The 65,979-nt window shown below is 34.7% G+C and overlaps 1 protein-coding gene across 1 annotated transcript; it reads left to right on the forward strand.

The window, feature by feature from the left end:
• Positions 1-397: 397 nt before the first annotated feature.
• On the forward strand, positions 398-55,247 carry LOC123560831 (fibrocystin-L-like). Its single transcript, XM_053516863.1, has 60 exons — positions 398-490; positions 1,120-1,142; positions 1,470-1,525; positions 2,170-2,244; positions 2,480-2,624; positions 3,026-3,134; positions 3,480-3,537; positions 4,068-4,161; positions 4,790-4,863; positions 6,457-6,499; positions 7,056-7,126; positions 8,204-8,320; positions 8,835-9,181; positions 10,978-11,045; positions 11,394-11,553; positions 11,842-11,950; positions 12,327-12,470; positions 13,810-13,973; positions 14,877-15,101; positions 15,626-15,708; positions 16,302-16,411; positions 16,936-17,090; positions 17,459-17,609; positions 17,845-17,999; positions 18,721-18,949; positions 20,953-21,228; positions 21,711-21,835; positions 22,306-22,435; positions 23,280-23,460; positions 24,173-24,420; positions 24,797-24,982; positions 25,359-25,532; positions 25,892-27,358; positions 28,134-28,274; positions 28,663-28,825; positions 29,550-29,706; positions 30,135-30,300; positions 31,547-31,756; positions 32,143-32,511; positions 33,165-34,657; positions 34,981-35,149; positions 35,864-36,130; positions 36,367-36,627; positions 36,813-37,061; positions 37,918-38,088; positions 38,252-38,485; positions 38,983-39,862; positions 40,225-40,457; positions 40,740-40,988; positions 41,308-41,514; positions 41,742-42,071; positions 42,426-42,703; positions 42,983-43,360; positions 45,748-46,008; positions 46,599-46,731; positions 48,211-48,392; positions 49,183-49,321; positions 49,833-49,877; positions 51,416-51,607; positions 54,853-55,247. The coding sequence occupies exons 1-60, from the start codon at positions 398-400 to the stop codon at positions 55,245-55,247; spliced, it is 13,797 nt and encodes a 4,598-aa protein (XP_053372838.1).
• The last annotated feature ends 10,732 nt before the right edge of the window (positions 55,248-65,979 follow it).

Consider the following 65,979-nt stretch of genomic DNA (forward strand, 5'->3'; position numbering starts at 1 on the left):
GAAATAAGACTAGATTTATGTTCACAAATGTTAGTAGCAGTCGTAGCAGAACATAGAATGGATTTGATATGCAAGTTTTATACTTAAAAATTATGAGACTTTTATATCATAGTTGTTTATTTACGCAAGAGCAAATATTCGGCCATGGCACATCAATCTGAAAAAAAGAAGCAAAAAGCCTGTATTAACAGCGAGTGAATTGTATGGTGACTTATTTCTACCATTTCATTCTGACGTCTTTGTGCGTTTGAAGAACGCTGACACGCCAAAACGACAATATAGCGCGCCGATATGACAACTTAGCGAAGTTAGCTTGCCGATACGACAAATAAGGTATTGCCGTATTGAGGCACAAGTTTGTCGTTTTGACATATGGACCTTTTTCAAACGCACCAACATGCCAGAAATGGCAGAAATTAGCCACCGTAGAACTTTCTTGTTTATACTTGAAATTTCTCCCTCCAAAACATATCCAGAAACAGAGAAAAAGGTAATTTTTATGCAAGATCAGAAAGAATTAAACATCTCATCCATAATTTCGGCCAGACTTCAAAAACAAAAGGTAATTCGGCCTTCAGGAGTGATTGGATGATCAGCACAATGTTTTTTTCAACTGTGCCTAATTTGTTTCAATAATAAGAATTGTATAGAACTCGCTTGATAAGGTTTTTTTCTATTGAATATACAATATCTTACAAATCTTATTTTTAATAACCTTTACTTATGTACCTATTAGGTTCAAACGCACGAGAAAATTTTGCATTTCATTAAAGGGTGATTGGACTGCGGTTAATAACATGTAATAAGCATAAAATTCATAACCTGAAATAGTACGCATTAGTCAACCTTATTCTTCTCTTTCATTGGTCAGTGTTGCAGCATTATGAAAAACGTCAGTCTTTTGTTTATATACCCGTGAAATTGGTTTATTAATCATATTATTTAACAAAAAACATAATAAAGAAATTAATGTGAACTTATTATCTGAAAGGGATTAATCTCTCGCTTAATTCTTTTGCTTGTTTTCGTACGCGGATTAAACATTTTACCTTTTGCCTTCTGACTTTGTGTGTGGTCGAGGAGGATTAATGGTAAATATATTGTTTACCCATCTTCTAGGATGTTTACAGGAGGAATTTAAGGTTCAATGTCATTAAACAAATGTTTATTTGTGATTTTTCAGTGACAGATTTACTACTTAAAATGATAACTATGACCTGTTTTAAAACATTTATTTTACTTTCCATGATCGAATTTTAGTCAATATATTATCCATTTTTCTAAATGATATGATTTCAAAGAAAATATTTTTGTTATTTTTGGAATATATGAAAGTTATTTATCTTAAAACCAGGTCGCGTTTTAATCCGCCGAGCCTATATTGCTCAAGGGTAACTATATTCTTTATTTCATTTATAAACATTTCTAGTATATTATATATACTGTATTAGTCAATTATTCGCTTTCAGTGAAGGAAAATTGTGTAACTATTTAATTAAACCACTCGATATGCTTGGGAAAAACGGTAATCTGTTGCAGTTGGTCGTTTTGTTCTCTTTAAAGCGTTTTTTCGACGACATATTGTTATGAGGTCACAATTATCTGATGGCACTACTTGGAGTCAGTATACATTTTAGCTCCATCTTTAGTCATGTGACTGCGGTCAGACCAATGGAGTGAAATACAAATACAGTTTTTAATATATTTTTTTTCATTATACCGACACGACTCGATGTGATATTTTATGATTATTTTGATAGTATAATATAATACAATGTATTTTAATAGAGGTATTATTACCTTTTTCATTATATTATTTTCTGTTTTTACTTTTCCACTATTCGTAAGAGTTTTAGATAGAATAAAAGACATGTGCATTGCTCCTTCAACGAAGCAAATAAATGGAGTAAAATTATAAGTCTTTTATCTCAACAAATGAGTACAATTGACTGTCTTCAAATTAAAATATATTTAGTTACATTCAGGTGTTATCTTAAAAAAAAAGTATTTTCTAAATGACTTGGACTTTTTGACTGAGTATGGGAACAAGTTATAATAGCCCTTTATGTAGAATAAAATTCCGCAGAAATTAGCTGAAGGATAACATATATGTTAATACCTGGTATTTGGAAAAAGAAGATGCAATATTTCACTTCTTTATAATTTCAGGAGCATATGTAAGTCATATAGAACCGAAGTATGGGAGTTTGGCTGGCGAGACTAGGTTGACGATTTACGGCGGCGGTAAAAATATTACGTTAAGACATTTAGATATGAAGTGATAATTTTAAGCATGTTTAGAAACAAGTTAACTAATCCACTTTATCCTTTCAATACTATACTTTTGTCGAACAAATGCAAAAAGTGGTAAATATATGTAAACTTATAACAACTATAATTTTGCTTATTTTTTAATTTTGATAGTTTGTAAATCAATCGTGGGCTGAAATGATACAATTGCCTATATATATTATTTTAGGTTTCTCGGCAGACCAGTTCAGTCAAAATGACGACCCAAATGTTGGTAACAAAGTATATTTGGTTGGGGAGTCCGGCACGGAGTTCTCGTGTACTGTGCACAAAGACGGCTGTACTGAGACTCAGGTCATGTGCTATACTCCACGGTAGGGCCTATATGAAAACATGTGCTAATTCTTTACTAAGAAAATCTAGATGCAAATCATTTTACAAGAGTATCTAGACGGGTTTGTTTTGACGTCTGCCAAACTATTTTTCTTTTTTAAAATTTGTGCCTTTTGGAAACATTACAGTGATAGTTATTCTGTATGCAAATTAGAAGAAGACAGAGGGATTGATTTACAATTCTGACAGGAAAAATTTGCATTTCCGATTTTACCATAATGTCTAATTCTTATCATGCGTCACAAGGTGGGTGATGACGGGAAGTCTTGCAAATTACAAAACTTCGTATAATATGTTCCAGAAAACGATTGTTTAAAACACAACTATTTCATTACATTTTATCCTCTTAATATATCTATCTCACGTTTCTCTTTTTTTTCAGGAATACGAATGAAGAGGACCACTACGTGAAAGTAAAAGTTGATGGTAAGGTTGTAGAAGATCGCGACCTATGTGGCGGAGACCCAACCAACCCAAAGTGTACATACAAGGTAAATACTCGTAAAGTAACATAACCCGAGTTAATATTCATGGTAAGTATGCATGCACATTAAAGGTAAATGACACAGATTTTATATTTCAGGTAAATAAAACAAACTAAAAATGTGTCCGTGCAAAATGAACAATTCTCTACACACTAAGTACAAGTATATTCAAGGACACAGTCAAGTAAAATAATGCAAAGTTCATGATAAAGTTCAATATCAGCAATAGCCCAATGTTCATGCAAGTAAAATCATATGAGTACTGTTTAATTAAACCAAACATAATTTGAATTCCTAAAAAATCTTGTACTCCGTATTTTTAAAAAATAAAGTTTATTTTTCTTCTTTCAGCCGCAGTCGGGTTACACGCCCACAATAGAATCTTTTTCTCCGCAGTCTGGAACACCAGGTAATCACCAATTAAGAGGAATTTATTATAATGATCGCAAAACTATTTAGTTATTTCAATGAAATGATCCACAATAACTGCTCTTACGTGCGTCTACGTGTATAACACTTTTGTCTTCGTCTAGAAAACTTAATAACGCTTGTCTGTGTTAGCAAATAAGTATAAATGTACTTCTAGCGTCCCTTATTGTTAAAAGTAGGTATATACATACCTTAAAATAAATACAGAACAACATGAACATTCATTCGTACATATGTGTAATATTTGTCATAAAAGACTGTTAGACTGTAATAAAGATATTTCTACATTTTTCCTTTTTTCGTCTAATTACATTTCATAGTGACAAAGGCTAGTCTATTCCAGAGATTTTCTTACAGGAATGATGTTGGACATAGGATATAGGCTGGCCCAGTTCACTACATTGAATCATAAAAATGTAAAAAAATATATATATAGTCTAGGAGTTAGTCTAAATGACTGTGTACACATAATAACTTGTGCAAATTATACACTTTTAAAAATTGATTCAGGTACTTTTGTGACAATGAAGGGGAAATTGGTTAGTGACAGATACGGCAGCAATCTTGAAACCGCAACAAACTTGAAAACAGAGAAGTTGCTGAGGTATCTTTCTTCTAATGGAAGTTTTTAACATGTGAGAATGTAAACATTCAAATATCAAATACCAACACGTTCAAGTCTTATTTATTAATAATTTATTTATATATTCATTTATCATGAATTTAGAATTTGACGCTTCCATGAATTCCTCGAAATTAGCAAGTGCATGTCTTTTCAGATGAATAGTGCTGTTAAGGCATTTTCTTTGATTTTCACGTGACACTGCTATTATTTCAGGGTATATGTTGGACCACAAGATTGTGCACTGAAAGAAAATGATACATTGTAAGTAACAAAGTATAGCAGATTTTGACGCTTTTAATGGGATAGTACAAATAAAGAAAAATGTATACCACTCTAGTGGTTAACAAAGAGTTTAGCTGGACAGAACAATTACGGGTCCAAAAACTTTTATTCCTGAAAAGTTTGGACAAATTTTGCGCAAATTTTCAGACAGTAATGCTGTCTTAATACTTACTACAACTACACATCTTTAAGCGAAAGATCGCGAAGCGATCTGTTAACTTGCTAATTATCGGAATTAAAGTAATGATTAAATCATGGTAAATGAATAATATTCCTTTGTACTCTTTGTAATTATGTAATATTACCTTGATTCCTTCACTGTCAGCTACGGGCTTGCACTTGACGACGAAGAATCAGACCATGGAAGTCTCATTTGTAAAACCAAGGGATCATCAGTTGGTATGTTGATTAACTTTTTCTGCCTTTTAATTGAAAAATAATGAAAGCTATAGACTATATTCATTTTGACAATCAGTCCTTTACTTTACGTTTGTTGAACACGTATGATTAATGTGGAATTATCCTTGAAGCAATCTTGTAAAAGTTTATAAGCAATTCTGTGGAGCAAATGCAAGCATATTTTGGGAAACAGTTGCATTACATGTATTAACTGAACGTTTGAATACACGAGGGGTACCGTTAGTACCGTTACTATAGTGGAAATCAAAGATTGAAAGCGTCTTACGAATAGCGAAATCTAAATGGACAATTGTCCTTCCAGTATGTTAGATTACCAGGATGCTGCTCACCGGTTCAAACATACATTTTAATGCTAAATGTGTCGTTGGAAAGAGGAAGATAAAGCTAGGCGGACATATCTTTGATTTGGCGCTAAGCAAAGAGAAAACCCAGGACAGATTTATGCAAAGGAAACACTTACAAACATGGCTGCAATCTTCTCGTAAATGATGGAATTTGACCTTAAGGAATGCAAATTATTATAACTTGCCTATTTCACATACATGCAACAGACAGGTCAGAATTATTGACAAAACGTTAAAATGCATGAAGGACACTGTTGACAATTTAAATTGAAAACCATGGGGTCAAAGTATTGTAAATTTGGAAATAACACAAAATGCGTTGACACCATTTGTGGGGGAAAATCATAAAATAAATCCAAATGACGTATCCCACACACTTCATACACTTATTACTTGATCGTATGGCAATTTCAGTTAATTGGTTAGATAAAGTCGGGTAAAATATCGGTTTCAGGACACTGGAATCTGAAGCCAAAATGGCCCATACTGCACACCCATTGACACCTGTCCCGAATGACCTACCAGTGAATGACCTGTAATGTATGGATAATTAGATAGCATGAGACCTTGACGTAATGGAAAACAATGGTGATAAGAAGTTTGTTTTGGGTTTAACGCCGTTTTTCAACAGTATTTCAGTTATGTAACCGCGGTGGTGATAAGAAGTGTCTCATTACCGGTTACGTGAGCTTAATCTAGACGGATGGATAAATGTCTCAATACTGACTGTATTCCGATATCTGAGGAAATATTTTACAATCGTCCGCTTTAAAGGAGCTGGAGAAATCGATTCAGTCATTTATCCATGTTACACAACCATTACTCATTGGCAGAAATCCTTAATTCTATAAACATAATAAATAACCAAAACGTACCCTGGCCAAAATTCGCTTTATTTAACGTGACATGGACGGCGAAATACAAATGTGCATATTAATTTGAAAGGTGCCATTGGAAAGAGTATAGGACAGGCTAGAAGAAGACACCTTTGGTTTGTCGCTGAGCAAATGAGAAAGAACAGGACAGTCTCATGAGTATAACGCTCTCATAATCATGGCCGTAAATAAATTTCTGTAATCTTGTAAATATGGAGGAATTTGTCTTTATGGAAACACACGCTCTTATAAGGCATAATTTTTAAAGACGATCCACAGACAGGCTGGAGCTATAAATGTATATAATTTCATCAGTTTTATTTTTAAATTCTCACTTTTTCTGATTTTTAAAGGTTTCTTCAATGGCAGTTTCATTATTGAGTCGCCCTATGGAAGGTAAGTTTTTGTATCAACATATCACAATTTAATAATGCTAGTTAGCAGTATATAACAAATTGATATGTAAGTTATATACATTGTATGACAGAGTTATTCAAGCGTTATTCCAGGCTTTTTCTTGAGTAAATAGACGGTTCATTCTAGGCTGCGTTTCATAAAAAATCCTAAGTCTTAGACATAAATTTAAAGCTGAACACACTATAAGATATCACACAAAAAGCGCATCAACCACCATATATACACTTTTTTAACATTTCTTTGAATGTTCTAGCATTTTTATAAGTGTTTGCAAGAACATGTTGGCGCGAAGAAGTCTCTAAAGGCTACAATTTAATTATTTGGTACACTAAACATTTAGTTATTATCAATTATTACTAAACTGCATGTTACATTTAAAAATGTAGTAATATTTTTGTTATACCTTTAGAAACAATGTTACTGTTCATAGGCTCTGGGTGTTTTAATTTCTGTATGTTATAAATGAAAAGCGACAAATGATAGTAGCCTATTTTTGTTGTTAACCAAATATGAAGATTTAAATGAATGTTTACAGATCTAAGCCTGATCCTGAATTGTACAAGGTATCCTACGATGACAAGATATATATGTTTCAGACATACACAGGTGACTTTGTCTTTCTAAACCTACTATCTTTAATAAGTATGTATCTTATATATTGACTTTAACTTATAATTATATCCAGTTAATGAAAGTTAAGTATATTGAAGACCGTAAGTAGACTTTTATAAATTACATTGAAAGTATTAACAAAATTTGTAAGAAAACATTTTTTGAAGTAGATTTTACATTTAAAGTTAGATTCAAAGTTGGAGAAAGTATTTAGTAGTTTGAAGACAAACACATAGAGGATATTTGTTTGTTTCAGTATAAGATTGAAATACCCTCCACGAGTTAACAACAGATGCAATATTTTCACGTGTAGTATAGTCACAAGTGTAAATGTAAAATATGGTGTTCGTGGCTGAAAGATATTTTGATCTTATATGTTAAAGGGAAAGGCAAGGCTGTTCTTACGTTAACTGCATCAGCTTGGATTTCTTATATTATTTAAAGAAGTGAAATAATTTTTAAAATCGGAGTGAAAATAAGAAAGTTATGAGCATTTCAATGTTTGGTCAAATCGGCGGTCATTTTGTTTCAATGGCAACAAAAAAAAATGGCGGATTTATGAAATTTTTAGATACACATTTGAACTGTATTTACTTATTTCTGTGAAATAATTTCTCTACTTTTTTCAGCTATAATGAAAGAAATTATCATGTTTTACACTTACACTAAAAAAAATATAAAAAATAATCTATTTTAAAGTTTTTTTGCTAAATATAGAATTCAGTATTGTGTAAATGACGTCATAAATACACTAAAATGGCTGCCTCCATGATCTGCCGTTTTCTTAAATTTCAAACTGCCATATCTTTTTCAACAGTGGTCCGATTTTAAAAAAAAAAATCAGCCTTATGAAAGGCTTGAGGATGGCTTTCATACAGAATTAACTTATTGTCAGGCTTTCCTTACCCTTTAAACAAAAAAATTTTCTTTTTTATTAAGATTTGACTAAATTTCCCCATTTTATAGTTTCTTTCCAGTGAAAAAAATATATTTGATATTTTTCACTGTGAAAATACAATACATATTTCAATACACAGAAAAAAACGTGTAATAATGCAAGTTATATTTCAGATATAACGAGTATTAGTCAGTCAGAAGGGAGTCTGGAGGGAGGCATTGTTCTTACTATCTACGGGAACTACTTTGACAACAGAGCACCGTATACACAGCCTCGAGCATTTATAGGAGGTAATGATATTTTAGCAGTCATTTGTGACGTCATGTTAGTGTTTCCCCCCGACTTATATGGATATTATCAGTAATTGCTCAAGCAGAAGAAAACGCATATGTAGGAAATAACCCACTTTGGTGTGGTATGTCTTGATACAAAAAATTTAACAACCTTCAAACATGTGCAAAATTTTATTTTATATACAGGAATGGTATAGTTCTTTTTGCCGCTTTCCTAGGGCGAGAAAGTAAGAGAAATTATTGAGTGCAATGACTTAATGTATTATTTTGCTACAAATGAATCGGATTTTTTCTGTATAAATTTGAAATGCTACAGTTTTTTTTCCATCGTCTAAAGACTATATTCACGTGTATGTTTTCCCGAGTTCAAAATAGCAAAATTAGATAGTAGTTTATTGATCATTATTATCATTACAATGGATACAAAAGTTGTATAATTTTGCAAGGATGAACAAAATATGAATTTCTTACGGAACTGATTAATTTTTGGTCCTATCACTTTTGTTTTCAGACACGGAATGTCAGATAAGAGAAGTGGTTGTAGACGAGTATGTAAGCTGTGAGGTTGCTGCTGACCCTAGTTCTAGTGGTTCCAGTTTCCATGGTAACCGTGGTGTCAACTTTGAGTACTGGACTTCAACCAGCAAAGACACTAGCAGCTTAGATAGCATTTTGTCACTGACCAGCTCGTCTTCGGGTTATAATAATGAAATCTTGGATGAGACATATTTTAATGACGTCAATGATACAATGGATAATTACGTCAGTAAAATGACGACATATTTTACGCCTCCGCACTCAGGAGTTTACGAGTTCCACCTGCTTGCAGACGATGGTGCTCGATTGTTTATTGATAGTGTAAGCTTGTGCTAAGAACAGATAATAAATGCTTTAATGTTACAAATTATTTAAATTCAATTTCAACATGTTAACTTAAGGAGGTAGGTTACCTTGTTACAAGGGTAAATTCAAATTAGTTGAACCGCAGCATCTGTTTGTATTTCGTGTAATATGAAGTTTTAACTGCTAAAATCTCAGTTTCGTTTGTCTCTGTCTCTTCAAGTTCAATTTTTATCCAGGTTTGAAGAACATGACCCTCCAAAGGTATTTCATATTGAAAGAAGAAGGAAAATACGGATATTTAACACTTTTCAGTGTATTTTAGTTTCATTGATATCCGTAGAAGTCAGCATAATCTATAATTTTACTAGTATGCACGTTAGCTTTCTAATATAAGCTTAAAATGTATATGTCGCGGGGCCCGTGTTTCCATGGTAACGCATTTTCTCTCATTTTTAAACATTTATGTATAAAAATAGGGGTTTTCGACGGCTTCAGTGCCATTCTGTTAATGACCAACATGGAATATTTCGGTAATGTTATTAGCAACATACCAAGCACTATACATGGTACCCTATTTTTCTTAAAGTTTAAAGTAACCATGGCAACAGAGATGTTTAAAATGGCTTATATCTTGCTTTTTGTCGTAATTTCTTATAAAATAATATTGAATAAGATTATCTTTCTAGTTGATGTAGCTTTAAAACATATTATTTCTAACGTAAGTTATATTTTCGTGTTATCTGCATTTATTCAAACAAATTTCTAAGCTTAGAATACTTACAGCAGTACCCCTCGTCTGGCATTTTTCATGGAAAAACGTTCAGCATGCTGCTGTTATTCTCATGGATATTGTTGAAATGAAAATAAAAAGCCGAAGCTGTGTTTCTTAAATAGACTAGTGTCAACGCTTTTGAATTTTACATTTAGATACATAGGTCACGGGCTTCGTTTCCATGGTAACATCAATTCAATTCAAGAAACCACAATTTTCTACTGAAATTTGAACAATTTTAGATCTTAGTTTTAGTATATAAGTAACAAATTATCACCGGAACCTGAAAAATAGGTATTACAAATCAAACTGCTAGATTTTTTATTTGAAAATGGCCGTAACAAGTAACCTCTCACCCAACTATATTCCAAATAACATTGGTTACCATCATCCATTTTCTTACATTCCGCATAACATTTCAATGTAACTACATAAAAGAAGCAAAATATTGATTATTATTCAGAGCAAAAGACTCATAAAAAATATTTCAGCAAATAATGGTTATTTGAAAATAGTTTGAATAAAGAAAATACACAGAATTACGTACTTTCAAGATAAAGGCTATTTTTTTTTTGCTCGGTAACTGACACGTAACGTCATGACGTCAATGACGTCATTTTAAGGCAACATTGTTTTGAAGCGTTTCTGCGGTAATTTATTCATTATTTCTGCATTATTGAACCATAAAGCGTCAGATCGAAGACAGGTCTATGATTTGTTTTCAGAAGAATGAATATACAAACACATTTAGTTTGTCGTAAACGTCGTCGTAAGTCGTCACGTTAGCTTCCGGTTGGACATGCGCACATACAAATATAAAGGTAACCTACCTCCTTAAGTGCAATATACAGTGGTCTTTTTGTAGTACTTTAGTCCAGTTAAGCAATAGCTCAAATGAGAAACTTGTGTCTGAACAAAGGATCAGGCCTTGTTTCCGTTTATATACCTTTTGATCATTGTTCTTAAATTAGGAGTTCTACGTAAACATACCAGTTTTAACATTTGAAAGACAGGGTAATTTTAACATTTTTGCTCACAGGTACAAGCAGTGACTTCGGAAACGTCTTGGGAAGCATCCAACAAAATGACTCTGGATAGTACCCAAAGGTTTGTTTATATTGTTTAACTTGCTAAAATAGTGCATGCGTGCGTGTGTGCGTGTTTGTTATGCCAAGAAAGTAAAGAAACAATACTAACATGCTTCTAAACTACATGTTGTTACATAGTCTGATCCTTTGTAATTATGGAAACGATTCAATATTTCCATGCAATAAAGTTCCGCTTAAGCCTGTTGTAGATTGGCTGGCGTGAATGGTCAAAATTTGAAAATTCTTTTACCTCTCATGAACAAACCTAATCAAACCCAGTGTGCTATCATTTTGCTTTACGCGTTCTATGCTTCTAAATGATTTACTTATTGTATTATATTTTTGCCATTAAATATCTCTTTTACAGGTATTTGCTTGAGGTTGTTCATTATGAAACAAGTGGTGGTTCTTTTATTCACCTAAAGGCGAAATATTTCAACACAGCTTTTACCAGTGCATGGACAGGAAATGCGAAACAAGAGGAACAAGTTATATCAATATCTTCCACAGTAAAATTTGATGTGCAGGTGAGTTGATTTGTTTCTTTTTGAACCGAACTGATTATTATGGTTATATCAGCGTTTGTTTATTGTTTTGTTTCTTTGATATTTTGAAAATTATAACACCAGCTGAAAACAGAAAGTTCTTTTAATGGAAACATAGCACCTCTAGAATTAAATAATACGTTATCAGATATGTCATTTGAAAGAACCGTAAGATCCATTCTTTATATTTTTCAACGTAAATATCTTTCATATTAAATATTGCCAGAGTCATTAATTTAAGTCACGGGACTATGCTTGTTTATGTTGTAGGAAATAGAATTTAAGAAATTTACAAGTCAGGCAGCAGTCAGTGAGGTTCAAACTGTAGAAGTTAACACACCTGGAGAGTTTAGATTTGGATTGTACGATGTGTATACAGGTAATGGTAATTTTTGCAAAATATTGCGCCATGTTCCACCTATTGCTTTCTGTATCAATACATTTTGTGAAACGTTTAAAAGTGCAAATAATGAGCATTTTTGTAATATATTGCGCCAAATTCTACCTACTGCTCTCTTGATCAATAACGTTTCTGTACGTTTATCGGAAGCATATACCCTTCAAACGTTTAACAGTGCAAAAATACAAACACAGATAAGGAGTATTTTTGTAAATTATTGCGCCAAATTCCACTTGATGCTTTCTCGAACAATAGAGTTTTGTATACATTTATCTGCAACAGAGGACTTTAGACGTTTAGAATTGCTGAAATACATAGTTCTCCACAATATAGATAATGTGTGCTTTGATTCCAGAACCTTTAACTACCGATATGGATGAAGCAAGCATTCAGGATGCTATAAACAGCCTTCCTGTATTTGGAAGTGAGGAGTCAGTGACAGTTGTCAGACAAGCATCAGCATCACCAACTTATCAGATCACATTTGACTCGAAACGAGGTATTTATGTGTGTCGTCAGATACACCAATTTATCAGATCACATTTGACTCGAAACGAGGTATTTATGTGTGTCGTCAGATACACCAACTTATCAGATCACATTTGACTCGAAACGAGGTATTTATGTGTCGTCAGATACACCAACTTATCAGATCACATTTGACTCGAAACGAGGTATTTATGTGTGTCGTCATATACACCAACTTATCAGATCTCATTTGGCTCAAAACTATTAGTAGTATTTTCAGATACACCAGCTTTTCAGCTAATGTCACGTTGGACTCAATTATTAACGTCGGAGGTATTTATATGTTTCATCAGACTCGCCAACTTATGTGGATCACAAGACATTTTACTCAAACGATGTATTATTGTGTGCCACCAGATACTCCAACTCGTCACATCATATCACATTAGACTCAAAACGAGGTAATGTGTGTCATCCACCAACTTATCCAATCATACCACATTTTACTAAAAACCAGGTAGATCCATTAGATCACATCATTTTTTACTTAAAACAAGGTATGTATGTGTGTCATTCACCAACACAGCTTATCAGACGTAAATTGACTTAAAACGAGGTATGTGTGTGTGGTCAGATACATCGGCTTTCAGATCATATTTGACTCAAAACGAGGTACTCATATGTGTCATTAAATACAACAACTTACCAGTTCAAATTACATTTGACTCAAAACGGAGTATCTAGATGTTTAATCAGATAGACAACCTTATTAGATCACATCTCGTTGGACACCAAACGAGGTAATTATATGTATTATCCACCAACTTTTCAGATCATTTCCCTTTTGACTCAAAACTTGTCGTCAGATACACCAACTTATCAGATCACATTTACCATTAGTCAACCAACTTATCTTATCACATTTAATTCAAAACGAATAATCTGTGTGTTCTCAATATTAGATGCTGCTGGATGCCATATGGCACCATAACCATAAAATATTTTCTATTTTGTTAGAGTGCCTGTGATATGGCACTACAACCATCACATGTTGTCTATTTTGTTAAATGCACCACAGCCGTACACTATTTTCAGTTTAGTTACAATGACAAAGCATTCACATTGAAAAACATTCTAGTTGACATACTTACCCTTCTGTGAGAACTGTATGGAAATAATTCTCTTGTAATTATTATTGCAATAATATTTTGTAATGCTATATTAACGCGAAACAAGGACAGAACTCTTAAATATAGGGGTAATTTGTAATTGTAACAATTGTAAAGATACTCTAATTTCTCAATCACTATCATAGTAGAACACACTTATTTTGTCCTGGGCTTTTAAACTGATAATTTATGCATTTTCAGGTGACTTTCCAGATATTAGTGTTGTTAAAGTGGTAAATAGTTCAAAAGTAGAGTTCGATGTGTCACGTGACACTGCCGGCACACCTGACCTTGACACCGTAGCTCTGTCATTAGCTAGCGTCGTTTCAGAGCCTTTTTCTGTTTCGAGTCTGGACGCTTCTAGCGTAAGTTGTTTGGAATCTTAAGAACAATAATTTTTTTACGCAAATAATTGTTTGAGTCAATATAAACTTTTTGCAGTAGGTTTGTTACAAAATTATACGAAGTTACTGTTAGAGGGACAAGCACATTCGTAAAACATGAATATCAAAGATGTTATTCTTGCTTTTTAGAGGATATTTGATACAACTATATATCAAAAGATTAATTTACAGGGTATTTAGAAACGAATATTTGCTGGTTTATCCGTCGTTTTATCAACAGAATCAAAGCAATACATCTTAGAATTTTATTTGTTGGAAAAATAACTTAAAGTCAATTTTATTGTATGCAAATAAAAACTGTCGGTATACAGTATAGGGATATTATATCATGTGAAATTATGAAACAACATGATATATTACGAAATAAAATCTTAAAATAAATTGCTTGATGATAATAAATTGTACACAAATTCAAAAGCGTAGAGGTTTTGCGTATTTTACTTTGCATCACAAGGGAATGTTTACTTGCAATGTTTCATTTAGATTTACGTTTTTAATTGTTAACTTTTTTTTTGTATAACTGAATTATTTTACCTAGACTGCTATCTAAAGTTATAATTCAGATTTTGTAAATGTTAAATACCATAAGATGTGGAACTTTATTTTAAGAAATACTTGTTGATATTCAAACTTAGGTCCAAGCTATTTTATGACCAATAGATATTATTATTTTAGTTTGCCACAATGGTAATGCCGATAACATGCCACAATTAGCGGCCGTTTCGTTACATGGATACTATTATTTATTGTCTCTTTTTTCAATGTTTCAAGAATCTCTTTTTAAACAGAAATATTGTCAAATGTTGCATATTCTCCTTTAGCGAAATTTTTCTTGCTGCATTAATGGTATGTATACAATTTCAGCTGGAAAAGGCAATCGGCGGTATGTTTGAAGCAAAGTGCCCGGATGTATTTTCACCAAGTACTGCAAAATACTTCCAAAGCTTTGAAATATATTCTTCACAATTTAGCGGTACAATGGTCAAAGATACAGAGCCATTCTGTGGCAGATATTCTCTGAAAGACCCATATCGTATTTACAAGAAACCCGAAGATGACTATGGAATAATGTTGTCATCATATGGAGTGGTAAAATGTATTCTGTTTATTTTGTGTCTGTTATAAATCAAGCAGAAATATTACTATGATTGTTGAAAGGGCTGAGAAATGTCGATTGGTTTTTCTTGATTTGTTGTTTGGCATCAGTTAGAAAGTATGTGTAATTAGGATGGTGCAAATAACATTTAAAAGTATTCCTATTTTCATAATTTGTGTACCTTAGCAATATTTGTTATACCGGTGTATGTAGAAATGAACACGTTCGATTAAATAGAACTGTATAGGTGCAATTGCAATTAAAAAGCGCGTCATGATCTGATACACTTTAGGTGTACGTAATAAAGAAAATTGTTACTTATACACTAAGCATCAATTGTCTGCTTCTATAAGTCTTATTTGTAGTAGAGACCAAGCATAAGGGCATTGATATTATTGAACATCTAATAAAATAAAGAACAATATCACTTCTTTTAACGAAACAGGATCTGAGTGTCATTACGTATATGTATGGTATTAACCTAATATCTCTATAGAAAGTGTGTTTTTTGTTTCAGCTATGCTTTGCATACAAAGGATTTCTTCAGAGTTTTATCGGTATCCGTTTCTCGTATAAGTCATCGTCGAGCTTGGACACGATGTCTGAATATCGTAGCTTCCCCCATACATTCAAAACTTTTACATTTTACATACACTGCTGGTTGATTCCAATGTAGTATATGATTTCCTTGAGTAATTTGACTACTTTTAAATTGTGTTATGACCTTAAGTTATAACGTAGGCGAACATGCATTTTTGCATTTGAAAAGAAAATATTCAATACAGTGAAACTTGCCCTAGAGATCACTGGTATTCAGAGACCACTTGTATTTAGAGACCACGTTTCCAGAGAAATTTTTGTTGTTAAAGGACATATTATATTGTATTCAGAGATTTGTGTAGAGAGACAACTTTTTATTCTTCTCTTAGGTAACCTCCTAATGCAAGTTGTATTGTATTTCTCTCCATTATATTTTATGAATATTCGGATTCTGAATTGATTCAGACTTAAATAAGAAAAAAAATGTTACTTTTTCTCAATTCCTTGCTGGGTCTTACCGATGGTCCCGCAAGAAGTATAACGTACTATCTGCAAAGAGCTTATCAATGTATTTTATCCTGCACGTTAAGGTCGGAGACGTGGTACTACACTTGAATGAATGTATATGACGAGGTGAAAGCCTTGTATCCAAGTGATACACAACATAGACTGGATGAAGTACGAGTGTACAGTCTAAATGCTGACCAACCCGGTTATGTAGACGCTGTTGTGATTGGCCAGAAAGAAACCACAAATGATCCAGGTAGCTAAAGAAGGAATTTAATGTCTTAAAATTAATCTCATTATCTCATGTTAAATTGAGTACATATCATGTAGTTCAATAATTTAAGGTAAAGCCTCGCTTATCGAGTAATTGACGCCGATTTCCAAATTACTGTTAAACCAGGTCGAAGCAACAGAAAGAAACTCATAAAATTATTAAAATAAAAAAGGCTGTAAGAAGATCCTTTGTAAACATAGAACACAAACGAGCAAAATCATTGAGGTTATGGATAAATCGGTTTGGCCGAGTCTGTTCACAAGAGGTAATGAAATGTTCAACATCATTCACGTCCCCTGCCTCCCAAACAACATCGACCTAAGCGGAGTTCAATCACAGCAAAACTGAACATTTACCATGATCCCAAAGCACCAGAATCAGCATCGAGTTTATTGAACTTGAACACCTTTTTTCACTCTCAAAGGGTGATAAGTCAAATATTTGTGATTAACAATATCAATTATCAATGGAATTGTATTATATAAATATACATTTTTTTACTGCAGAGGTTAATCGACGAAGACGTCGCCCTGCTCGCCCAAACAATGCACTAATAAATGACGTTACCGTCAGAAGCGTATCAAGCACAGTGTATGAGGTCACCTTAAAACCTTTCGAATGTGGAAATGAGTTCCCGTTGTTCGAATTAGGAAACGGAAGGGTATGTTCTTGAGCGTATACAGCTACTCAATTATAAGTAATTTTAACAATTTTGTTCGTAATACTGTTGCCTTTCGTAGAATGTTTTATTAGTCTGCAGTAGAAAATTATTTTTGATTTATATTAAGATTGTAAGAATCTAGAATGATACATTGTTTTTTAGTCAGTAAAAGTATCTAGAGTTTGTAAATCGTAGGGAATGTTGTAAAAATTTATGTCTAATACAGTTACAAGTAAACATTCTAGAATATGTTCATCTAGTTCGTTTGATGCAATCATTTTACTTGCAAGTCTATGAGTAATACATAAAAGAGCTGATTTCTATATTATATCCGAGTAATGATTTTTCATCCATTCATACATATTTAGGTAACAAGCGGAAAGCTATCATACCCAAGTTCGTCTCTAACTTCGACATTATACAATGGGAATGGTGCCATCAGCGTAACAAGAACATCTGAAGCTTCACCGCCGGTTACTGGTGAACTGGATGTAGCATTCAACGGCAGAACTAAATCAGGTATAACGTTCATATATTTTTTTTCTGCTGAAATGTTCCATTCATATTATTCTGTCTTTTCAAATAATGTTATTTTAAATTTCGCAAATCATCAAAATTACAAAATTATTTCAGTCTTATGTTAATCATGTCAGACATTCCGTATTCAATTCAAATATTTCTGTTGGGACTGTCAAATATCTAGAACTTTAGAATTAGATTGTTTTATTCATTACCTCTAAACAAATGTTTGCAGGACTTAACATATCTCTCGAGGCAAAAGATTTCGACAAAGAACTCGAGTCTATGAATGGAATAGGATCACTGTCGGTAGCAAAACAAGGAGACTGTGCAAATTTTAATCTTGCCGTTACATTCCTGACTTTAGCTGGTGACCAAGAAGAAATGACAGTAAGTGAATATGTCTTAGTTTTGACAAACATGTTGGTACATTACTGACTTTAGCTAGAAAGCAAGAAAAGAAAAGTGTATTGACTGTAACGTTCCTGATCATCTAACAGATTTTATTTTGCTGATATCAGAAAGAGATGAAGGTAAGCGAGTATCTTTTGGTTTTGACACACCTGCTGTTAAAATTATGATTTTTGCTGGCGGCCAGGAGGAGATGAACGAGTGTTTTGACACACATAATTATTGTATTATCGACTTAAGGTAAAGACCAAGAGGCCAGTATTTATTGTTTTGGCACGAGTGCGGTGATCTCATTTTTTTTTCAGAAAAAAAAACAAAGTAATCAAATGACATTTGCCATGCGTTTTTAACTCGGGTGAGATATTTCTGGTTCTTACTATTGTACATGTTGTACAGTCAAATCTAAATCATATAGAATTTCTTTACTTTCGCGTGTTTTAAAACGTATGGCCAATTCATATATTTCATGATCAGAACATTAAAATATATTTATGAAATAAAGTTTGTTTCGTGGAATCTGGAAGTTTTATTACTTATAAAACTACTATAGGCTTCTTTAAAATGAAAGAAATAAGTGCTATTACTCAGAGAAAGCACTTATAGCATATGTATTTTTATCCATGTTTTAGATATCTATTTTCCTTTGTTAGCTCGTTTACGTTAATTATTTGAAAATAATGTTTTAATATTAAATATTTAGGTCAGAAATTCTCAGCTGAATGGTATAGACGCGGCAGTCAGTATTTCAACATCTGTAGATGGTGGACTGTTTTACACACCAATCACGGGTGATATGGCTAGCACTGTACACGACACACCACAGGTGCGATTGTACATCAATGACGTACCAACGGCTTGTTCCGGGGATTGTTCCTTCCAGTGGCAGTCATCTGTAACTCCTACTGTCACTTCCGTATCGCCATCTACAGGTAGGCTGAGTTCATAATAAGTTAAACATGAAATGTAGTTCATTGTGTGATACGTGTTAATGTATATAGCGGTCGGGCACTAAATGAGAGCATCTATTTGCGTCACACTAAATGCTTCCAAAGCATGTTCATATATTATCCAAAACAAGATTTAGCTTACCAAAAGGTTCCTTCTAGCGCATATTTAATATTCTTTTAAAGGGTCCTGTTACAGATGTTTAATAAAACAATGATGAAAAAAGTGTTTTGTTAGTTTACGTGCATTCTTATCTTTTTTAAAGTATTTAACGTTATTTCACAAAAACATTTATTTAATTTATAATAATAATCACTCCTCTTTTGATAAGCAATTCTACCTAAATATTATCAACCGGCAATAAATAATACAGATCATCATTCTACCAAAATTTCGGGATATATGGCCATCTGGGCCCTTAAAATTAAGTTAGAAGAACAAGGGCATATATATAAGTAGGGAACCAACACTCTAGTGGGTTTGAAAAAAATTGCGTACAAAAAGTTCACAGCTTGAATCTTACAAAAAAAACTTATCAAAAGGCACTAAAGTAAGTTCGGAACATTTTATAGCTCAATAAAAGTGAGAAAAAAAATCGCATTATACAATTCTGGATAAAAACAAGGGAAGTAATTGAAATGACGGTGCGTAGCGTGCAAATAACATTGGCAGACAAGCGAAAAAATCTCGAATTACTTTATAAGTGCAGTATATTTTGATGGTAATACTTAACGTCAAATTTATATATAGTTGATATGAAATAAAACCTGTAAAAGATCCTTTGAAAGCAAAGAATTGCAACCAAGAAGAATAATAGCAGACGATGATTTTGGCGGGAGTCTATTTTTAGATGATGCATATTCATTTAATTAATCTCTATTCTACATTATGACATGTTAGATTTAGGAGTTATATGATTCAAACTATATTATTGTTTCTCGTAGGTCTGTTATTACGTAGTTGTATTTCACTAAAGATTTACTTAAAGATGCGTAAACACACATTGTCAAAGAGGCTATTTGTAATGAATATGCATGAGCCCAAGATGGCGGCATCCAACTGGAATTCGGATGTCCTTGATGATACCGTTGTATCTATTACCTGCTCAGTCAAGTGTGACATGTTCACCATAAGTGTTCCTTCTCTTGAGAAGGAACAATAATAAGACAGTTATGAAAGACATGCGTTTCCTTGACATGACTGAAATCCAAGCAAAATGAAAATGCCATAAATCAAACAGACACTTGACATAATATATTCGTACTGAATTTATTAAACGAGTTGAATAAAATATAGTAATATGCGAAGCTGTATCGAGCATTTTATCACTTTTATTCAACGAGTTTCTTAAACTAAATGTAGAAAGACAAAAATTAACATACTCACTATCACATGTTTTCTTTTACAGCTATACATCGTCTTTGTTTTTACGTTTTTACCTACTACAGCAAATATCAATTTGACCAGCGTTTCCTATACACGGAAAGGCATCAACGTCAAAGTGCTTTTACACCAGTGTTATACCAAAATTATGTACTCCGATGACGTCAAACATTTGAATTTCAATTTATAGGCTATTTTTCTATTGCTTCAATTCAGCTGAATAGCATGGGTTTCCTTAAGATATCATAGTATTTAACTTCATTTTTTTGACTATTTTTCTTTAATTTTTGAGGTCTTCGTAGCTTCAGTACCTCTTTCTATTGCATATTTCTATCATATCCAAGACAAAATCAATCATCCTAATTAGTCAACACAGAAATGCATTATAAAGCAGTAAATCTCCTAAGGGTCAAAACTGCTCATGTGTATGTTAGCAAGGTTTATCCCACAATCTTGGGATAGCGTTAGTAATGTAAACGTTTAGAATGAAAGGCGAATATCTACTTTGAATCTCATACTTGCTACTCGTAAATACCTATTTAAAAGAAAATAATTTGGTAGTAATTTTCAGTCCTAAATTTAGTTACAACATGTCCTTTTCCAGGAACTTCAGCTTTGAGCACATCTATTGTTATAAGTGGAACTGGCTTTAGTACAGACATAACTAAGAATACTGTGACCATTGGTGATGTGACTTGCACAGTAACGGGTGCTACGGCGACTACTATCACATGTGATGTCGGTAATGGTCCGGTTGGCAACCATAAAGTTATGGTAAATGTTAATGGTAAAGGCATTGCCAGACACTCCAATGGAGATGTGATGTTTGAGTATACAGCTGATATTACTGGTATTTCACCAACATCCGGTAGTCTCGGAGGTGTGTATTTTATATACAAAGCTTACCCGTTTCATGAGTCCGAAATTATACTATGAAATTATCAAATATTTACACAGAGGTTTGGCCAAACATCGGATAAATATGAATCTTATAAACACTGTTTCTGATGTTTTCAGACAAGCATACATACCGTTTAAATTGATAGGTACTGCGTGCAATTGTTTCATATTTTTTTCTAACACAATTCATGGTCGTCATTAAAAAATTATATAAACAGCTATACGATCTGATTTGATGATAAATTTGGGGAGTTGTCCGCTTTCTGTTTCCGTAACTCTATGTAGCTGCAAATTCTTTATTTTACGCATAACTGGCCTAGATAATACTGTTTCTGCTTTCCAAAATATGTCTCAGTTGATATGTATATATATTTTGTATACAATGTTAATACGTGTGATGAAATAATTATTGCTTACGAAGTTAAACATATAACAAGATTTTCTTCTATTGCACGCAAAAAGGTGGGGTAACATTGACAGTTACCGGTTTTGGCTTCAAGAGTGGAGCATCTGTGACTATCAATACAGCACCTTGCGATGTAACAAATATTCAGTCACACCAGATAGAATGCACTGTTCCTGCTATGGTATGGCACCTTTTATGAGATGTTTATGTAACTCACGAACCTTTTTAAAACAGATATCAACATCTATATAAAAACCATAGATCATTATGATTTAGTTACAAATTATATACGTACATATATTCTATTTTTATTGTTTTAGATGGCATTTCTACACATATTACAGCCTTCTTCATGTGTGTTAAAATAGATCAATACTGTCTGGAACTGCCTGGACACGAGCTCCTTTAAGTCGTATTCTTTCAACACTTTAAATTGAACGAGATGCTAAGTTTGAATTATCGTATTTAGAGCGTATTATTATATTTTACAACTTTTGGGCCTACTTTGCGATACATGACTCTATCGCTGTGTTTCGGGTGCTCTGTGCTTCCGGGAAATCTACCCTTACCGTTTACGTTTTGTAATCTAACAGTAATGTATTGCAGACTTACTTCAAACTTATTTGTCTTTCATTTTAAATCTGTTTTTAGAAATCAGATGGAACATATGATGTTGAAGTAAGTCAAGGATCAACCACATTGACTTTCTCTGGTTATACCTATGATTCCTCTCTAACAGCATCTATCGCTTCTGTCACTCCTTCATCACTTGGAGTCCTGGGTAAGCTGTCATTTTCTGATCGGCCATTGTTATGAAAGTAAATTATTATGGCTAATAAAATGCTGATGAAACACTTTTAAGATACTTAAAATTGATAATTAGAACAATTTAGAAGACACTGAACCAATTTACTATTGATACAAGTTTGGTGTGTTGGTCTAAGCATGCCCCATGTGGTTCTGGGACGATCTTTGTATGACAAGAATTGGAACCAATGCCTTACCCTTGCATGATCGTAAGAAGCGACTAATAGGGTCTTAACACTTGGTTTTGCTGTAACGCTGTGATTCCAGCAGGTATGCATATTTTGATTCCATACCTCATGTTTTTATTTCGCTGTAAATGAGATGTGAACCCATTTGTAGTCCTGTTTGGCGCCATATAACCTATACTGTGTTGGTGCGCCGTAAAACCCCCCCCCCAAAAAAAAAATTGGTCTAAGCTTTGCAGAATGATTTATAACTCTCATCGATCTAAAATCGTAGATTTGTTACAATAAAATGTAATATTTGAACATGTATCTACGTTCGTATTTTGTTCAAATATAAGTTGAACACTTCTAATATTAAGTTAGTAAAAATCAATAAAAATGCTTTATAGTTTTACAGTTGGAGAGGCAATAGAATTAAAAGGTTGTTTGATTCAAAACAAGGACCTAAATAGAAATTTAGGTCCATGCTTTTGCAGAGGAATAGTACAAATTGATACAAATTCTAACAATTTGATGGCAGGAGGCTTCAGCTGAATCACCTTTTAACTCTTTTTAACCCATTATCATTTAAGGATAGCCGAGCATTTATCTAGTGATACTGATAAGTATTATTTTCTCTATCTTCTTACACAGGAGGCAGACTAACAATTTCCGGTTCGTCCTTCACGTCAACTTCCGGCAGCGTGCATATTGGTACAGTGGCAGGGACTATAGCTTCATGGACAGATTCCCTGATTGAAGTTGAGGTAACAGGTGTCCCAGCCGGTACACATAAACTCTTGGTTGAGACAAGTAATGGCCGCGCAACTGATGGGTTAGTATTTTTCTTCAGATCGAATATTTTTGGCGTTTCCTTGCACGAATGTCATGCTAATCATTATTACATATTTTGTCTAAGATGGTACACATTGAAGCAATATTTTAGTTGTATGTCTGCAACAAACGTTTGGACTGTTTATAGCGGGTCAATTGTTTTATTAAAACATCTGACTCGGAGCGTTTAATGTACGCCCGCGGAATAATTTCACAAAGGCGTTGCCCGAGTGAATTATACGCGGCGTATAAAACCAATTCAATGTTTTCAATATTTTAAAACATGGTTCTGCTATGTATTATTTTGAATCCAATATGTCTTATATTACTGTAATTTGTATGGCACTCTAAGATAATGCCTTTTAAATGCTGCTTTTGATGAAGCCCTTGTGATCCAGGAGAAAATGATAATACTTTTATATGTGTATCTCAAATGAGAAAATAGGTGAAAATGAAATCTACTTTTAAGTGAAATGAAATAAATACAATTTATTTGATTATAGTTTCACATCTTGTTAACGTTGTGACTGTTTCAATGGTAAACCAATATAGTTACTTTACCAAACTTTAAGCATGCTGTCTTACCATCGGAATCTGTATGAACATCTTTTCCCAGGGTAGTTTTTCTTAAGTTTTCCAGTCTAGTTTTCATTTATTACAACAAATAAACCTTCTATACTTACTATGTCAACACACTGGAGTATTATTTTCAGATCTGGAAATATTCCAGCCATTAATGTCGACCTCGCCATAACCAATGTGTTCCCACTGCAAGGTTCTATACTAGGTGGGACCAAACTTACAATTACTGGATCAGGTTTTGGAACAAATGGTACAATTGTAGAAGTCAGTGTAGGAGATGTTGAATGTGACGTTGATACAGTATCTGATACTCAGATTGTGTGTGATATAGCAAATGCAGCAACAACACATTATGTGACGAACAAAGGAACATCTGCAGGTAATCTCAAAGACATTTTTTCCGCCTGTGTCCTCAACACCTCTCCCACCTTCCGCTCCAAAAGGAGTGAGGAGTTAGATAATGTTTAAGTTCAGATAACTACTTCTAAATATAGATAATTTAGTATTCAACTTAACAGGGTTGCTTTTAACTTATATCATATTAAAATGCAAGTATTATGTAAGGCAACTAGACATATTTGTTCATTTATTAAATGAGATGTGTTCGTTCATTCACAGATTTATACAGAATTTTCTTCAATTAAAACAAGGAAATATATCATTGCTCTTACATTTGCATCTTTCACATCAGGAGCCGTAGCTTAGATTTTCTTTCCTTGCTCAAAAGTAACACATATTAATGTGTTTAATTACAGAATATGGTGTATTCTATGCTTTTGACAAACCATACCTTAGAATAAATGCTGGCGACTTTGTATCTTGGTCATGGGAGACCCCGGACTTTGTAAATAATGTTGCACATGCCATCATTGAGATTGACAGCCCAAGTGCAACGACAGCTAAACTTGGAGGATTTAGTAGTGGAACTCCTAGTAAAAATGGTAAGAAAATAAAACTACATTAAAATTACGCTCGCTTAAATTCCTTCTAAGTCTATACGTGTTCATAAAGCGAGAAGAAATGGAATAATATTAAATTTTAAATGCATACATAAGTGAAAAAAAGATCATAAGTATATCAACAAATATTTTTTTTTACTTTATTGCGTCGTCGAAATTAGTGATTATGTTTCTTATATCAGATTAAAAAGAAAGTTGATGTTAAATATAAAATCTAACAGAAAAATAAAAATGACGCCGAAGGTGTGCGTAAATTATATATTTTACATAAGAGTAATAAGAAACGGCAGATAACGAATGTGATAGTAAAATGTCTGTAATAGCCGTGTACTGACCATATCTTTATGTTTTTCCGCAGGTCAGTTTAAAAGACAGTTCACAGAAGCTGGTTTGTATTATGTGTGGAGTGGCTATGTAGATCAGTGGGGCATTAAGAATTACGCTGGTACAGTGAAAGTAGGCAATTCACGATCAAGGCTAGAGGAGATCAGTGTGAAGGTCGCTGGCATTGAGGCCATACACGACGTTAATGGTATGAATTTCAAACATATACACACAATTGCAAAATTGAATATCACGCGATGCTTTAAAATTAGTCTAAAGGTAGAAACAGAAAATCTGGAAATACAAAAACTCTTCTTAACTTTTACTTAGCTGATTGATCAGTATAAAGTTATGTGTTATCTTGTTATTAAAGCCATCAATGAATATTGTTATGCAGAACAGATTTCAACAATTTCTGACTGTACCAAATGAGATCTAAAGAAAATAGTGTTTGTTTATTCATCACTGGAAGGTTTTTTTAAATAAATAACAATCTTATTTAAAACAGTTTCTATCTAAATTAGACTAAGTAATATTTTAAAGTTTAAATTTACATACGTTATCCAGGGGCCGCTGATCCGAGTGATAGTTCTAGATGCCAGGCAGTAACCACAGGGATAGATACATGTTCGGATAGTCAACCAACAGGCGGTGATTCAGATAAATTCAACTTTGCATTCTGGACATGTAGTACTCCAACTGTCAGCTCGATAGACGTCAACAATGGTACAGTTCAGACGGCAATTACGATATCTGGTGAAGGTTTGTCAAGCACTGACTGCCAGAATGATATCAGTTTTGGTGATTACAGCTGTGATGTAACATCTTCAAGTGATACAGTCGTGACTTGCAGCTTTGCTAAATCTGGAGAACCGGAACTAGGTGTTTTGCACCCATTCAGTCTTAGAATTTTGAATAGGGGTAATGCTCTTATTAGACTATCGTCTGCAGAAGATTCTGGCTTTGGACTGATCCCTAACATAGAGACAATATCACCAACGTCTGGCTCAATGGCTGGTGGCGCACGCGTTACAATAACAGGCTTTGGATTTGGTGATTCCCCTTTGGTTTACATTGGTAGCTCTCTATGCAATATTATTGAAAGTTCTTACATGGAAATTATATGCGAGAGCCCCGCTTCTGCACAAGGGGAGAAAGATATAGAAGTGCAGGCATTTGTTAATGGTAATCCACTGGTCGCCGAGTGTGAGACTCCAACTAAAACGTGTAGATTTTCTTATGCCGCGCTTTGGACTCCTTCCCTCACATCAATTAATCCAGATAATATGTCTGGCTTAACCACAATTACAATCACTGGTGCTTCACTTGGTTCAGATCCTTCACAACTAGAAGTAAGTATTGGTGGAGCCTTGGCAACTGTCAGTTCCGCAGCAGATACATCCCTGACAGCCAGTATTGGTAATATACCTGCAGGCGACAATGACGTCATTGTAAGAGTCGATGGCGTAGGAAAGGCATCGGGGAGTTTACAGATATACGGAACGCCAATTATCTCGGCAATTACACCATCAGCTGGAAGTATCTATGGTGAAACTGTAATTACGATTCAAGGCAACGGTTTTGTTGAGAATGATACAGCAGTAACAATAGATGTTACTTCTTGTAAAATCATCTCAACCACCCTGTCAGAGGTCACCTGTGAGACCCAGCCGCATGCAGCTGCTTCGGTATCTGTAGCTGTTACATCAAATGGAGTCTCTTTCACTCCTTCCTCGTACAGTTTCAGTACTGGTTCAACTCCAACAATTACCTCTCTTAGTCCTTCATCAGGATTTTCAGGCGACACTTTAACCATCTCCGGTTCAAACTTTGGTGGTGGCGCTGTAACTGTCACTTTGGATGATTCCGATTGTACTGTTATTTCAAGTTCTAGCACACAAATTCAGTGTACCCTGGGAAGTCACCCTACCGGGTCTGTTCCAGTATCCGTCTATGTGGAAGGACTAGGTCGCTCAAATACTGACCAGCAGTTTGAATATCAGCTATCGTTGAGTAGTATATCTCCAAATGTCGGTAAGTAAATTTGCGCTTCCTTTAGAATAAAGTATACTAAATTACGACAGAAAAGAGGAATCAAAAGGGTCTGAGTAACGTTTGAGATGTTTATTTGATCTATAATTGTCAGCATATTAAATTCAAATGGTATTAATTAAAGGTCTAGGTAAAAGTAGTGTTCCATGAAAAGAAATTCACAGAATATGATTCGTTTATTCAGCTATATCGTCAACTCAGCGAAGAAAGTGTATAACTGCGTTGACATAAATAATAAAGTAGAATACTGTGAACTCATTAATATTCGTTGGGGACTAATTTTCGTGGATTTCGTGGTTGAGTCAATCCACGAAATCTAATCCCAACGAAAAAGTAAAATTCCCATTCATTTTATGTTCAAATGATGAAATCCACGAATTCATATCCCCACGAAATTGACGTTTTGACCAAAACCACGAAATTTCATGCCCACGAAATTAAATGATCTTACAGTACCTTTTTTTCAATGAGGTGACGACATATGAAATACTTTGTAGCCGGTTCTAGTAGTTTTACAAGGTGGTAAACAAATTTTGAATTGTATATATAAACAAACAAGCACATGCTGACTTTCTGTCCAAACAAAATAAGTTGATATAGCAAAGTCAAGAAAAAAACTTATTAATATACAATGTTTACTGTTTCTGAAGAAACACTGAATTATTGTGATGATGTGATCATGAATTTCCTTCTTCTAACGGTTCTTAATGCAAAATGGTTTTCATTCGTAAATAATATAGTTGTTTTGATGCTATAGGTGGTACAGCTGGTGGACAGACGGTTGTGCTGTCTGGAGCAGGGTTCGCTGATACAGCAACTGTAACTCTGTGTGGCCAGACCTGTACTCAAGTGGAGACAACGTCTTCTCAGTACACTTGTAGAACTCCAGCAAATACTGGTTAGTACAAAGTAAATTAATCTATTCAGTCCATCCGACATTATAGTTTTAAAAAATCGTCTCGTAAATATACAGAGGGCAAATGTGCAACAAGTATATAATTATGAATCGTAACAAATATACGTGCAGTAGTAACATTCCATTCAGCGCTCTTTCATTAATATCATCCATATCTTAAATAGTTTGTTAATCAGTTTATCACTATATTTTACTGTCAGTTTATATGTCTAGTGTTTTGCTTTGCCAGGAATGCCTGTTTTAGGACCTTATTCTACAGCTTCATCACTGTTTGAAGATATGTATACACAAAGTATTCAAGTTACATTTTGTTCAAATATCGTATAGTATGGCGGGGAAAAAATGAAATTTCTACACTATATCTTTACAGCCCAGGTTTGTGATGTCACCATTTCTCTAAACGGTCTCACTGAAACTCTACCAAGTTCTTACACTTACAACGCTGCCCTGACCCCTACTGTTTCTGGTGTGAGTCCGACTAGAGGAGGGACTGGTGGAGGTACAACTCTTACGATTTCAGGGTCCGGTTTTGGGTAAGTGTTTTCCTTTCTAATCCAATGTCTAAATCAAGAATGAGTTTAGAGAAATTCAAGAGTCAAACGAGGTTCATTTACTGAAATGTGTTATATTTCGCACTTTAATTTTTTTTTTCGTGCTTAAAATTAAGAATTGTAAACATTGTGCGGAAACTGGCTTGAAGGACTGTTGATTTGACAGGTAGTCCCAAATAATGTGGGATACTGGTTGTATACCAGAAGTGTACATTCGTTTTTTATTGCTTTTTTATAGAACACTGATTTTTGCTGTTCTCGGTATATTCACTTTATCTTTTGATTTAAAGATGATGCGTGTCTGCATAGTGCATCGAATGGTCGAACTTTAATACCCTAGACCCGCTGGCTTAGCTAAATAGTGATGGCACAGAACGACAGATCACTGGGTCTTTAGTTCGACCCTCGTTCTACTTGACAATTTGATCAAAAAACATTCTCCCCCGCCCCCACCCCACCCCACAACTGATTTTTATGGAGAATTTGGCGCTTTCCAGGAACAACTGCCAGCTGTAGCATATCTTAAATTTTGTTGCAAAAACGGAGTTAAACCCAAAACAAACAAATGAACATCGACACTTTATATACGTAATGGCTGCCTCTCGTATAAATAAGGTCGGATTTTATACAAGGTTACTGAGTTGTATTATGTCAACTCGCGTTATTTGGACTTTTGCTCATAAATTTTGCATTATTTTAAATTCAGGTCTGTTGCCGGTGATGTAAATGTGATGATAGACGATGTTGAATGTGTAGTATCAACAGTAACAGATACAGAAATTGTGTGTGTGACAGGATCACATGTGGGATCGGTAGACACTAAAGTAGAGGTGCAAGTATCTGGAAATGGTATTGCTGCGGAGGTATGTATATCCTGATCAGCTTCCTTCTTGGTCTTTTTATATAGTTGGGCAAGTTTAGTATATTTCATAGTTAGAGCTCCTTTTTTAAAACTACTTTTGTTAAGACATTTTCAAGAAACATCTTAAGTAAAGACTCGTTTTATTATCTTGATTTTGTAAATACAGTCGGGAATAGAAATAACTGGCGAGAGTTCTATTAAGATGTGACTAATTTTAACATTCTGTTAATAAATCCTTTGGAATCACAGCCAAATACAATAATGGTTTCGTTTGACTGATTCTGTTCACGACCGATAATGATATAACAACACTTCAAATGTCCCCTAGCACCGGCTGAATTAAGTCCATGAATTAACTCCATGATCCCAAAGTAATACAACCCTTGTAATATTGTGCTTTACTTCGACTTTCATTATTTCAAAATCTAGGCGACTGTTGGTGATGCAGATTTTAGTTATATTGATGTCTGGTCATCAACATACACATGGGGCGGAGGTTCACTCCCTCAGGAAGGCGAATTTATTATAATCCCCTCCGGTATGACACTGTTGCTAGACACTGACACTCCCATTCTCAGCTTCCTGCTCATACAAGGTATGCTATATACTATACACTTAACTGAATTGTTTGCCGGCCAAAACTGTTTATCCAAAAGTGTGTTGAATGTGATAACTTCTATGGAATATTATGCATGACAAAGAAATGAAAATTATCTTTTTTTGTTCTTAAATTCTGCTTCAAACTCCATTTGGATTAATGGAAAATGGTCTTAGAAAATGAATACCTGTTCCAATGTACAATGTTAAGGGTAATATTTGTTCAGCAATGCAATTTGTTAAACATTTTGTCTGTTACGGATGACCTGTCACTTCTTTCCTCTTATGAAACATTTTCAGAGATATTTATGCCAGTCTTTTTTTTTTTCGTAAGAAAACTAAAAACATGACCGGCGCTATAGCTACACTTCAGTACAATAACTTTTATTTTCACTGTCCTGTGTCTTTGGAACATGATCGGGGTGTGGGTGGGTGTGGGTGGGGGAGGGTAAGAGTGAGGTTAGGTGCACATAGCCGGTTAAAGCTCCCCAGTGGTGCTTTTGCCACTGACCGTTCCAAGCCAGTGCTGAACTATTCCTTTACTTGTTCGTTTTGTCCTCGTATCTATGCTTTTAGCGCGTGTGTGTGAATGTGCATGCGTGTGCGTGTCTGTGTGTGTGTGTGTGTGTGCGTGTGTGCGTGCGTGCGTGTGTGTGCGCGCGTTGGTTGTGCAAGTTGGTTGTGGTTTGGGGAGGCTGCATTTTTGGAATGTGGCTTTCCCTTTTGGATATTTATCCTGGATTTTTGATGTCATATTTCAATGGAAGTATTCAGCACGACAATCTCACTTAGAGTAATAAATATCAAGAGAGCGGCTTCCGTAATCGTTGTAAGCGAGAAGTATTCAAGCGAATGTCTTTATAAAGATACAGTCTTGAAGACACTATGTTTCTATAAGTCCATTATGAACAGGGGTGTAACAAACCAGACATACCACTATATATCGTTAGTAACAAAGTCAAATTAAAGCAGGGACAATACTTTAAATCGTATGTATATGTAACGTTTGGATGGTTACTTTCTATATAATGTTCTAAACGACTTAATGTGTTCATAGTTACTTTCTATATAATGTTCTATACGACTTAATGTGTTCATATAGAAAATTATGAATACTACTGTTCACACACAATTTTCTACTTAGAACAGTAAACATTATTTTTCTATTATTCTATCGATCAGTCGTTCAGGCCAGTCATTGCATTTTATTTCTAAATAATATCATTCTTCTAAAATTGTTTCAGGTGGTAAATTGATATTTGACCAGAAGGATGTTGAGCTTCAGGCTAAAATCATCATGATTACTGACGGGGGTCTCCTGCAGATTGGCACAGAATCTCAGCCCTTCCAGCACAAGGGCATAATAACACTGCATGGCCACCACAGGGATAAAGAACTGCCTATTTATGGTACAAAAGTACTCGCAGTAAGGAATGGAACTCTTGATCTTCATGGTTAGTACATGACATTTTTATTGATTTTCTCATTAAGACAGTGCTCTGTACTTATGTATCACTAAGAGGTAGTGGACAAATACGCTTGAGTGTCAGCCAGTAGTATGTTTGATTAAATCATTATATGTTAAAATTTATGCAAAAAAGTTGAACATGTAAATTACAATGGCAAAATTATCGCATTGGGGTAAGAAGGTAGGAATACAGCAGTTTATAACAATGCCTAATTCACAAAATAATAAGAATTCAGGCAAGAATTCCCGGTAGTTCAGTTGATGCTACCGTAGAGATATATCAATACTTTTTTAGTAGAGTCTCTAAATTTTCGACTGAGAAAATAATGCACCCGCACTGTCCATAAATACTTCTGACGTCTATATTTACAGGAATAGAGGTACCTTTGACATGGACAAGGTTAGCATCAACGGCATCAGCCGGATCCAACACAATTGCGTTACAAGATCCAGTGGAATGGAATGTTGGAGATGAAATAGTCATTGCCACCACCAGTCATAAACACTCTCAGAGTGAAAATGAGAAGAAGACTATTACCAGTATATCATCTGATAAGCGCACGCTGACACTTGACTCCGCCCTCGAAGCTACTCATTGGGGAACACAGGAAACATTTGATGGTACTGTTGTAGAATTCAGAGCTGAAGTTGGGCTACTCACACATAATGTTGTGGTCAGGGGAAACACAGATGCACAATGGGAAGATGAGATTGAGGCCTGTGAAGCAGGATTTGATACAGGTACGTTTACAATCCCTTCTTTTAAAGTCACTTCATCAACATTGCAGGTATTGTATCACTGTAACGACACAATTTGGAGAACTTTGCCCAAATCACACAAAACAGCAACAGATAGTATATAGAATGATTATAGAATCTTTATTAATTGTCGTGCAGATTTCTCGCTATCTATATGTAGTCAAACTTGATGATGGATTTGTTATGTTATGATTGCCAGAAACCGACTTAAACGTGTATAGAATTTTCTTTCAGACAGCATGGTGGCAATACATAGTCTTATTGGCAGCGCATGTCGTGCGAGTATTTACTGATACCTATATATATAGTAAATTTATTTATCTATTTTATTGGTGTAAAAGTCAGATTGGCACAATTTAGGTGATATAGCGACTCTTCTAGCTTTTATGGTGGGGAAGAGCCCAGATGACCTTTCAGACATTGTTTGAGCGGGCGCTTAGGCATACCAATCGGCCTTCCGTAAGTCAGCTGGGTGGCTTCCTCAAATGAGGAAGTTTGCAGTCAGTGACCTTAACCACTCAGCCACGGACATACCCTTTAAAAAGATAAATAGCAGACATATGTTAAAAAATGCTTTTTTGTATGTCAGCTGTAGAGTTTAGCATCTTTTGACAGACTTTTGTGTGTATTTTCAGGGGAGTTTGCAACTCAGACATGCTTCCTTGGTAGATTTGGTGATGAGATAGGAAGTAGTCAGTTCGGAGCTATGATTTTGGTCCATGCCCCTGTTTATGATACACATGAGGCTCAAGCACGTATCTCCTATACCGAGGTCACATTTGCTGGTCAGGCGTTTAGGCTTGGAAGATATCCAGTACATTTCCATTTGAATGGCGATATGTCTACTAGCTACGTCAGAGGATGTGGTATTCATAAAACTTTCAACAGAGCAGTTAATATACATGGTACCCATAACACGTTAGTAGAGAAGACTGTTATTTATGATATCATGGGTGGTGCTTTTTTCTTGGAAGACGGTATTGAAACAGGAAATACACTGCAATACAACTTAGCAGTTTTCGTACGAGAAAGTTCTAGTCTTTTGAATGATGATGTAACTCCAGCTTCATATTGGGTAACAAATCCGAATAACACCATACAGCATAATGCAGCAGCTGGTGGAACGCACTTTGGTTACTGGTACAGAATGCACGATAATCCAGAGGGACCATCATTTACATCAACTGTATGTCCGAAGGGAATACCATTGGGAGTCTTCTCAAATAACTCAGCCCACAGTTTTGGGTGGTTTGGATTATGGATTTTCCCAGACTACTTTCCTAAAAAGGATCCATGTGGTGGCACTGAAGTCGAACCAGCTGTGTTTGATGGACTGTTTGCTTGGAACAATGACAAAGGTGCTGAAGCTGTCAACAGCGGTTCTCTTCAATTCCAAAACTTTGTTCTTGTCCAAAATAAATTGGCTGGCTATGAAGGTAAAAAGGTCCTAGAGGTGCCCCAGTACACTGCTAATGCTCCTATGATAAAAGACAGTTTAATTGTCGGCAAAACTTCTCTTATACCAGAATCAGAGCAAGGATGTACAGCCGGTGGAATAGTGTTTCCATATGGTGCTGGCTTCAGAGCAGTCAATATCAGATTTGTTAACTTTGCCGACTCTAGCTGTGCAACATTTCGTTGGACTAGGATCACCGGAACATGCTCGCTGTTTTGTGGAGGTTATCCTTACCACACAGAGGAGCTAAAATTTGTGAATTCCCCAAATAAAGCTGTTTACGCTTGGGAATGGGAAGGTATAATTCTTGACAAAGATGGCACTGCTACAGGAAAAGCGGCAAACTGGACTATATTACCCACTTCTGGAACCTTGCCAGATGACTGCGAGGCTGCTCCGGAATACAGTATTGGAATAGCAGCAAGTATGTGTCCGTACAAATCGTGGCATAGATTTGCTTTCAATAATATTTTACCACAGTCGCTGGAAGGAAAGAATTTCCTGATCACAAATCAGTATGGTACTAGTAGTGTTCCATACGCGAAGAAACGTCTAAGCCACAAACCCGGATGGATGATGGCTATGCTGGGTGGCGAATCGTATTCTTTCGAGTTTGAAAATGCTGCTCAGATCAAGAATATCAGCTTTACAGGACAGTTTGATAACTTTCAGGTATTTTCTTAATTCTTATATGGCTTTTTTGTACAAATATGCATCGTTCAGCATTGCAAGATAGCTTTGCAGTATGTGGCGACAATTGACTTATTAATGAGGGGAAACTACATTTAAACGATTTAGTTTTTCGCTTGTTGGAGCTGTTCCCCTTGGCGGTGTTATTTTTACGTAGTGGCAATATTTTAAGTGCGGGTAAAACAAAGTTGCATATTTGAATAATTTATGTATGTATGGTGTAGTTCGCTTCAGAACGTCTTATCAAAATTTGTTCTTTTCATATTAAGGCATGTTGCTTTATGAGTATTCGTTAAAATTTACAGGCTGGTGACTACCTGTTTTTGGAAGTAGATGTTGAGGAGGTTCCAGACAGGTTTTCATTTGATGGTGGGGAAACGTTTATCAATGCAACTGTAGGTGGTATAAATCCCGATACAGCCGAGAACGGAGACTGGGAATGGGACAATACCAACAGCAGAGTGAAATTTATCGGTAGGTTCTTTCTTCGTGAGGCATGTATTTTGAACTTTAAAAGATATTTGTTTGTTTCCATAAAATATTCTTAACTCGTGAAAAGCAGGAGTAGTAATATTTTCATGAGTGGCAATATATGATCTAGTGTTCACGAGTGAAAAATATTATAATCTTTCTTGTAAAACATTTTCTCTTTCTTCTATGTTTGCTTCATTGAGTTTAAGCATACAATTTTATCTATTTTATAGTTCTTTACCAGTAAATATTAATTTGATGCTTTTCAATGTTTTTCACTCAAATATTTCAATGATTCAATAAAACATGTAACGAAAAGGTCAAAGAATTGAATATATGGTATTATCAAATACATTGTAATAATCAGTTGGAATGTCCTTTGGAAGCATAGTGTGCAATCAAGCAACTACCATGACCCCCCCCCCCCCCCCAAACCCCCTCACGAAAAAAACACCCAGAAAATAAGAGAAAACTGAATCAATGCCAAAAACTCAATAAACTCTGGGGGTTTTTTTTAATGTGCTACTAAAATACACCTATTTCATCATTCTTTTTTAACTGATGCATATTGTATTGAAAATTACCTTTTTATATACATAATGCTTGCAAATTACTAATTTCTTTTTCAAATTCTTCCATGTGCATCAGGGCATACCATCAAAGATGTACTAGTATATAACAGAATACAAATCTTACTAAAGTGGACATCTTTTCCAGTTCATGGTACCAGACGTTCAAGACGAGGAATGTCTACATACACTGTTGATCGACCATTGAGTTTCACATCATACAAATGCTTCTACAAAGACTGTATTCCACCTCCGGATCCAGACACAGTACCTCCTGCTACAGAAAGACCTCTCGATTTTGACATTTGGGATGATACAACACTGTGGAACAACTCTAACAATGACAGCTTTGTCTCAAACATTGGTGGATCATACGGGATACCACAGGCGTACGACAATGTCAAAATTGCTTCTGGTAATGAACTGGGAGTGCTATTATCTATACTATTTACAAGTTTTTAGCGAGCAATGTTCGATTCAAGCGATATTTCTCTTTCTTAATTCTACCTGTATATAAAAATAGTTTTCACACTTTGACGACATGTAATGAACAGTATGTCAGTTGGTTTTCGCACTTATCGTTTATATCGAATAAACAATCCTTAATCATGTTCTATTCATCAAAATTAGCTTTCTGTTTGTATGATTTAGGAACTTGGACCATCGTGAATAAAACAACATCCTTGAACAAGCTTGGAATTTTACTCGTTGAAGGAGTTCTGGAGTTTTTTGATACTCCTGGAGCTGTGTATGAAATAGAAGCAGATTTTGTCATTATCAAAGGAGGACGGCTAATTATCGGATGGCCTGATGATGCATTCGATGGTTTGGCAACTATTACTTTAAGAGGGGACCATTCGTCTTCATACTACGACCCAGGGGACGGTCCAATACTTGGATCAAAAGCTATTGGTTAGTGGCAGCTTTTTTTTAATTTGTTAAGTAATAATTATGTCTGGTCAAATATATATTTTAAAGATCATACTAGAAAGCATATATAGTAAAACCGATATTTTTGACAAACCAAAATTAATTGAGTCTAGCATATATAAATTGTTGACAAATATTGCAATTGTGTCAATGTTTGCTTTTATCAGGTGTGTTTGGTGGCTTGGATCTGTTTGGGAAAGATGTAGGAATAACCTGGACACAGCTTGCAACAACGGCTACGGCAGGATCAAATAAAATAGTACTTGCAGACCAGGTTACGTGGTCTCAAGGCGACGAAATTGTTGTTGGTCCTACTGGGTTTGATCCTCGGCAAACAGAATCTTTTAAGATAGAGTCTGTTGCGTCAGATAATGTCACCATCACCTTGAATTCAACACTTAAATATTCGCATGCAGGTATGCGTTTGTAAATTATAGCCTAGCTGTGTGATATCTATAATCAAATTTCAAATATTTTGATGATAAAAATATAACGGTTTCCATTAAATATTCGAAATTTGTTGAAGAATGCCTTTGAAATCAATAAAATCATGAAACAACACTGGCACAGGAATTAATTTGAAACGATATCGTAAAAATAATAGAAAAATAATAATTTCAGTAATTGAGCTAATTTCGTATCTATCCTTTATGAATACAAAGATTGTCGGTTGGCAATAGACTGGTATCGGAAACCTTTGATATGTGTTACTAACTTACTAGCTTAAAGAAAAAACGTTCTATCGTACGTCGTTATCATCTGTCTTTCTCACTGGTATTCATTTAAACGGATATTCAATTTTTCGTTTTGAAATAAATACATAGTGCTCTTACTTAATCATTGCTTTAACGGAAACAGAGCAAATGACGTTAGTAGAAACAATTTTTCTATAAAATAAATGCCCTTTCTTACAGAATAAGAAGTTGCGGAAATATGTGATAAATTGTTTAGTTAAAACAGAAAGCGGAATGGCATGCTTTGGAATATTTTCAATATTATTCCAATCTCGAATATATATGTCGAATAAGCATAATTATGAAAATTAGATACACGTTTGGTCTTTGTGAAATATTCGATATACCTTTCAAGTATGCCTTAAGATATGAGATATGAAATTCCTGTGATGATATTTAGAATGATTCTGTTTTCATTGATTTTGCGACCTATATCACTGCCAAACGCTTATTAAAATTATGATTTCTGCATCACAGTTTATCTATACAGCAGTTATCTGACCATTCGTGTAATAAGATTGTTCTTTGAATATTTCAGCTCACGAAGAAACGCTATCCAATGGCCAAGAGATAAAGGTTGGTGCTGCTGTTGGTCTGTTGTCACGCAATATCAAAATAGTTGGACAAGACTATGATAATCTTTATAAGGAGTCATTTGGCGCCCGAGTCCTTGTTGGACTTGTAACCTCGAAAGGACAGACTTATACAGGTATGCTATTAGATGTCTTAAAAGTAACTAATGTCAAAACTGTTAAAGAAGCAATCTCTGGTCGTACGTCCAGCTCGCGATGAATCGTCTTGCTCCTGTGAATGATTGTGCAGAGTTAGTACATTTACAATTATAGTAAAATGTTTGCTAATGTGTTTTCTAGGTTACGCAAGACTATCGAATGTCGAGTTTTACCATACTGGACAGGAAGGTTTTACGGAAGAGTATGATCCCAGATTCTCCCTTGCCTATGTTGCAACTGGAACTGTCAGTCATGTGAAACCTTCTAGCGTGTCAAAGTGTTCTTTCCATAATGGTTTTAACACAGCTATAGGGGCATTCGGAACTGGAAGCTTAAACATCACGGACAATGTAGTATTCGGATCAGTTGGTCATGGTAAGCCTTCATGGTGTTTTTGTCACTTACCTTTTGAAAGCGGTTTTTATTTTGACGTTATAGTATAATTGTTTTATTTTGTGTATGTATTTTTATGTGAAAGTTATTAATTTATAAATCCACATGTACTCTCCTGTAGGGTTTCGTTTTCTTGTGTTCGAACGTGACTGTATCTACTAAACTTTGTTTTACACATAGAAATTAGTATTTGATTTATTTGTCTTCAATTTCATACATATTAACGAGGTCAAGCTGTAACAACACGTTTGGAATATTTGTAATTTTTGCAGTTACTTTTTTTTTATTTACTTTGTTTTATGTGCAAGTAAGATCAATTCAGTTGACGCAATTCAATTGAAGCAGGTAGGTGATGATGCGAATAAAACGTAAATAACGGATAAGTAATAGCTATCAGCTGAAAATTGTACATGTATAATCATACAGCAGCTACAATAATTTTACACTAGCTTATTTGTCTGTTTCACTTTTTTTGATAGGTTTGCGGACTAGTTCAAATGACACCCGCCTTGTTAATAATCTGGTAGCCCTTATGGTATCCACAGCAAGTTACCAGGATCGCTTTGAAACATTCAATCCACGATGGGAGGCTGGTATAGAGGCAATGACTGCTACTGATCTTACACTGCAAAATAACCTTGTTACTGGCTCAGAAAGAATTGCTTACCACATTCCTCCGCAGAATTGTGATGATTCATCAGACAGATACCGTGAAAACAGAGCATATGCTAATGTTCTTGGTTTTGTTATCTTACCAGAAGATGCCCTGATGCAAACTGAATGCGTCAAGATATCAGGTCATACTGTATGGAAAACCCATGATTTTGGTATTTATTATCAGAATGAGTTGAGCTTGATTGCAGAGAACAATTTACTAATTGAAAATAGAAATGGGCTCATACCCATAATTCTTAAACCTAGTGCTGTTGGTCATGGATATGCAAACAAAACTGTTCAAATTCGAAGTTCAACATTTGTCGGTCAGACTGATAGTTTTGACTGCAGTATCGACACCACTCCGTCGAACGATGATAATTTTGAGCTCTCTGTTAACGCTCGACCTGGTTTGGCACCGTCTAAAGGGATGGTTGGTTTGATATTTCCAAATTTTTACCAGAAAAGTAATATGGCTCCTGGCAAACCGTGGAAGGGCTGCATGGCTTACAATGCAATCGGTGGACTCATGACATTAAAGAATGTAACATTTGCCAAGTACAAAAGCAGCACTTGCAAGTCAAATTTTGCTGTTTCAACAAATAATGGAAACGATGACGGGCAACATCCAGTAGAGGCAAAAGAAACAACCTTAATAGATGTGGATACGACCAACAAGATTTTCTACCATAGACCAAATGTCGGGTAAATATTCGATCAAATTATATACGGGAATATTATTTTCGCTATGTTACCAATAAAAGGTATGAAAGTAGAGTTAAAGCAACTAGCCATAGCAAGAATAATACTAAAACGGTATATTTGCTAGTAGTACAAGTGTTTGATTCAGAGTGTTGATGTAAGTATAGATTTTTTTTAAAAAACAATTTTAGCATAATATTCTGAATCTACTAAGATTTAAAATAGTACTTTAAGCTCATGTATAATTGACATGCAAGTTAACTGCACCTAAACTAGGATAATTGACACTTTGTCACCGCAACTAATATTTTATTTATTACTTCAGTGCAACATATATTTATATTGGATACGTTTCTTGATTACAGGAAGATCAACTCGGCAGATTGTGTTGACATGGACTGCGATGCACTTAAGAAAGCACTTTTCAAGGATTTAGATGGAACTTTTCTGGGTCATGTCGGTGCTGTAATCCCACAGTCAGAGTTTGAATGGGGTGGCGATCCTAGACGAGGGCTTGGAGATTATAGGATACCCAAGGAAATGGTGACAGACTTGAATGGCAACAGGATACCATATGATACAATTGCCCCCTATAAAGGTATAAATTTTAAAAGAAATAGTTCAGTTATTTGTTCATATAAATTTTATCATTTATTTGTACTTCTCATGTCCATTAGATGATAAATCAATGTTTCCATTACACAGCTTAATGTTCCAATTATGTAAATATTTTCACTCACATGGTTCCTACACAGTCATTTTTGTCTATCAGTACAGCCTATTGCTTTCTTTTTATAAAATAAACAGTAATATTCCGTCTGTAATGGAAATATTCATTTATTGTTTATTTCAAATTGTAATGCTACTTTTAATTTCATAGGTGTTATCCGAAATGAGAACTGTACATATCAATCAGACTGGCAGGCGTATGAGTGTAACGATGATTTGAATTATGAAATGCTGATAATTGAAAGTATGGATAGTGACACAGAAACACGACGCCTGTCACCAGTTGCTATCCTTGGAGACGGTTATATTGATTTGATTAATGGACCACAGGACCACGGCTGGTGCAGCGGATATACTTGTAGAAAGAGGCTGTCTACATTCATGGCCCTGGTTGCTACAGGTATTTCTTGTTTTTCTATAACACAAATAGTTAATATGTTAAAATATCATTTTGATTTAATGCTTCTATATTTCTTTGGCATTTTTGATGAGTGATTGTTTAGGTTGTTTTATTCTGTTACTCTAACGTCATTTTGTTTGTTCTGCATCAGTATGTTTAAAATTAAAATTCATCAGTTTTTTTTTCATTCATTTCAAATATTTGTCCCCTAATATGAAAATAGTTATTTTCATTAAATGCCCTGTTGTAGCGGTTGCAATTACCCAAACGGCATGGAATAGGTTTTATTGGGTTGCCTTATTCTATCTTTCTATTTAAGACAAGGAGTATCTTGTGCATTTTACAAGTGTGACGCCGGAGAAAATGAGATACAGGTTACTGAACGTAGATGATGATGAAGGTATTAAACTAACAGTCTGGTATTCGAGATCTAACAGACTTGACGTATATGTTGATGACGTCTATGTGATGGCGACCAATGCAAGAATTGACAGCAATGGCAGATATATAACTTCCATGCCGAAAGGTATAAAACCTAAAACGCAGAGTCCAAAAATTATTTCAGTAGAATTATAAAAATATTAACTTTTATAAATCATTTAGCTCTTTCCATGACATGTATGGCTATGTCTATGTATTTATAACAAATTAAACGTGAAAAAGATTTCACTCAATTTAAATAATAAAAGCGATTTCTGAAAAAAACATGTCAGCCTTTTCAGCACTGTATATTATTTTGAAATTTAACTTTAGGAAACGAGTTCGAGCCTCAGATCGCAAATGGCACGGGTACCAACTACTTTGACAGAGACAGAGGAGAGCTCACAGTTATTATCCGAGGACCACAGAAAATTGATGTCAAAACGCAGGAATCTGTCATTGTTTCATTTGGAATCCCAGCTCTTACTGTTGACCAGTTCTTCGGAGATGATATTGTAGAAAATTTGGCAAATTTCTTGAATATCCCATTAACCAAGGTGCGTGTAGTAAATGTTGTTAGCGCTTCAAGCAGCGGACGAAGAAAGAAACGTTCTAGTGATGGAATCACTGTCGAAATTGAAATTGGAGATGAGCCAGTGTCAGGTATGATTTGTTCATTTCCAAGACATTGTGTACATACAATTCATAATAGCAATAATGCATACAAAAATAAAGTTTTACGACCATCATAACTGCGACCAGCTCTTTCGGATTTCTTACAAGGCCAAGTAAAAGGATAAGATGTAAAAACTCAACAATCGACAATTTGTTGTTGTATTGTATATCAATAAAATCTGTAGAAAGATCAAACCGTGTCCCTGTAGAATTTTAATGAAGTGTGAAAATGTTTGTGTTTGCGTATTTCTTTGAACAACTTTTAAATACATTTTCATTAAATGTTTGCATTTGGTATTTTAGAAAAGATATTCATACGTTTGTTTTGTAATTTCTTTATAGGAATAAATGATACAGCATCTGACACTATTGATTATTCATCATTGCTTGAGCTTGCTGCAAATATTGTGAACGAGTGTCAAGTGGGAAACATCAGCGAATCCTTTAATGTGACTGGAGGATGCGAGACGGTTGAAGTACCGTCATCAGATCCCGAGATTGCCTCTATTGTGTACAACACTCCGTCTCCTGACCACTTGTTCTTCAATGATGAGCCAGTACCAAAATACGAAGGCGTACAACTACAGACACAACCAAAAATACGTGCCGCGGATATTTCAGTAAGAGCAATCAATATCTGCAAAACCAGAAATGCAGAACACTTATTACATAAATTCATGCCTTGTTTGTCATTATGAATTTATACTGAATGGCAGGAATTACTCACACTATTTTGTAGTATTTTCATATGTGATTGTTATGTGTAATTATTTTGACGGCACGTTTCCATGGCAATTAATTTCGACAGAGGCATGAATAAGATGGATAGGGTGAATTCAGCTGTATTCAGATCTGTTTAAAATCACTGTTTTATGATTATTTCTTTTGTTTTATTTTAGAATAATGTTGTGACCGAACTTGGCACGGCAGAATTCCCATGGCAGCTGACTGCAAGTCTGCGAACTGGTACTGGACATCCGAACGCTATGTTGAATGGTACATTGAGTGTAAATTGTTCTGATGGCTGGTTTAACTTTACCGACCTAGCCATATCACACATGGGAACAGGCTACATACTTGATTTTAATGTGTCGTATCCAGCGGACGCAGAAAACTTTACTCTAGCTTCTGATCCGTTCGATGTTGATGGACGGCCGCTTATGATCCATGTAGCTGATCAAACAAGTGGAGATATTGTTCGAAATGCACGATTCTCAGTTACTTTAGGCCTTCAAGATTCCAATACAGAAGAAATTATCACTGATATAGCATGGAGGGTAATAACCTTTTAAGATTTAAGGTATAAGGTCCATAATAGAGTCCTTCCTTTTGAAGAGTATTCAATTCCTACCATAAACCTACTTTGACTGCAATTTTCAGGGTGGGGGGGGGGGACGTAGGTTCAAACCCCACTGGGACCCAAACTTTTTTCCTTATTTTCCTTTTTTTTCTAGTAAGTTTTTACTTCTTTCAAGACTTGTTATTGATTTATTGTACAAAAGTGGAAAAAATTCATTTGATAAGCGATTTCTTGCTGTTCAAAGTGAATTTACCTCTGAAACAGAAGGGGTAGGGATAGACATCTTTAAAAATACTGAGTTACTGAAACTGATACTGCTTTGATTAAACGCCTAATTTTACACATAGTATATTCACTGGCGTTGTACATTAAATTAAAAAAGAAAAATCATGATAAACTATATACATAATGGAATCAAACAATGAAACACGACATATTTGACAAAATGACTGTACAGTGCAAATTACAACATAGCGTATAAAGCATACGTCGATCACACTACATTGTAGAGTATACTCAGCGTCTCTACCATATTCTGTCCACCAACAGAGAAATAATCAGAACCATGATTCAAAGCTTTTAAAAAACAGTGTTTTGAGCTTTTTCTTAAAAGTGTCTACCGAATCAGAATTTCTGACTTCTACTGGTAGTTTGTTCTATAGTTTCGGTCCTACAGTTTGAAAACTTCTGTCGCCAAATGTTTTACATTTGTTAAATGGTACCTCGTAACAACCTGTAACAGAGTCTGAACACCTTAAACTACGTTTTGGTGCTTGCTCCGATAATAATTCAGTCAAGTAAGATGGAGCTTTGCCGATTGAACAATTAAACATGACAGTTAAAATCTTAAATTCAATTCTAGCTTTGATAGGAAGCCAATGTAATCGGAACAAAGCTTGTTTTGAACTGTCGTACTTGCTGAGTCTTAAAACGAGTTTGGCACACATGTTTTGTATCCTTTGCATTTTCTGAATTTCACAGTGAGGAATACCATACAATATTGCATTGCAATAATCTATATGTGAAATGACCAGTGATAATACCAGAATTTCAGTAGCCTCTTTGCTTGCGATAAAAGTTCTCTATTTTACCTTCATTCTTTAGATTACATATCGTGGAAGAAATGTAAGTAGGTTTTACTTCTGTCCCAAGGTTATTTTTGAATGAAGTGAGCAAAATTCAAAACAGACCCACAGAATTTGACCTTAATTTTTCAATGTTGGAATCAGAATTCTGTCTCATTAGATCCATTTACTTGAGGCACCCTAGGAAAAAATGATATTGACAGTTTTATTTTAAGTTTTATAATTGTTTACCAATAGTTTGATGTTTCTTTCATGAAATATAATGGTATAATGAATTATCTGCAAACATTTTGGATGAAGGCCGCCACTTTGAAATTTGTCTCTACTTTACGAAATACCATAAATTACACTAAATTTATTTTAAAAAAAGGCATGGTAAAAGTTTTTAAAAATTTGCAACAAAGTGTGAAGTATGTCAACTGTAGGAATATACCAAGCAAATGCCATTTTTTAAACATTACTATTAGGGGCCTAATACCTTAAACTTTTATACAAAGGAGCTTCAATAAGTTCCCATATGGAGGTTGTAAAAGGTTTGTGTCGTATTCAAATGATAAGTTCTATTGTACTGATCGAATAGAATTTGGCAAGCTGTATACATTTTGCATATATGTGATAAGTGCTGTAATGGTCATGACACTGAATAACAATTCACAGCTTTGTAGTAAAGAAAAGTCTAAAATTTTAAGATTATTGCATCATAGCACAAACTTCACATTTTCTTTCCCGTTTAACTTTCTACCACGCATCTGGAAATCATATGTAAAGTAATTTAAACAACACAATTTATCATTCGCTCTTTTATCAAAATGAGAAACTTGTACAGTGCATTAAAACAAAGTAACGTCATGACTTGACTTTACATGTTAATCACATACAGCTGCAATTTATAGACGAAATATCCGATTTAAGTAACGTTTTAAGTTCTTGTTAAAAAAGAAATATTTATTATATATGTAATATAGTAAATAAGTTATGACATCCGTATCAGAATTTTTTTAATCTTCCTCGTATACAATTTTCTTATACATCAGAAAATATCATTTTATGAATATTTCTTACAAACAGTTAGCTAACTGACAAACTAAGTTTATTTTGGTTTAGCATAAAGTATCTTTGCTTTAAACATAAGTCACTTCAGCATCAATCAGTTAACATTTTAATGCTATATTATTGCGATATTCAAAGTTGCAACCTAAGATAATTTAAATGAAAATTACACAACAGTTGAACCTTAAAATTATTATCAATACAATTATAACTTCGTCATTTTCTACAGGATCATACATGGACAGCAGATGCCAGCCTGCTTGGTAGTTCTCCATATGCAACGCTCGATGGATTTCTTACGTCTTCCTTTGACAGTTCTACTGGCACTGCGATGTTTCCAGACCTAAACATGACAGGTTTTGGAATATACTACATTCAGTTCAGGGTGGTATCAGATCCTCCGGACTTCAACCTAACCTTGAACCATAAGCTTAATATAAAAAGTCCAGCACATATTGGTATGACAATCGAAGAGGAAGCTGAAGTGCAGGTAAATATTTCTCTTCAAACAAGATGGAAAACTGTAGTATATCATAACTATTATATATCGCTCTTTGTCAAAAGAATTATCTAACAGTGATGAAATAATGCACGGAAGGGCACCTGGGATCTTCTTCCACCATTAAAGCTGGAAATCCAAAAAAAAAAGAATACATACATAGCTGAAACTTGGTATTTCGAACTCGCTTATCTCAAAATTCCGGCTATCTCGAAGACATTTCAAGTCCCGTCCCGAAAACACATGCACAAAATATCATTTTAAGTCGAATTTCGGTTATCTTGAAGTTAAACGCTCGATCTCTTGGAATTCGAGATATAGAGTTTCATTTTTATGTGGAAGAAGTGTATAGTGTAATAGAAACCATATAGTAGTATATATTGAAACAACATAATTAAATACACTATTAGTATTCAGTCAAGCGTATAGTAAGTCTCGTCACCATAGTAAGTCTTCCTTTAAATGGTATAAGAAATGAAAGTAGAATGGCTGTAAATCTTAGATGAACCAGGATAGAAAACATATTATATACCAGTCCCCGCTGCTTCCAATACTTATCAAATTTACATGTATCGCAACAGGTTAAGTTTGATGTAGATTTCAACAAGGTGTTGCCTACAGAGGACAGTCAGAACGAATTTGAACAAATGATTCTGACAGAGTATGCAAATTTGTGGCCAGATGTGCAGCTAACAGTTGGCTCTATCCGCGAAGGTACTTTCTAATATATTATTATTTAAACATTTGCTGTAAATATTTATCAAAACTAGTGCGCGAGATATACAGTGAAACCCGTCTGTTAAGACCGTCTTGGGGAAATAAAAATATAGTATCTCTTGGAATGTTTCTTGGATGTCCCTCTGTTACTATTGATCTTTATTTGACATAAAGAAACAGGGTACTTTTTCAAAGTAATTTGGCACAAACGTTTTCTATGCCTATTTGGTCTATGAAACTCTGGGGAGCGATATGGGGTCGGTATCGTCCTGTTGGTTTTATTGGTATAATACCGTTTTCTAACAACATATAACTGAATAATAATAGTGAAAACCAGAATATTCATTCTAGTATGGTGGCATATTTCTGCCAACCACATATCCATTTATTTATGTAGACAGTTTTCTCTAAAAATGTCACATATCCAGTTATTATCTAGCAAGTGGCAAAATTCATGTTATCCAGATTATTAAGTTAACAAGACAAAACTGCCTGTTAGTGCCCACTTCTGCCATCCACATATTCACATAAAGAAGTGGTTATTGTGAAAGTTTTTATGATATCCAGTTAATATTCGTACCCAAATGGGCGATAAACGGTTAGACTTTTCGTCCCCTATAGAATATCACGGTATAGAATATTGAAACGGAGAGAAAATGTATAGGCGGCCGGGTAGCTCAGTCGGTAGAGCATTGGAATGGTATTCCGAGGCCCCTGGTTCGAGTCCCGGGCTGGCTGCACATTTCTCTCATCCTGTGACATTTGGCGCCCAACGTGGGGCCTTGACGGCATTACACTGGTTAGTCTCCGACGCCTGTAATTGCTTGATTTATAAAGTACCCGCTGAAATTTTAGGACGAATTTCAAAATGGTGGGGAAATATATCACGGTATAGAACTTGAATATTGAAACGGGGAGAAAAAGTGTAGGCGGTCGGGTCGCTAAGTCGGTAGATTACCGGAACGGTATTCCGAGGCCCCGGGTTCGAGTCTCGGTCTGGCTTTACATTTTTCTCCTCCTGTGACAGAATGAATGAGTGTATATCCACTTATCCCCTACCACCACCCCTAATGGTTTGTGCCTATAGATAGAATTTGGAATTATAAATTTGCATAATTGTTATGACCCTTTATGTATTTTCATTTATTTCGTAATGATAGGGGACGATTGCGGGATATAGCCAATCATAACTGACTTAACTGATAAAACTCATCATACCTAGTTAACGTAAGTGAATACTAGTATGTGTATGGCAGTAGTGGGCACTAACAGACAGTTTTGTCCTGTTAAGATACTTAAATGGATAACCAGCAGTTTTGTCACTTGCCAGATAATAACTGAATAAGTGACATTTTTACGAAAAATATCGAGATAAATAAGTGGATATGTGGTTGGCAGAAATATTCTACCATATTCTAGCAATATTAAAACAATCACTAATTTATTTATTTTTAAAAATGGTGTTTTCAATTGCAGGAAGTATTGTTGTGACGTTTGTCATATCTGGGACATACAGTTCTGTAAATACTACAGCATACAGTCTGTGTGACAGTATCTACAACCAGACATCATATTCCTACAATGGATATAGTCTTTCACTGTCACCCTACTTGACCATCAATAACCAGACCTATTATGGAGTAACCTGTGGTGATCTGGTAAGAAAAAATGAATTTATTTAGGTCATAGTGCTGTAGATTTCTCTTTAGGTTTGCACCTTGTCGGACTGCCAGTCCATGCCATAACTGTTGCATCTTAGTCATTCTTTTAATTTATGGTTTGATTAAGTATATTGCAACATAAGTCGAACTGCGTTCACTCAAACGTATATAATTCGAACGCCACCATTCGTTCGAACTCGTCGTCAGGTCAAAGCAAAATCTCTGTATAATGTATATTTTTCAATGGCTCGAACTACCGAACAAACTTTGCCGGTCCCGTCGTGTTCGAGCAAACGATATATTATTTACGTTATAATTACAATTATCGGCCCTACCGTTTCGAATTTGTTAGACTTTCATCCAAACTTTTGACTTTGAAACAAAGCAAAGATGTTAATGATACAGGTAAAATGAGTTAATAGTGTACAAATAAATCACACAAACGTCTCGTCTGTATATACACTTTCAGAAGTCAAGACACTGATTTGATCAAATTAGTATTGAATAGCATACTGCACAGTAACTGCCTTTTAGTGAGGTTGATAAATCCTAATATTGACCGAACCTTAAAGGTAATTGTTTATTCTACTCACGGAAAGAATTGCAACTATTTGCAACGGTTGATATTTTTTCTTAAGTGTATGATAATGAATATACTATAAATGTAGGTTCATATCTGATATTTTGCGTTGAACGTTCATAGATTTCCATCTTATACCAAAAATATAATGACACGGTATGCTGTTTATAGTAATCTTTCATTAGTTTTTTCTTATTTCAATTCTAGTCCGAGGATGATGATGAAGATGAAGGCCTGGCTGTTTACCTGATTGTTATCATTGTTCTCCTGTGTCTCCTAACAACGATAGCTATTGTTGTCGTGATTGTTTGGAGGTGCTCAATCAAGCCTAAGACACAGACCCACGGTAAGTCTGTAGATAGCTTCTGTTAAACTTCTTTAAATGATTTTATATTAACATCCAGTGATAAATAATACTTTCGAGTCGAGTCGAGTCGAGTCTCATGAGACAGTCGGCAGCGGGAACAAGATATGTTTTAATTTTAATGCACTTTTAACATCCATATGAGCCGTGCCATGGGAAAACCAACATAGTGGGTTTGCGACCAGCATGGATCCAGACCAGCCTGCGCATCCGCGCAGTCTGGTCAGGATCCATGCTGTTCGCTAACGGTTTCTCTAATTGCAATAGGCTTTGAAAGCGAACAGCATGGATCTTGCCCAGACTGCGCGGATGCGCAGGCTGGTCTGGATCCATGCTGGTCGCAAAGCCACTATGTTGGTTTTGTCATGGCGCGGCTCATATATTGTCTGCTCTTTATTGTTGCCTTTTGTGTAACTGAAGTATACAGAGTATTTAGTCAATTAAGTTTTTAAGATACATATGCTGTTCTTGTAAGAAAGTGTATGTTTTATAGTTCCAGTGTTTGTAAAACCTGTGATTGGCAGTAATTCTGTCGCTGGTAAATAGTTTATTGTGTTTCTTCATGTATATAACACAACACGTATATTTAATCTGTGTTTCACTACATGTAGTGTCTTAACATTTTATTTATCTAACTCTGTGTTTGATTTTGAAATTTCTAATTCCGTCCAAGTCTAAAACGTTTAACAGATGAAGTGAAGATCAAGGTTCTTTTTAGCCTAATATGTCCTACACATTTTTTAATATTTTTAAAGAATTGATAACTAAAATATCAAGCACTGTTTGATGCCAAAATGTTTATATTCTACAAGGAATTTATTTTTTGAAACAGAATTATTTCGTTCCAAATATGTCACATGTCACTGAAATCGCGGTTTTGTGATACAATAGGTATTTTTATGGTCCTTGCCTAAGCTCACCACATAAATACTTTGACCACAGGTCAACATTCATTTACAGAATTTAAGTCCTTTTTGTTGATGTAACTATATTTTGTTGCATATATATGCATTCGAAAGTTACAACAAAACAAAAGCAAATGGGTTGTTTATAAGTTCTTACAACATTATATTAAGCTCTTGCCACATGGTCCTTTTTTTGGTTGTGCCAATATTGAAAAAATCAGATTTGATTTAAGACATTAGTTAATAATTGAAGGGATTTCCATTCCCGTAATGTTTAACATGTTTTTTTCAATAATGAATTATTGCAAATTGTTGCATGCAGTCTGATAAAACAATAGTTTTTGATTAAGAGAAACTTAGAATTTACCCCGTTCAGAGACTGTTTTTAGGCCATATTTGGGCAAAAGTGGGTTTGGTAGGTGTAATTCTTTTACAAAACTCCTCTTTGCCATTTGCCTTACCTCTGCTTCATGTGGAGGTTGGCAGTTACTTGCGGAAAACAGGTTATTTCTGCTGCAGAATCCAGGAACAATGGTTACGTTAACTGGCCGCCGTTACATAACTGAAATACTGTTGACAAATGACGTAAAGCCAAGAAAAAAGAATGGCTCACGACTGTAAGGAAAGCTAAAACTAACTTTAACTAGATGTTTTCTGTAAAAGTTTACCTACTTTTCACTTTTATGTAATAATGCTAAGCGTGTGATGTTCTCACATAGTAAAATAGATTTTGTGTTGTGCACCGTTTTTAGTTTCTCGACACTTTGGCACGTGATAGTTTTTTTGTTTGCTAACAACTGATACACAGGTGAGTACTTCTATATTTTATCATCAGTGTTCTGTGTGAAAAGAAGAAACTGTTGCGTTATACATTTTGAAGAATATTTAGTATATTTAAAACATGTTTAGTTTAGTTGATAAGGAAAAAAATGTTTTATTGTTTTTTATTATCTCCCTTTTTCTCTAACTTTTCTGTTTCGGCTCCAACTGTAAAATTTCGTGTGCAGTATTGAATGTAGTGATTTTCTCATCACGTAATTATACATGATCTCTATTTGGACAGCAGCTTCATTTGCTTTAAAATTAAAAGCCTAATGGAACTTTAATATGAATGTTAATGAATAAATATTTGAAGATATGTTACGCTAATAAGTATGTTTAAACATTACAGTTACGTCCCAAGATACGCGCTATATTGGTTTCAGTGAGGGAAAACTTGAGGATTATTTTTTCCGAGATGAATCTTTCACAAGCCTCAAGGGAGGCTATAGAGAATACCAGGCTCCGCCCTTAGCTATCAAAATAAAGATCCCTCAGTTTCTCCAGAATGAATACTTAAGTGGCATTTCCGCTGGATCACAAGGTACCGAACACCAGCTGACTTCAAGATCACAAACCAAGAACATCTGCGTATCGGAGCTTATGAATATTAAGACTAAAGAGGAAACGAAATCTTCTGAGCAAGCGATTTTGCCAACAGGAAAAAGAGTACTCGTATCTCGATTCATGAACAGCATTGAACCTAGGCAATCCAGCTGGATGAGTACCACTTCCCCAGTGTTACATAGAGAATGCACCCCAGTAATGGAAATAGAAAATAGCATGCCACCAGTTGGGCAGGCTAATTTTAGTGAATTATAGGCTATTTTGAAAGATCTGTACCACATTTTGCCTCAAAATTATCAAGTCTATGTTATTGACTTTTGCTTACTTAACTTTTCTCAATGGATAAGTCTATTCTACGTACGTGATGTTATGTTAAGATTATCTCAAACTTTTGTTTAAATTATTGAAATAAACGCAGACTATTTACCAATTAACAGTATCTGTGATATAATCATGAGCATTCTAAATGGCTCATTAAGATTGTGTTGTTATATCTGTCTAGATGAGAATGCCTAAAACATATATTTATTCTAGGAATTGCATAATATTTAAAAACAAAAGTTTTACAGTTTTCCTTCACTACTATAAAATTTTAAATAAATGTATGAAATGCATTACCTCACACTTGTTTTGAGATTTAAGATTCACATGCCTGTGTTTGCACGTTTTCCTTTTTCTCAAGCTTTACATTTTTATTTGTTTTTTCTTTTACTATTGAATAAAATTTGGGAAAAGACCCTACTGTGTCTTCTTCATCCATGCCATTAAATACAGACCATGACAATAAATAAAGTAAGTTTGAAAATGTAATAAACACATGTATCTGGCTTAAATATGTGATTTTGAGTTCTTTATGTGTATGGCCTTATACGTAAACAGAGTAATCATGACTTTCGACATTTAAAGCTCAGACGGGATACAGAATATGAACGTCCCACAGAGGTTCAAACTTCTGAAATTCGAGGACAAATCCTAAAATGGAGGGTTTGTATGTAGTAGGGTAGAGTATTGGTGCACTTATACTTCCTTCCTATTGAGCTAGCTTTTATACTGACGTGGTAGAGTGTCCGCCTTAGGTGTGAGAGGTCACGGGTTCGATTCCCGGTCAGGGATGAAATATTTTCAGTCTGTTGAGTCTTGAACAAACTGTATCTATCTCTTTTCCATCTGTTTCTCGGTGAGTATTCATAATACAAAGCACCGTCGTTCAAATGCAACTTATAGGTGGATCTGATAGCCGGCATATGGTATCAAATGTGTGTTTTGTGTTACTGAGGTTACAGAATCTTGCTAACATATAGTTTATGTCAAACCATTCTGGGCGCGTTATCTCACTCTGCCACTCTGGTCAGATGATCTGTGTCTGTACTAGTAGCGTTTGCTATATGCAGATTGCCTTTGAACGTGTTTATAATAATAATGATAATGTTTGTGATCAGCTATATTTTTGCGATTATTGAGCATGTCCAACGAGACCAAGTTCCAGATAAATATACAAAAGGCATGTGTTTAGTATCCTCTAATGGAATAGAAATGTATCAGACGCAGTTCTTTACAAACCCATCTGTAAGACAGATACATTTGAAATGCGTATAACAATAAAAACATCAATATAAAATGGGGATGGGAGTCACATCCCAAACACTCCAGACATATATAGTATACAAAACGTAACGGACAAAAGCAACATGGTTATTCACCTCGTAAAGAACGAAGTTAGGGAAGTGGAAGGTGATGTGTGTTAGCGGCTTGCAAACCTCGCACTTGTCGCAAATGAAAGACAGTGTAAATACTATAACGGTCACTTAATGTTCATTTATGTGAAGTTGTATCAAAATCTGATCATTTACTATTCAAAGTTTTCTATATCACCATGTTGGAAAACTGGTCACACCTTTGGCAGCCGTAATTTTTAAGTAATGGTTCACCTAATGATCATTTATGCGAAAAGTCGTGTTTGGTTCTTAAAAATTATTCTTGAGAAGGACAAGACATTGTTCCTGGGAAGAATACTTTCAAAGTGTTTTGTATAACGTCAAACTTTGAAAATAGTGTTATGTGCACGTGTTTGTTCCAGAAAAGGAACCGTGCCTTTTAATACATCATTATAAAGCTGTTCAAATCTGTTGAAAAAGTACGTACCATGTTGCCAACACGTAAAGACTTATAGTGAAAGATAAAAGAATAGCTCACCACCAGCCTTTGTCACATGTGACGTAACAAAAAACAGTCGGAACAGGAGAGCGAACATTGCAAATTTTCCTCATTTTAAGTGCAAAAACGCTTGTTTTCAAAATTTATCTAGACTTCAAAATCCTTACGCGTTACTACCAAGAATGATATAATTCACAAAACCTGAGTTCAGATTGTTTTCTGAAACTATAAACAACAGAGCCACGATTCGAACCCATATTAACACCTACCTCGAAAGTGCCCAGCAACACTGAATTTGACAATTCTACCAACAGCATTTAATAGAAACATCTATGAGAAAATCTTTTGAAAGCATTAAATGCAGTGACAAAATAACAACAGACTCGGTTTGATTAAAACTATTCATGAGATTCATAATTTTGTTGTTGTTTTTTTTTTTTGGTTTAGCGTAGTTTTTCAACAGCGGGTAGTTAACCGCCTAATGAGTGTCCCTGTATTCGCCTGTTCTCCGTAAGTAACAGCCGGCTTCTACACATGAATAAAAAGACGATGGGCGAATAATTTTAGACAACCTTACAATCCGTAGAGTTTGGAGGATGGGTTTTACATGAAATGTGATGGAATGTGAAACGCCTCTCACGTTTCCTTACACCGTCTGGAGATGAACTATATTAAGACTGCTTTCGTGAAACAAAGCAATGTAAATGGTCCATTAGAAACAGCTCACGGTCAGATAATGCAGCCCTCTCATACGAAGATTCTGTAGCAGTTTTGTATGGATGTGCGCATCATGAAAATATGCACAAACATACATAGACAAAGTGAAACAAATATGAAAAATAGACAATAGAAACAAAACAGGAACACAGTGGAGCATGTTCGTTGAACGATAATGGGCACAAACACCGATGGATACTTTAAACCGGTTAATGGTACACTAAACTTCACTCCTATTCCGTCTTCATATGACAGATTGCCTTCGAAAGATCTAAGATAGAGCCAATGTTTTCATCACCAACTTTATTTGTTTTAAAACCAATATAAAACTTTAAGTTGATTATTTTTCAGACTGGCGTACTGGTACTCTATATAATGGTGATAAACCAGCTGAAGACTTCCTATTCCGAAAGGATCCTGGTACCCCGCTCAAGTTCAACATTGGTCAGGCACCAGTTATAACGACTATCAGTGGTGAGAAACGCTCGCATTCTGTAATGTCTGGCTTCTCTCTTAGAGTAAATTCCCCCGAGCGTATCAACGTTGCCAGTCTGGTTTCCCAATACCCGTCGAATGGAGACTTCCACCCGCCACCGTCATACAACTCTTCCTTTGCATCTGGTTTGCCTGGATACGAGAGTGGAAGTTCCGTCAATCGGAGACAGGATTCTAGACCACACACTGCATTTTCTGATCGAGAGAGCCCACTTCCGCCGGTTGGACAAAGTCTCTACGATAGTAACTGAATCCAAAACCCAAAAAATCATCTAAGAATATAGAAAATTAAGTATAGAAAATATAAATCAGGTGTACTTTTTCAATAATGTCTGTTCTTCTTCCGGCTTAAATTTGTGTATTTATGCATTTGTTTCTTATTTTTAATGTGATATTTTGAGGTAGACTGTGACAATTTTTTATGACTTCATAAGTAGTTCTGCAAGTTTTGATCAAACTTGAATTGTATTAAACCCTGATTTTTCTAACTTCAGAAAATACTTGAAGATTAGGCAAATAAAAAATATAGGGTCGTGTGCTTGATGTTTTACTAGGTTGATTTGAAAAATAAATGGACCCCACACAAGTTTTTATAATGAGAGTCTATGTGAAAATCACAATTTTGATGGCATTTTCGTGAATAGAATATTTTCTACAATGAAGATTTTTATGGATTGTCTCAAGATTATAAACTGACATATGGGCCATAATATGTGAAAGTCCTGTGCTTGTTTTTAGATGTTTGACTTAAAAGATTCGCACAGTTCAAGCTGATTTTGAGACATTATTTGGAATTATTTAACGTGTATCATATTTTATCTCTTGAAAAATAGTAGCGTTGCTGTTTTTATAATGATACTCACAGGTTGCCGTCTATTCATAAAATGATTTTCTTTTCCGATTCGAAACTTTATTCTCTTTACTTACGGTTTGTCAAACGTGCAGAACTACCTTTATTTGGTATTTGTAATGTATTCTATTTGGTTTAGATTCCTGTTTCTATTTTGTTTTTCTCTACTATATTCATTGTCTGTGATATGGTATTTTAGATCACCTTAGTATATATAAACTGTTTAGGTTGAACTGCTGCGATCACTCATCGTTCACACTTATCTTCAAACGACAGCACCTCAGAGACCGTTGGGCGAAAGTTAAAATTAACTTGGATGCCCATTGAATAGTCATGTTCCAACGTTGTTTAAAAGCTTCAGCTTGGTTGCACATATGGGCCACCAGAAACTCATCCCGTTTTGAACTAAATTCACACAAAACTCACACAAATTTTCCTTGGGTGACCATCAACCAAGATTGTACATATTATTCTGAAAAATTGTTATTAAAAAACCTGTCTGTCAAGAGCGTGATTTATTTTCTGGTATACCTGTTGTTACTGTATACATGTTACCCTGTAGTACTTAACAGATATAAGGTTAGTATGCATTATAATTCAACTATTTAGTACTGGACACTAAGAATATTCATGTCATGGTGCTTTGTCAAAAAAACAACAAAAAAACATGGCCGCCAGAACTAAAAGTAGAAAAAAACTTCAAACACCCTCCCTCCTAAACCACTGGTCCGATTTTGAAATGGTAACCCTCTGCTATAGAAATTAAAAAGTATATTTATTTGTCAAAAAAAAACTTTGTTGCCGGGGGCAGGTCAAGTTTTACCAGTATGGCTCAATGGAAAACTTAGAAAGTCACCTTTGAATCTGCATGCCAGTTTCCAAATTAATTTGGAAAAATATTTCTCATTATACCTATATGAAACTCTAAAGTGAGCAATAAAGGGCCGCAGTGGTGCTCTTATTTTCTAATACGTTTGTATTCGTACGTTTCCAAATGAAGTTGAGAAGTCAGCTGATTGGAACTAACATTTCCTCTAATTTTCTTGACAGTTTTCTTTACTTATTGTCCCAGAATCAAGCATATCAACATGTTTTTCCTATAATATAAACGTCATACCCGCACTCGTCCAAATCTTTATCCGAGTTTCTATCAGATCTTCCGTATTTGCAAAAATACAGAATCAATTCCATTAGTCTACGAAAGATCTAATTTTGAGAATATATGAAAGAAATATTTTCTTCTCGCACTCTGTGTTGATATCACCAAAGAATTACTAATACTCTAATATATTTTTATATGACAATTTGTTTTCGTCTGTAAAAAATAGATGAAATACTTAAATGTTGTATCGCTTTGCTAACATCAGACCATATTCATGTGGAATACCTATTATTCCAAGCATATCTTTAATGTATTCATCGTCGTTTATATTGACTGAGTTCTGTTTCTTGTAGAAATAAAAAGTACAAATGTAGCTATAAATGTTATCTTTGTACTTTTCTTTAAAGCAAGAAGCACTTAATGCCATGTTTACCGTTATTGCCATTGTTTAAGGAAATGAGGCTATACTCTCACAACAGCAATCTGTATGTGCCGTGTGGTGGTTGTAAAAAGTTTACCCGTACTTTGATTTAGTAATGTTATATTTTCTGGTCAGTTGGGATCATAGTGTCCATTCAACAGATGTATGATAGAGTTCCACCTAAGCCGGTGCAAGGGGCGTGAGGAGTATTGCACGTTTCATTATCTCCCATGAACAGACTCAATCAAACCGAGTCTGCTATTTTTCTGATTTGTTGCATTATAATTATGCTTCTAACGGACCTTTTTACAGATTTTATTATGATAGGACTCCATACATCAGTCGTATTTTACATTGTTTGGAATAACAAAATGTCTACACATTCCTTAAAGTTCAGTGTGCTATTGGGGACAATTGAAAGCATAATAAAAGAAACTTGTACACATAGGATCGTGCACAAAATAATGCTTAATCTTAAAGATCAATAATATTGTGGGGTCATCAGTGACCGAGTGGCTAAGGTCTTTGAATACGAATCACTTCGTCGTCTTCCAGTAAATGGTCAGGAGTAGGGTTCGACTGTAGTGTTGACCAGTGAAGACCAAGACAAGTGTTGACCACTTGCCCCTCACTACTGTTGGTTCGAAACTTTGCTTCCGGTGTAGAATTCTTACATGTGATGAAGACATCCAGCTTGCTAATGGAAGGTCTGCAGTTGTACCCGGGTGCCCGCCCGTGTCAGAAAAAATCCTTGGAGGTGCCCTTGGTATCGTCCTCCGCCATCAAAATCTGGAATGTCGCCATGTGACGTATAAATGAGTCGGTATGACGTTAAACCTAACAGAATAATATGGTAAATATTTTGAATATGAGAGCAGATATTTGTTAGTGTCTTCTTTCACTCGGCTGGAGTCCATACACGACTCTAGTTGACCAGGTGGTCCGGGTTACTTGCAAGTCCTAGAACAAAAATGAAGGCTAACATGGTTTGGGTTAAAAAGATTAAACTACACTGTACTTCAAACTTCCCGATGGTGGTCTCTGTCTATGAGTACGTGTTTACATTTACAAGTACATCTGTTTCCACGTGGAATACTTTATGAGTGGCTGCGTACTTTAAATGTGTTCTGTTGGAATTTCTTTTTTTAGTGCCTCCTGAGTAGTTTAAATACATGACGGTATGGATGAATACTGCATTGTACCATTTTGAATCGGGATATTTTTGTAGCTGACATAGGGAATTGTACGTAACTGATCATTACGTGTCATAACTAACTGCTGTCAAAAATAAATAACTATCGTTTGGTCCGGAGACTATAAATGCCCATACCTGTTGACTGGATGTTTTTAACGTAAAAATCGCCAACAAATAGAGAATAATAGGCAAAAGAAATAATAATAGTTGGTCAAACAATGTCTTTTCGAATGATTATGAGTTACCTTATTCTGTTTGTGGTTTTCACATTTTGTATCATTGCCAGGCTATAACTCAGAGTATCGAACAGTACCAAAGTCAAAAGAGTCAATATGAGAAAAATCAAGGTCAGTCCGAAAAACAAAAACTAGGCTAATGCGGGATTCAAGCATTTTGCTAAGCTAACTTGAAGGATCATATTAATAGGCCAATATAAAACCATTAAATATGTAACATTATAATATATTTCAAAGGTCATCCTACAGTGTTCCCTTATGATAAATACATGCATATAAAAATATGCTCACTAAGTGTTCTGTTTCTTTTTTCTTTTTTCTTTACAAATGTTCTTTTTTTTTTTTGGTAGGATTGTGTTTTAAAATATACACTTTACAACCAGATCAACATTTTTATTTAGATGTTTTCGGTCAATGGAAGTGTCTGCGTTGTCACGTCACACGCAAATATTTCTATATAATAAATAAGTCGCGAATATCTTTCTAACAGAGGACTGACTAATGGATTTTGTAGTGTTTTCGCCACACTTGCACTTTCCATACATAACCTGTGGTAGACATTATTATTGTCTCATAAAAAAAGAAATCTCAACATTTTATCACATAAAAAGCGCACATACAAGCATTATAATACAAAGGACAGTTCCTAAGAAACGAATGAAGCACTTTTAATTTAAAGAGATTTATTAGGATTTGTAAAGACTTAGATGAAACTTAAAGTGACAAGATAAATAAATTTTGAAACGCTTCGTATCTAAGTGAAAGTAAATCTCTAGTTATTATGTTTATTTAATTATGTTGATTGACAGTCTAAGTAAACAGTGCCCGGTGTCTAATCTTTAGATGTGATTAAAATCGATCAAATAACGAACAGCTCTTGGGGACAATTTTGATTTGATTAAACACTGTAACAAAAACCTTGTCTCTACTGAACTATTCAAGTGCACCTCCGGTTACACCTAAAATTTATGACTATTACAAAGCATTTTATTCTTGTTGTTTTTTTTATGAACGTTTCTATTTAAAGTATCTTAAGGATTTTTTAAGTTCATGATGTTTATATATAAGTTTCTAGAGTTTCTGTTCAAACAGTTCAAGTTAAAAACAGTTCAGAATTAAAATGCACTGGGCTTACGGTAATTGTTTTGAGAAATAAAATATATCGAATACAAGATAGGTCGTCTTCCTTTAATTACAAATATATTGACTTATATCATTGATCGTGTTTTTTACAATAATAGTTCATGTTTGAAAAAAAAGCCATAATTTTTCCCGTTACATAAGGCTTGTACGCTTTCGAGCATTCTGTCTAATACCAGATGGCGAAATATCGATCAGATACGCGGGATGGTACAATATCGATGGTAAAATATCAACCAGAGAGGCGCGATGGCGAAATATCGATCAGGACCTGTAATGTCGAAATAGTAAGATATCGATTAGACAGGCGCGATGGTAAAATATTGATAACAGAGAAGCGATGGTAAATAATGATCAGACAGGCGCGATGGTAAAATATTCATCAGACAAGTGCGATGATAAACTTTTGAATGGGCAGGCACGATGGTTAATATTGGTCAGTGTAATGGTAAATATTGGTCAGACAGGTACGATGGTAAATATTGATCAGACAGAAGCGATGATAAAATATCGATCCAGTAGGCACAATGGCAACCTATTGGTCAGATTTGCCCTGTGGTAAAATATTGATTAACATCAGACGGGTGCGATGGCACAACATATCGATGACATAACGTTTGATGGTAAAATATTGATTAGACATGTCCGATTTAAAATATCGATCTGACAGGCGCAACAATAAAATATCGACCATCGCCTATGATATCAATCAGGCAGGTGAAATTGTTAAATAGCGAAAAGACAATATCGATCAGACAGGAGCGATTGTGAAATATCGATCAATCAATATAGATCAGACAGGAGCGATGGTAAAATATCGATCAATCAATATCGATCAGACAGGAGCGATGGTAAAATATCGATCAATCAATATAGAGCAGACGGACGCGATGGTAAAATGTTGTCTCGTTTTTAATTATATACTTGACCCTTGCATAGCTGAAAGTAGAATCGTTGAAAGTCATCTTCTTTAAAGTCACTGACGGTCGTTTCCAGCTCACAACATACATTTTAGGTTACAAGCCTCCATCTTCACAAAACGGTCACCGTGAAAAAAGAATGTATTTGTATAAATTCCTAGTTCTCTGAACCAGTGATCTGGCGGTGAACATGCCTTCTTCCTGTCGATGTTTGATAATAAAACACAAATCTAGCCAGAAGTACCACAGCTTAAACTTCACTCCCATCTCTGTTTTATGTATGTGAAGTACCATACACAAAATTCCAAGTACAAATACAGACAAATGAAAATGAGATTTATGTTAATTTGCATAATCTTTTTGATATATAAAGGTTTCCGTCTCTTATTCAAACACAACATGGTACTTGAACATAATAAACCTCCATTCCTTTAAACATCGTTTATCTTATTATTGGGGAGAAAAAAATGAGTGTACTGTTGATACGTCTAAATCCGTAATATGCGTTTCGTGAATGTTTTCTTTTTCTATCAGTCTTATGGTATCTTGGGGTGGTATTAGAAACTTTCTGAATTTTAATGATAATTTCCATAATGGCATTTTATGCAGCAAAAATGTACTGTTGCCTGTATAAAATTCTGGCCAACGAAAATATAGATTTTAAAAAAATCGAAAATTTTAAAGAAAATGTTATTTTTTACGCTAACTAAGATAGATCAACAAATACGGCCAAAATTTAACCGATCATTTTCAATAGAAAAGTTGAAGTTGCAAAAACCGCTTTTTGACGATAAATTTGAAATGAATCAAAACGAAGATTTTTTCGAAGTACAAGGTTCCTATTATCCTAGAATGTTGTATAAGATGAATGCTATTGTCTTATATTTATTTAAAAGAACTCGAGGGAAAAAAACCTGGTTACGGAAACGGTGGACCGAACAGTAGGAGTAATTGAACAACCGTCTTCTGATTTATAATTGAATTTGTGATTAATTTTTTAAGATTGTAATATATTAAGCAAGTGCTATCGAAATTTACAATTTGCATTGTATGAATTTAGTAAAAACCGAACTAATACGGGTGGTCACAATGGATTAAATGAAACATGAAAATCTTCAGCTCAAATTTCATCTTGATTAATTGGGTACATAACGTAAAGTAAAAAGAAATCAATGTAGCGACGTTTATTTCACTGATTTCTCATTGTTTTACAATGACAAATGGTTCAGTAGTTCATTGTTACGAATAAATTAACAGTTAATAAAGAAAATTGAAAATTCGTCTACGAAAACATTAGCTACTCTGTTACATTAGGAAAGAAATGTAGAAATTAACGTTTATATAACAAGTGGATAAACTTCCATTTATTTGATTATTCTGGGATATTTGTTAAAACCGACAAACTTCTACTTTCGCTGAAGCCGGGGAAGCTTTAACGGTCGAAATATGTCGGGCGAGCAGGACACTCATCCAAAAGGACCGGAAGCCACACTGCAACAATACAGTCTCGAACTGCTGACCTGCATCGACGAAATGAGGTAATTGCTTAAATTTTGATCTACAATCTTCGTTAGTCCTTGGAATGGTTTTCTAAGTTCATGTCAATTTAATTTGGAATGTTTTCTGTGTGAAGGAAGCTGACAGTTTAGTCAAACTCTAAACTACACTTCCTGGGAAAGTCAGTGGTGGAGCTATATGAAGAGGCAAGCCCGGGAGCTGACATCACTTACCACGTACAATGTATGCTTTCTGTGGAGCACTTAAATACTTTGTTGTTGTCATTCTGGGGCTTTCTTTGATGTTTTTATTGTTTTATTTATTTATTTATTTACTTACTTAAAAAGAGTGTTCCTTTATCATTATTTCTATTTATTTATTAAATTTATTTATTTTAAAAATGAGTGTTACTTTATCATTATTTTCAGGTGGTATTATTTCATAACTTCAGTAAGGCAATTTCTTTTCAATTGCTATTTTGTCTTCGAAATTAGTTAATGTTTGAATTTGTGATTATTATTGACTTTTTCAAGATTGTTTAAACTATCTATGCACGACATACAAACATTATAATAACTTTCCATCCTGGTCGCTCACAAATCAAGATCACAAAACACCGTACCGAAAGCATTTACTTTTGCTGTATAATGGAATAAGATAGCAAAATGGTCTACCAACATCTCAAGGTGACAACTTTCACCTTTAAGGCAGCACACACCTAGAATACACCCGATAGAAAAAGGAAAAAGTTGTGAAGACATTTTATTCTAAGCCATATTTTGTTTGCCCTTTGACTAACCAGCTAATCGCATGAATCCAGAATTATCAAGAGACTTTACAGCAACCATTGGGAATTTAAAGACGGATATTTAACCAAAACACTCTCGCACATACGAATACACCTTATTTTTTTTTGAAAAGCTGTACAAATTCAAGCATATTATAGTACTTAATGACTAGTTTATTATTATCTGACCCTTCTGTATTTTAAAGAAAAGGTTAAGGCAGTTTTGGGCATGATATGCATACATTACCCCATGCTGTTCTAACTCAAGGATTAGTCGCAAAAAATATAAATGAAATTAACAAATAATCTTTCTATTTGTCAACTTCCTTAATTTTTTTAGGTACAAACTGACACAGTGCATAACAATTCAAAAAGAATTGTTCAAAGGATAAGTTACAAAACGATTAAAAAACTTACAGACAGATGTAAAGTGAATGAGGTGAATTGACAGGTAATAGCAGGAACCGCTCGATTGAGACTATAAGAGAGACGGAAGCCGCGTTTACTAATCTTGCAATGGGATCAGAGGGTTTGTTAAGGTTCATGAAGAAGGTGACTGCTTCCATTCAGCCTGAGATACTGACAGAGGAAAGCACTGAAAATAGTGAAACTAGCAAGAAGAAGAAACAAAACAAAAGAACTGATGTCACTAAAGGTGACGAGTGTGAATTTGTGAAAAGTTTCAGGAATCGTCATGAATATTAGCATGGCTTTGAAGATGGGTTTCATTTTACAAAGAATGAATTCTCGATTGAAAAAAATATTACATTTGAAGACATAAAACAGTGTATATCTGAAAATGGCTCTCACCAATGCTATTTTTGGATTAAATATCAGACAGTTTGATTTGGTTTATTGTAACCTCATAAGGCGTATTTGGGTAATAGTTTTGAAGACTTAACAAAATTACAAACTCGGCAATTTGCCAACTTACGGTACACCCATAAACCAGCTTCTGTTGTTTTTCAAAGGTTACATTGAAATGATATTTATCGGGATGGCATTAGGTGAAACAGCTCAAATATGGTCCCTGGTAGACTAGTCCAATATAATTTATAAACAAAAACAAAAACTGATACAAATAATTGTAATAGAAAAATGTCTTAATTTGTAAAAAAAAAATAATGGCAAAAAAATGGAACTAAGTAAATACTGAAATATTTCCAGAAATATTGTGTTGATTGTATTCAAGTGTGATTACATTTGTTATTACATTTCATTTCGGATTCGCTTTTACTTTCAACGGTCAGTTTAATTTTAATTTGGATGACCCGATATCAAATACCGCGGTGTTATTAATAACGAACCTGATTTGTTTAATATTGAATATTAAATCTTATAATATTATCATATCTCCATAATCAATACACAAGGTGTTTGCTTCTGACCAATATTATTATGTTTATTGAAGACCTTAATGAATAATGACCGTGATACTATACACCCTTCATATAATTCAACCTCTGATTACGAAGGTGTTATGAGGGTAAATGTGTTATGAGGGTAAAGGTGTTATGAGGATAAAGGTGTTATGAGGATAAAGGTGTTATAAGGGTAAAGGTGTTATGAGGTTAAAAGTGTTATGAGGGTAAAGGTGTTATGAGGGTAAAGATGTTATGAGGGTAATGGTGTTATGAGGGTATTTCTACTTCTTCTGATTAGCCTGACAATGCTCGTAAAACAGGTACAATTGGGTATAAAAATGTATATATCTCAAGGCAACATTTTAGCATAAAATAACGTTACTGCTAAAAAAAAGCTTTCCCTGCCCTAACGCCAAAATCCAAAAAGTATCAGTTGTGATTCTTGGGTTTCAAGTTAAAATGACACAATATACAGTCCATAAAATAAACAAACGTGTTTTTAAACATGGACGGTTCCAAACTAAAGGGGATCCATGCTAAAAAATAATGACAAAATACAATACATATCGTATATCCGTATATCCGTATGACCAACCTATAACCGGCCATCTATTTTATAAGTACAACACACGGTTGACCCATTTAACTTTAGCCGTGCCGTAAGTGATTCTGCCTTTGCGACAGTGCAGACAATCAGCCTGCACATCTGTGCAGTCTGATCATGTCTGCACTTCGCTATCACCAGTATATTTTCAGTAAACACCCTTCAATAATAAATGGTATTGCCTGAATTGAATGATGACAGTCCATTTTAAAATTTACAGGCTAAGGTTAAACGGGTTGAACAGTTTACGAGCCAAATTCAAAAAGCCAACAAAGTCTACAAAACGGGCTTACAGGCATATCCAACTTTTATTACACACATTTTATTCCCCAAAATCATATACAATTAATTCTTAAAACACAGTGCTACAAAATAACACACAATTAACCACATTGAAATATTGTAAACTTACAAACTTCGTTGCTGGCTTTATTTTCATCAAATTTAACCTCCATGACAGTTTATCATTGATGTCAATTGAATGTCAACTTAAATTTTCAAGAACTGCTATTTCTTGGCATGCAAATGTATTTTATTATTATGAGTTATTGAGGGTTGTTTTCTAAGATTTGACCTAGTAACCTAGCTTTTCGTTTACCAAAAATGACGTAGTTTTAGAGCTGACCTTGATTTCATATAGAAATATTCTGACAAAGTTTTAGGACGATAAAATAGAAAATGTGGACTCTAGTGTTAACAAGATTTTTCTATAGTTTGACTTAATAACCCAAGATTTTGACACCAGATATTAACAAGATTTTTCTATAGTTTGACTTAATAACCCAAGATTTTGACACCAGATGACCCAGTCCCTAAATCTCCGAGTTTCATAACATTAGGGCAGAAGTGTGAATTAGAGTGTTAGTA

This window comes from Mercenaria mercenaria, chromosome 10 (genome assembly GCF_021730395.1).
Source record: "Mercenaria mercenaria strain notata chromosome 10, MADL_Memer_1, whole genome shotgun sequence".
NCBI classification, from domain to species: Eukaryota; Metazoa; Mollusca; class Bivalvia; order Venerida; family Veneridae; genus Mercenaria; species Mercenaria mercenaria.

Bases quoted from the DNA above. Each gene is read 5' to 3' on its own strand.
- LOC123560831 (XM_053516863.1), top strand. From the start codon at position 398: ATGCCAGAAATGGCAGAAATTAGCCACCGTAGAACTTTCTTGTTTATA. The intron at 27,359-28,133 runs GTAAGTAAATTT...TTGATGCTATAG, and splicing joins TAGTATATCTCCAAATGTCG to GTGGTACAGCTGGTGGACAG. The intron at 36,131-36,366 runs GTAATGAACTGG...TGTATGATTTAG, and splicing joins CAATGTCAAAATTGCTTCTG to GAACTTGGACCATCGTGAAT.